Source organism: Hypomesus nipponensis, chromosome 6, assembly GCF_054491055.1.
Source record: "Hypomesus nipponensis isolate SF chromosome 6, ASM5449105v1, whole genome shotgun sequence".
NCBI classification, from domain to species: domain Eukaryota; kingdom Metazoa; phylum Chordata; class Actinopteri; order Osmeriformes; family Osmeridae; genus Hypomesus; species Hypomesus nipponensis.
The window spans coordinates 3,980,413-4,031,205 of record NC_140366.1 but is presented as its reverse complement, the minus strand read 5'-3'; the positions used below and the strand labels follow the sequence as shown (position 1 = coordinate 4,031,205).

The following is a 50,793-nucleotide window of genomic DNA, read 5'->3' as shown; positions in this document are numbered from 1 at the left end:
GATCCCTTGAAAGATGTTTTGTACACACACCCCATTTATACTGTTCCGTAATGTCAAGTTAAGCATCAATGCATTGCCCTGAATGTTTTAGTACTTTTAAATCAAGCACAACTAATAAGACTATATGTAATATGTTTCTGTTAACAATCTGGTGTGACAGAGCTATCCTTAGTTAGAACATCTATTGATAGCAGTGTCGGCTTTGAAGCTTTTTCCAGGTCAGTGGCTCCATAGAGTATTGATCACGGATAACACATGGCTACTGATGGTGAGAATGGGATGCAATGTGTGAAAAAGACACACTAACAAGCAATGGATGAGTACCCAAACAATAATGATGGCATGTCAAAAAACTCTGTTCATGTTGTCCTTACAATAGTTCCTTATTGGTGACAGTGACTTTCTTACATTTCCTTTGTAGACTCTACCAAATCTATATATTTCAATGGTTGGAATATATAGAACATATTGTTGTATTTTATATAAGCCCTGCAATTATGATCTTCATCAATATTCACAAGATTGCATAACTGTGTTGACAGTGTCACTGCTCCTCTGGGTGAGGGAGACAAAGCCTCTGTTCCTCAGGGTGAGAGATCAGGGGTCTCATTTATAAAACCGTGCGTAGGATTCTTACTAAAAGTGTACGTATGCCCAAAAGCCTAAAATGGCGTAGACACACAAAAAAATCAGATTTATAAAACAGTGCGTACGCACACCAGTACGCAATGTTCCCTTTATAAATCACAGATTACCCACAGCGTGCGTACGTGAATCAGCATTGTACCCCGCCCTGAACACGCCCATTTTTAACCATAAATAGTCAATGCAAAGCACCTCATGAATGCTAATCTAGTATGTCATCATGACCCTGGCATGCGATTGTTATTTACAGTGAATCGTAGCGCATGAAGACTTCTCAGACACTTATTGGTGAAGCCCGAAAACTCGAAAATTTGGTGGCCGGTAGATCATCAATTTAAAAAAAATGCGAGTGGTGTCAATTTTGCCAGTGATACCGCGAGTTGAGATACAATTTGAAAACAAAAGCGTTTTGTTATGAACAGTAATCTATGAAAGTCTGGACTGATAACGAGGACGTGGAGTGTAGCGATTGGGCGGGAGCTTAACGACTGCATTTCCAGTTTTTGACATATGATCAGGGCCGGCCCAAGCCTTTATAGGGCCTTAAGCAGAATGGATTTGGGGGCCCCTCATTTATTAGACTAAACTTCAATTTATTACACATTGTTCATTTGTGGTGCGCCGTTTATTCGAGAGAAGCGTTTATTTGAGGGCAACGTTTAATCGAAGAAATATGGTATTATAGGCTAGCTGCGCTAACATGCTATCGTGTTAGTTCGCTACATTAAAATGACATGCTGCTACTAGGTATTTCAGGACCGGTGTTGGACCGAATTCTCACTCCCCCGCAGAATCCAACTCCCCTACGCGTGAACACGCATTGCCTTCCTAGCGTATTGCTAGTTGCAGTTTGACGAACAAAGGCGATTTTTACAAGCCTAAATTCCCTCGTCTTAGACTTTGAGGAAACTGTCAGTAGGATATTTAATTCATGTTCCATCAAATTATACGTTTTTGTTGTGCTGCACTTGAGAGCCGATACGATTTGTATGTCATTCTATTCGTAAAATCCGAATGATTCACTCACGAAAATAGACATAGTTTGGTAGCCTGGCTGCCGGCCCAACTTCTCCCCGCCCACAAAAAAATTTGGTAGGGAAGTTTGGTCTGGAGGGTCTCGTATTGGGAACAACTACATAAAACCAGGATCGGGACGGACCAATGAAATTGCCAGGGCGGGCTTTATATGATTATGGACAGATGATTAACAGTAACGTAATCAACAACGTCACGAAAGAGCCCTTGGGTTGAATTTGTTTTCAACAAACAACATATTACGTTGCTCTGATTGGTTTTAGGTCTATCCAATTTAGCGAAGAGGCATTTGTTTTACGAGTTCGGTTGAAACACGCCCCGTAGTCACAGCCCAACGGAGAGTTTTCAGTCTCATATTCTGACTAGAATTATGAGTATGTCAGGCTAGTAGTTTGGAGCTGCACTTGAAAACCATGGTGAAGTCGATGTTGTGCTATACGGTCCTATTATCGGAATGAGGGTAATATGGGAATTATGTGCGACTGCTGTTATGTCACTGTCTGGTTAAAGCGAACATTCTTCTTTGTATTCATTTGTACACATCACTTTTAGTAGAATTATTCACTTCTGATTCTTGATTACGTTGTACTTGCTGTTATAGGCTACTTACTAAATGCACTATATGCTTTATATATTGTAATATAATCGTCTGTTACATGAGTATAGCTACATTATTTTACAAATGTATATAAAAGGCCCCTGCTCACGGGTCCCTCATACCAGAATTCAACTCCTATTTCCCTCTCAGTAAACTACTTGCCACACAACTGTTTTGTGTTTACAATCATATCCGTTTTATAGATCCTGCTTCCCACAGCCCTGTAAGTATCTTCTAACTTGCAATGTACAGTGCTTGGTTCTAGTAAATGATAAGAAAAGCCTGGACCTTCCCTTTGTGAATGGCTAGTGGAAAACATCTAATAAATGATGACATTTTGATTGGTGATTTGATTTCCAAACAAAAAACTATAATTATATATTTAACAAAAAGTAGAAAAAAAGAGTTTTCACAAGTTTGAGGCTTGACCATGACAACAGGTCAGGGATATATGGCAGGCAGCACAGACATTTTCCTCTCAGTTGGATTTTAGCACAACAGAGATGGAACCTTCTGAGGCAGCTGTCACAGCCTACCTGCAATTTTAGATAAACATTAAGTTTAATTTGTGGAACGATAATGAATGATCAAACATTAGGAATGGCAAAAACTGTAACTGTTACCTATAATAACATGACCACTTATACAAAGAAATACCAATGCTTCATTATAAATGTTTCTAGTAGTGAAAAAAGTATTGTATTCAATATCAGTTGACAAGCTATCACCCAGTTAGTGTCACCATCCAGATTGTCCTCATCCCAATATAGTTGGGGTGTGATCTTATAGCCCCAAGATATGGGGGGGGGGGATTTTGGCAGGTATGAAAAACAGTGTTGCCAAAATCCTACTCCCCTTTTAACTTTTACATTTATGCAACTAGTATCAAAAGCTTTTTATGGCACACTCTACAGGGCATGATGAGCCACCTAGATAATTTGGGGGTGTGTCAAATTTAATAATCCCAAAATATGAGGGAGGGGAGGATTTCGGCAAGTATGCAAAACAGTGTTGCCAAAATCCTACTCTGAATCAGAATTTAGTTTATTCGCCATGTATGTTATACAAACACAGTATTTACTGTGGCAGGGGGGTGCAAACACCAAACATATACAAATCTTAGATTAAAAAAAGTTACAAAAGTTTAAATATTCCTAAGAACTAAACTAAACAATTTAAATAAATAATATATATATATAAAAATAAGAATGAGCAGCATGAGTGGTCAACATAGTGCAATCAGATACTGGTTTAAATAATGAATGAATGTCAGCGGGAGTCCTTGGCCTTGTTCAAGAGGCCAGTAGCGGATGGAAAGAAACTGTTCTTATGGCATGAGGTTTTGGTCCTGATGGACCGCAGCCTTCTGCCGGAGGGGAGTAGCTGGAACAGGGAATGGCCAGGGTGGGAAGGGTCGGCCACAATCTTCCTTGCTCGCCTCAGGGTCCTTGAGGTGTGCAGGTCCTCGATGTTAGGCAAATTGCAGCCGATCACCATCTCAGCAGTGCAGATGATACGCTGCAGTCTGCTCTTGTACTTGGCAGTGGCAGCAGTGTACCAGATGCTGATGGAAGAGGTGAGGATGGACTCAATGATGGCTGTGTAGAAGTGCATTCAAGTAGCAGTTGGTTTTTAGGATTGTTAAATTGGTGAGGTAGCGTGTGAGCATTAGGCTACTGTGTATGAGCTCTCTTTATCTCACACGCTACCTCACCAATTTAACAATTCTAAAAACCAACTGCTACTTGTATCAACTATTTAACGATGCAGCAATTCAACTTACTGGGGGAGTAGGATTTTGGCAACACTGTTCATCATACCTGCCAAAATCCTACTCCCCCCCATATATTGGGGCTTTAAGATCTGACACACCCCCAAATTATTTTGGTGGCTCCTCATGCCCTGTAAAGTGTGCCATAAAAAGCTATTGATACTTGTTGCAAAAATGTAAAAGTTAGAAGGGGAGTAGAATTTTGGCAACACTGTTTTTCATACCTGCCGAAATCCTCCCCCCCCTCATATCTTGGGACGGTAAGATCTGACACACCCCAAGATTATTTTGGTGGCTCCTCATGTCCTGTAGAGTGTGCCATAAAAAGCTTTTAATACTAGTTGCATAAATGTAAAAGTTAGGAGGAATATTAGGAATAATTATTTTGGCAACACTGTTTTTCATACCTGCCGTAATCCTCCCTCCCCAAATAAAATCTCAGGTTGGCTGTGACACTTGCCTCAGAAGGTTCCATCTCTGTTGTGCTATTTTACATTTGTAAAATAATGTAGCTATACTCATGTAACAGACGATTATATTTCAATTGGCATATAGTGCATTTAGTAAGTAGCCTATAACAGCAAGTACAACGTAATCAAGAATCAGAAGTGAATAATTCTACTAAAAGTGACGTGTACAAATGAATACAAAGAAGAATGCTCGCTTTAACCAGACAGTGACATAACAGCAGTCGCACATAATTCACATATTACCCTCATTCCGATAATAGGACAGTATAGCACAACATCGACTTCGACATGGTTTTCAAGTGCAGCTCTAACTGCAACTAGCAATACGCTACGAAGGCAATGCGCCTTCACGCGTAGGGGAGTGGGATTCTGCGGGGGAGTGAGAATTTGGTCCAACACCTGTTACCCCTACCGTATTTCTAGGGTGGAGTTTATAACACAATGTTCATTTTTGGTGCGGCGTTTTAACAAGAGCAGCGTTTAATTGAAGAAACACGGTACATTAAACTGGTGGCCACGGGGGCCCTAAGCAGCCGCTTAGTTCGCTTATGCCTTGGGCCGGCTCGCATATTATGTTATATGCACAGTATTAGGCTATACATATATTTAGTTATAGGCCCCTACACTGTATTTTGCATTTATTTAAAGGTAGGATATGTGATGTAATCTGCATTCCATGCAGTTGGGCATTTTCCCCTCCTGCACTCCGGTAGTGGACAATTTGATGGTGAGACAGCGCTGAATTTTGATTTGAAATTTGAGTTGATTGTAAAGTGCTTGGAACAATTATCTCTCAGTACAAGCTAAGATAATACTGCTGGATTAAATCTTCATGATAATGATGAAATCAAGTGAAAAAAACGTGTGTGAGGAAAACAAAATGGATAAATATTACGAGTAGGCCTAATCGTTCTTCCCACATTTACTTTCTGCAGTCTGACTACAGTACGGTCATCTGCGTCGCCAATTCCAAATGTTTCCAAAATGGGCGTGACCTTCGGGAGGGTCAGAGTTTGCGTGGAGTTCTTTTTCAGCCCCGTACAAACCATTCACCTTAGGAATGTCAGCCCCGTTTTGTGCGTACGCAAGCTTTATAAATGAGACGCCAGAATTGGGCATTGAGTGGCAGCCGTCAGAAAGCAAGGAGCTATACTGACTAAAATGCTGCCAAAGTATACCATCATGTTTACCTCCTTCCAAAAAGATTCAATTTAATATGCTAAGCCAATACAGGATACTTTGCATGTTACATTTACTTTAAATGCAATGAACAGAGAGGATCAACTTACCTTTTATTAAACCTAAAGTACACTTTAGCCTTATGAAGTAAACTTTAATGTAGTACATAATAGTGAAACAGGCAGGCAGTTGCTTGTGTGTGGTTCGGTGGTGAGAGCCAGACTGTTCCACAGTCTCCTGGGGGGTCATTAGTGGAGCTTTCACCATGGACAACTCTGGCCATAACTGAGGGACCCTATGCGCATGCGTGTCTCCTGGTGCTGGGCTCTACACCCTGCCTGCTGCTCCAGCCCAGTCAGCAAACAGCCCCCTAGGGCCTTTACAAGCCTGTCTACTGGTGTGGAGAAACCTGCAGCAAACAGCACACAGACTGTGTTCATTCTCCCTGTATCTTTCTCTGACACTAGTACTGGTCATTCTTCAAGTACAGTAGTCTATAGTGGTGAGCTTCTCCTATGGTTAATGTCTTTAATAATATATATTCAATCTCGAGAAGAGGGGAAAGAGTCAGTGATATTTCTGACTGGAGACACAGTCCACCTGTGGCAGCTGCAGAGTAATTACCCTGAAATGGATTTCTGTTACAAGCACAAAAGTAGATATAATGGGTAATGCTTGTTTAATCATTGCCCACTGTTTTCATCCACCGAGCAGGCTGTCCATGGCTGGCTGACTTGGCCAGTGTTTTGCAGGAACCAGTTCCTCTCTCAGCTATGCCCTGCAGCTACCTGCTCCTCTCTCACAAAGCCTCAGTCCCTCATAATCAGTTGGATGGAGTGAAAAATGGAGAAGAAGCTGTGCCTTGAATTTTCTATTGTACTGTGTCTAGTAGTCTCATTGGATCACTGTCCTACTCTTTCCTGCTCAGTGGTAAAACTCACCCACTTCACTAACAGGTATAACAATAATTTATGCTGACTTGGAATAGAATGGAAAATAAATAACATATTAATTAAGTCTTACTAAGCATCTGGAAAACACTCAATGATATACAAGGTTTATAAAACAATCCATTCAGTAAACACCAAAAGAAAGTGAACAGCCGTTGCTGACTCTGGGAATTGTCTTGTAATATTATTTTCGTTCACTATACTTTAACTAGCAAGCTACTGTAATCGAAATTGTGTCGTTGCACCTTATTGAAATACTTGAGATGTTAGTTGCACTATACTTTTTGTTCAGCATTCCTGGTAGCTAATATGTGCTTACTTTGCGATGTGGCCGGTAAATACATACCCTTCCTCAACTTGGACTATCAAAATACTGTAGAAATATACTCTCATTCTTGATCTTCTGCTGTGCTTTCTATATGCACTACGTGTACATTGCTTTGGATAAAGTGTCTGCTAAATGAATAAAATGTCAAATGTTATGAAAAATGTGTACAGTATGTGACCTGGATAATGTGCTGCATTGGGAATCTTATATGCAAGAAGTAAAGGGACCAGCTGACCTCAATACATGTCATTACCATCTCACAGCTTTTGTTAGGCTGCAACAAGCCTATGTTGTGTTAATACATACAGTATAGAGTGTGTGGATACCTAGATGTGTCAAATACCCCCTGGAAGTACAAAGTGGAAAGGTTCTTACTACTGACATGCCAGTAAGTCAAAAATTGCCTGACAATGCTACAGATGCAGTGACAGTGCAATACAATATATCAATACAATATAAGGACAAACACTTTTCACCTGACTTCTATGATTATCAACCTCACACTTCAACACAAAAAATAACCAATCTGAATAGCCCTTTTGGATTTTAAGACAAGTACCCACTAACATAATTATAGTGCCTGTGATGAGGATTGCACCATACTATTTTGTCCCTCTAATCCTTCGTTATTAATTATGTCTTAAACTGCGCCTACTCAGTTATCCTGGTGTCAGCCCTGAAAGTATCCATGGCAACAGCAGACTAGGCCGAGCTGTCAGAGGGATGCAGTCTGTTGCCTGTCAGAAAAAATAGTTGCTTCAACAGTGTGACTAGGACCATGCCCTGCATCTACATAAAGCACAGCACCATCTACTGGCAAGATCCTAAAATAATCAATGACATTCATGTAAATCCTTTATTTACAAATAGTAACCTCCTTACCTTATGTGCAAAACCAAGTGACACTAAAAGGCTGAGAAATACAATTTAAGAAATTGCCTTGCTTCAGAACTCCCTTCACAAGCAACCTTTCGGGCCTTGACTACAGTACAAAGGTGCTACTGGTGTCAGTGTGTCTCGCCACATTCTATCAGTCTTGCCTTTTTGTAGGCTTGTAAAGCTAAAAATTACACAAAGCAGGTGGCCATTATTGACTTTGCGGTGAATCAATTAATCTTGGTTTCAAGGCACAAAAATAAATGCATAGCAGGAATGTGTGGGTGCAACACAGATGATACAATGATGTGATTTGACACTGCAACAAACATGTCAAATTGTGCTATTCAATTGATTATAGTATGGTAATTATATATAAAATTAACATTCCAATACATAAAATCTATTCAATTCAATAAAAAGGGGAGGTGATATAGTCTCTCCAAAGGGTTGTGGACAGAAGAGTTGAGGTGAATGTTACGGCCACAGCCACAGCCTGGTCCCTGCCCCTTTTACACCCCCTGCTGGTTCTCCTATGTTATCCTACCTAGACCCTCACCACCTGCTGCCCATTACCTCATCATCCTGCATACTTCAACCCGGCTTTCCAACCACGCCTCATCAGATCGTTGTCACAGCTACTGTGATAGTATGCACTTTTAGACCCTCAAATATGCCTTAGAAAATTGCCTTTACTAAAACCTATTTTTCTTTGAACACAGAATCCGTGTACCTAGTACCTGTCTGCCTGCCAACCTACTGGTTCACAATCTCAAGACTACACCCCAATAAAATCACCTCAGACTACTCCTGCCTCAGTGTATCTGTGCTGCGTTTGGGTCCACTCTGCACTACACCGCAACAGTAAATGATTCCCTATTTCAGTCGCCCAATTAAAGCCCCGTATTTCCCATTTAAGAGTATAAAATATAGACAAAAGCACTCAACAATTATAAAATGTCAAACACTAAGAAATTCAGGGCACACCCATAGGTGTTTGTATTGAGAATGATGTTACATTTACTTGTCTTTTGCAGGCTGCTCAATAAGTTTGCTCTTATGGTACTTCTGCCCAATCCCATAAGGCACATGCGCAGAGATAGTCCCAAGTTCTTTTGCCCCCTCGATATGGAACATCTGGTCATCAAAGAAGATGTGTGGCTGGATTTTCTGCAGAAGGGGCCCTTTAGGTGCCCCAGCCAGGAAGAGGGCCTCATCGATCTCTAGGCCCCAGCTCCTCAAAGTCTTCAGGACACGGGCCCCTGAGCTGGCAGCACTGCGGGCTGTTACCAGGTAGGTACGTATGGGGCAGGTGAAACGCTCATTCTTAGCATAGAACTTCTTCTGAAGCTTCCCAAGTTCCTCCAAGAAACACTTCAATGGACCCTGAGTACACAGGACAGATATATTACTTCAAATCAGCATACCAAAAATACCTGAATGTAATCCAAGTGAAATCTGCATTAATTATGAAATTATTCAATTTTGATTTCTCAACCTAAATAAGTACATTCTTTTTCATTGAAAGAAGTTATTGCAGTTTTTCATATGGGAACGACAGCTTGAATATTTACTTGTGCGAGAGGTTTGTTTTGAAACTCTTTCTCATGCTCAAAAAATGTATCCAAGCCGTGTTTTTTCACAATAATTTCTGACTCATCAGAAAACAGCACAGCATCCCCATCAAAGGCCACTTTTAACTGGGTGTCGCTCAACTGGTTTCTCATGTCTGGATTAAACATGGTGGCAGCAGCAATGCCTGAATTTAACGTGAAAGAACAGAGAAAAACTTTTTTCAGAACAGTGTCCACAGGAAAACAGACATACAATATGAGAAGCAGAATCACCAACCCTCGTCAATGGCCTCTGTGACTTTCTTAGAATCCTTAGATAGGTAGAGGTTGGTCATATAAGCTTTAAGATAGCCAATGGGGCTTCTTCCTCCGGTCATGCAAAATCTCTCTATAGTTAAATCTGCAAGGAGTAATATCAATCCAAAATCAGGTTAGAAGCCAAACAATGACAGCATCAATAATATATTAAATAATGAAGGTAACAGTGGCCCAAAAGCCACTTTGCAAACATTACACCAAGTAGAGTAGGGAAGCTTACAACAATGAGGAGAGCTAATGTAAAGTATATTTTGCTTACCATAGTGATTGATACTATTGATAAGGCGCACCCCAACCTGAGCATGGTTATTTGTCATCAAGACGATGTCAAACAGCTCCTCACTTTCAGGGTAGAGCTCCCTCAACCGAGAATTCACTGTCATCAAAGCCTGTCAGGTTACAATTTACACAAGGATTATAAAACAATGATGGAATTGGTTGTGTGTTGCGGCTAGCAGTTTTGATAGATTGTAATAGCAATTATACAATAACACGCTTGTAAGCATAGTAAATACAGTAAGCTATTTGCCTTTGTTTGATATCACCATATTGTGACAACATATGCAGTGATCCCATATAGTAGTGGCATTTTCATCTTAATCATAAGTTCTGACAACAATTAATTGTTATAGTTTTTTTTTATGTCAACTTAATCATATTTTAATCAACTTAATTAATGATCCCTGATAGCTCAGTGGTTAAGGATGTTGGACACTGTGTTAGGGGTCTTGTGTTTAAATATGGATGATCCGACCGGTTCGATTGCCGTCGTGCAAAATAACGTTATGTCCTTCACCCTACTTGCATTGGGGGGAATGTCCCTGTACTTACTGTGAGTTGCTCTCCATATTTGAACTTTTTTCAGGCATTCCTTATGTACAAATGAGAATTTTGATGAAGGATTATCAGAGAAGGTAACGGCCGCCAACATCATTCTCGTACCTTATGAGTAGCCTGAAAGGACAATGCTCCTTTCAAAGTTTGTAGATTATTTAACCTTTTGATGTGGGCATAGGGGGCTATGTCGTGTTGTTAAATTGTGTTCCCCCAGACCATAGACCTAATACATCTATGACTGCTTTGACGTAAGCATAATATATCCCCATTTCATATTGGTTTCAAACCTAGCTGAATTCAGCAAAAATGTTTCTATGAAAAAGCTTCCAAAAATAATGAGAAATATAACTGCAAGCAGTAATGGCGGATTCCTCCAAACATTGTGAACCATTGAATTTTTTTTATTCTTGACAAATTGTAACTGTATAGAAAAATCAATGCTGCTGACTTACCAAGGGGATACCAAATCTGACCAATTCCAAATATAGCTGCAAGCAGCAATGAGGTGGCCAAGCAGTCAAATAACCCAGAAAACATTTTAGACATCCTCAGAAGAGGGTAACAAGTACACGCAGCAAGTTTGGGGTGAATCCATCAAAGATTTGCTGAGATACAACCCAACTTCCTGTTTGCTGGCTTAACGGCACATTTTGATTGCCTGTACCGGAAAAACGGTTTCGAAAATCAGAAAACCATGTGTTAGCTTTTGTGAGGCTTGGTCTGAAGATAATCTCTGCTAAATTTGGTGAAGATTTGACAACATGTGTAGGAGGAGTACAGAAAAATCGTTTTTCAATGAATTCAAAATGGCGGCCGCATAAATTCGGCTATTATCACAAATAATGAGTCACACACGGGATGTCCCAAGATATCATGAGACAAAGGAATTACTCAATAAAGGCAAACAAATCAATAATTATTGGCCAAAACACACTTTTGCTTCCTGCGGCCACGCCCAGTGATCACATGACACCAAATTGTGTAGATATCCTCAGAAGAGGGTTCCGAGTCATCATACCAAGTTTGGTGTTGATATCTTGAAGATTTGCTGAGATATGACTTCACTTCCTGTTTGGCTGCTTTTCTGCTGAATTTGATTGGCTGTACCGGACAAACGGTTGTGAGGAACAACATTCTAATCGATAACTTTTGTGAGGCTTGGTCTGAAGATCATCTCTGGTAATGTTGAAGAAGATTTGACAAAAATTGTAGGAGGAGTAGGCTTTCAAAGGTTTTTGATAAAACCGGAAATTGCGGAAAATCTATATTGATTGGTTGGGGGCTTGCTCCAGAAACACCTAGTAGAGGTGACATTAAAAGGTATGGTATCTGCCTTTGAAATCACTTTTATTGAGACTGTAGACAAAAGGAAAAACAACCCATGCCTAAATTAACATTAATCTGAGAACTTTGTTGTCAGAGTTGTTAACTTGCTTATTGTAACTCTCACACATGGATGCATTTTTTTTTAACAATTTGCATGCAGGGTGGATACAATAGGCCTACAATATTATTGAACAGAACAGAATGGCTGAACGCATCTACAGTTGTGGCCAAAAGAATTGGCAGGGATTTTGTGTTTGCAAAATTTTGTGTTTGCAAAGTTTGCTTAATTATTGTGCTGAGTGATCAGATGGATTTTAAATAAAAGCTTCATTGGCCCCAAAAGATTTACTATATTATAAAAACCCATATTTCACTGTGGTTGGGCCCTGGCATAAAATGACCAGTTAACATAATTTCATTCAATCATATCATCAGCACAGGAAAATGTCCTCAGTATATCAACGAGTTCTGGTCAGGTGAAGTCACTATCATTATGATTGGATTTTAAGAGCAGATTGATTGGTATTGAATGTGTTGGCCGATATCGGTATTATTGTTTTCCAGTAAACCATAGAAACATGTTAAAACACGAATGTTTTACCATATTATGGAACACCCCGTGTTCCATATATAATTATGCCTGACACGGAGCAGGCTTGTTCAAAAGTATAAGTTGCCTTGGTCATGTAGCTAGAACTAGAATAAGCCACTTTAATGGAACGGAACTCTCGCTTAAGTAAGCCAAAATAAGTCTTTCTTTTCCTTAATCGACTTTGATGGAACACCCCGTGTTCCATCAAATAAACACAAAATATATAGCCATATTAACCACGATATCACAGACTCTTATGACACCACATATCTTTTGGGGTTATTGGTTTGAGGTTCATCCAAAACAGCTGGTAATTACCTGTTAGGGTTACCTTGCCATGATTATCAGAAGTAGAATCATGTCTGCGCCCACGTTTATTTATCATGCAGCGACGATCTAAGTATTACTTTGCAATATGTGGTGTTATAAGAGTCTGTGATATTGTGGTTAATATGGTTATTGCCTATAGACAACTCCAAATACGTGATGAGTAGCTTACATTCGGGTAGTGTCTACGGTAACTCGTTGATTCAGAAGAACCAAAACATGTTGCCTGAAGGCCAACGTACTTTAATGGGCATATATGTAACTTTAGTGACGATAACATTAATGTGTCTCAGTAGCTCACGGTGAAATGCAATGGATAAAGGCAACGCATCAGTTTTTGCTTGTGGAATCGAATCCCACTCAAATCTTTTATTTTCTTAGCTTCCATTTATTATGGTGTGAATGGCTGTAATGTAGTGCTCACTACATTTGTTCAGAATATACAATTATGAAATGAATTGATTTCAAAAGATAAAGCGACGAAACACTCAGCCATAGGCTACACAAATCGCATAGGAAACAAATGTTTACATCTTGTGTTACGCGTATTTTGATCGTATTGTCTGGGTTAGCAGCGACGTTCTTAGTATGATTTTTTGATATGTGGTGTCAGAAGGAGCTTTGATGTCGTGGTAAATACGGCTGTAGCCTCCAAACAACCCCAAATATGTGATTAGTAGCCTACATTCGGGTAGTGTCTATGGGAACCAGTTGATTCAGAAGAAGCCAAATCAAAATGTTACCTGAAGGCCAACGTAGTTAAGATAGACGGAACCAGTTGGCTAACCTAAAAGAGCTGGCATAGCTCGCGGTGTAAAGCAGCTGACTTTCATGTGTACATCTTTTTGCTCTAGTGTGATAGAATCCCACTTCATGCGGGCCTGCAAATGTTTTATTTTTTTCTCCATTTATTTTGTCGCGAATGGTAGTCTAATGTAGTGCGCACGTAGCCCATGGGCCTACTTTCATATTTGCCGCAGCAAATATGAGATCTGACTTGAAAATTGCCAGTAATATGTACGTGAATTTGTGACGAATCTGGTGATAGAGGCAGACCTATAGAGGTGCACAGCTGGGGAACCAGTTAAATTGGGAACCAGTTGGGACGTAACACCGGTGTTGATTCTTTGGCGCACCGCCACAAATAATTCTATGTGTAGGAAACACTGGTATACGAATGAGCGAATAGTGTTTTACTGAATGCGCATTGTGACTGTCTCCTGACCAAGTAAGTGACTTTAAACTTGTAGTTTTTGTTGTGTTTATGCTAAATCTTGTGTCTGAGTAGAGCTGAGAGACAGCAGCTATCCAGGCCGTTAAGTAGCAAGCTAGAGATCGACTGTTTAGGCCGATTTATACTTCTGCGTTTTTACGCACACGCACGCGGGGAACGCCCTCTCCGTCAAGAAACACCCTCTCCGTATCCTCTCCGAGCCCCTCGCAGAGCTCTGCGTGCACTTCCTGATTTTCCTGACTATCCGCAGAGCCTGTTTGAGAGCCTTGCCACTCCCTATTAAGCCCCACTGTACCGAATTTGGCTGCAGTTCCACCAGAGTTCCACTGGGGGTGATCGCAAGCGAGTGCATGTTGAATGGGAGTCTATGGAGCTAAATGGCTAATATGGTCTCTTTCGCCTGATTGTCGTTGAAAAATCTCCGATTTGATTGTAGTTTGTGCATGTTCAACATGGATTATAGGTCGAAAGTTGAATGAAGGAGTACTCATGTCCTTTTGATTTCTTACATGGTGAGTCGTTGTTGCTCATAACACGCTAGCATTCTGCTAATAAATGCTGATTGGTTAGTGAAGGACTGGTACGACCAGAGCTCCCGCTTGATGGCATCCGAAGCGGAATCAGAATGTCAGAGCATAAGCAACATTAGCAACAACATTAGCAAGCCAAAACTCTTTCTAGCATGTGTATTGACAGGGAGAGCCTAACCTGTCAGCTGCGTTGTCGATGCCCTGAGAGAAAAAAGTAAGTGACCAGAGCTTGCCGTCAAGCAGTAGCTCTGGTCGTACGATGTGTATGACGTCAAAAACATTTTCAAAAGCTTTTTAGAACAGAAAGGCGACTTTCAAAAAATCTAAAACCCGGCAGTGTGTATTTTTTTGGCCTCCCCTTTCGAATTCAGAATTCAAATTACTGGACAAAAAATTATATCCTGAGAAAAGTGGATTTTGAGGGGTACCGCTCCATAGACCTCCATTCATTCTGCATTCGCTCGTTAGCGCCCTCACATGGAATTTCAACCAGTTCAGAACCCGGAAGTTTCCAGAGAGTGGCAGTTCTCTCTATATTAGACATTCTCTGCTATCCGTCTGTCCGTCCGTCATTTTACGGATACCCCTTGGCTGTGATTGGTCCGTATTAAGAACCGCTTGCATCAGGAGCGGGGTTGCCGTGACCAACAAGAGAACAGAATCCTTTGACCGTCATTGTTCGAAGTCTTTACAATTCATATTTCAGCTAAACAGTACATGTCAATCAGCATCTGAATTAAAATGTGACGAGAAATGGGCAGTGTAGTTGCTAAGAATGTGTTTATTTTATTGATGAAGCGGCTAATTTGTAAATTTGCTCCGACTTTTCAATAACCTTGCGAGCATTGCAGTTCAGCGCCATCTACTGTTCTGGCGGTGAATTGCTTTCAGCACGCAGAGCCGTCGGAGTAGTATAAATTAAACCAATCCGTCCGACTCTCCCTTATTGAGAGACTTTTTGCTCTTGTAGGTTAGTTATAACAAAGTTAACTCTTGTACTCGCTGTGAAATATTTTACTGTTGATTGTTCTTCTACAGGTACAGACTTGCACTTTTTGGGGTTCATGTTGTTTTAATTTGTAACTTGTATAACTGCATGCTCTTATGGGTCTTCCCTTTGCCACATGTTTAGTTTTTCACAATTTATGCTTCATGTTTTGGCTGCTTGCAGTGTTTGGGACTACCTCGTTGTTATGATCAGTGACCTACGCTCTTTTGTAAAGCTCTCTCTTGGAAGTCGCTTTGGATAAAAGCGTCTGCTAAATGCATAAATGTAAATGTAATGTAAATGTATACCTTGCTGTCATAGAAAATACCAGCGCACTGTGTAGATTTGAACATAGTCAAAATGGCGGTTTCAATATAATGTATTTAGTTTGTACAAACATCGTTTTAACAGAGCACTCTGGACCCGTCATAGCGAAAGACATGCAGATGTAACCTACAGGTCGTTTGAGAGAGGAGTGAAGAACAAACCTAAAACCTTGCCTTATATAAACTTAGAACAAATGGTTCTTCTGATGGTCAATCTATCAATATAGCGGTCTCTGTGATTGGCCAGCACTACTCAGTGACAGTTTGAAACAATACATCTCCATACCAATTGTCTCACTGTTCTTTGATGTGACATCTCTCCCCAAACCAGTAGATAATAAAGCCCTAGGAGTTGGTCAGCCAAATGGTCAACTGTCCTTTGTGTGGTCATCTTCAAACAGTACTTTTAATTAACACAAACAATGAAACAGGACACAGTCCTTCTAGCCAAAGTTCAGAGCAACTGCCTCATTGACCCCTTCAACTACTTCTCCCCCAGGTCATAAATCCCTTAACCCTTGTGCTGCCTTCGGGTCACATGATCAAAAGGTTCATAACGAACCATCGTTGTGTTTACCCAATTTTACCCAATACAAAAGCAACAATTTTTTTTCTTTATTTTAACCTTCGCAATGTGGGGGGTCTGAGACAGCCCAACGGTTAAAAGATGCTTCACTTTGTTTTTGTATGCGGTAAAGTTGTTGCAAACGACGGTGGGTCACAATGACTGATTGGTCAGAATGACCCGAGGAGAACACAAGGGTTAAAACAATACAAGATGCTTTACCCATCCTCCAGAGTAAAATACCCACAGAGCCAACAGCACCCCACATTCCTTTGAACTCAACTTAATTATCTTCCCTTCCTGTCTCTTACCAATGAACATAGAAGCTTATAGATTTCATACACATACATTTATGCATATGACCAACATTTCTACCACACCTGCTCCAAAGCAGTACCTGAATATTATCATCAGTTTTCCAGGTAATCTTGAATCAAGGAGACTTTTTATTTAATTGTATAAAGTATTTTCATTGTCAAGCCTCTTATTTCTTCATCCTCTCCTTGTGGCTTCCCCAATGTTATCGGTGCAATATACTGTCCCCATGGGTGTATCCAGGCCAGACTCTGAGGGTGACTGCCTGGTTGGACTGAACAATTAATTGTATTTGCGATAATATCGCGATGTGACAAAACGAGATTTTGGAATCACAAAGGCTGCGATTTTACCTTGGTGCACGTTACATTTTACTTTGACCTGTACGATGGCCTCAGGCTCGACGGAACCTGACACAACAGACACTTTGCCAATATTGTCTTGAAAAAAGATGCTGCGCAGTGTCAAGTATTGTGCAAACCCTGCCTGGCTAACGTTGCTACCTCACGGGACAACACCAGCAACCTAATTTGGCCCTAAAAAACACCACAAAGCCATGTACGATGGTTAAAATGCTGAACACCAGTGTGTCAAATACGCCAAATAACATCAGACAGGATCACTGATCAAAATTTTTCAAAGCCTAACTCCATATTCATGTATGAAATTAATCAAGCAGTAACAGCGTTCATCACGAAAGATATGCCCCTCAATGATACACATAGGATCACTATGGCTGGTTGGTTAGGCTACTGACTGGATCAGAAATTTTCAGACAGTGTTCCTTTTTCTTTTAAGATTGAACCTTTAGATGCGTGAGTTCTAAATATTGCCACCCGTCCCCACAGTGCAAGTTTTTTTCCCCAAAATGGTAGCTAGCTAGCTTTAGTTAAGACAGTGCCGTTGTGTTGTGACTTCCGGGTCATAACACAAAAATCTATGCAAAATTGAGAAAGAAGATTTCCACACACTATTTTAATTCCCGATTTCCATGTTTAAGCACTTCAAAGAAAATCAGATAACGGGTAATTTTTTGGTTTTCCGTTTTCTATTATCAAAAAAAAAAAAACGGAAAATGGGACATTTTCAGTTTTTCTATTTCTAAATGGTAGTTTAGCCCAAATGAGCTATTTCCCAATTTTGGTTTTCTAATAAATAAATAAAAATCTGTTGGCCGCAAAGTAGGCCTTCACAGACCGTACACCAGGGCCGGATTAAGACATTTTGAAGCCTGGGGCTAATTATCAGAATGAGGCCCTATATCACCCCAACGCACATAATGACACGCACACAAACCCACACCAGGTGCACTGACACATCAGAGCTTTAAAGTCCACAGAGCCACTCTATAAAAATGATCAGTTTAAACATGTGACTCACCATCATCATCAGTGATATTAAAAGGCCCGTTTTTGCTTATTTTCAATGCAAACTCATCAATGAGCTCTTCAAAATCCAGTTGGCGCAGTATGTCATGCTCTATTGACTAGGGATGCACCAAATCCAGGATTTGGTTTCGGCCAAATATTGGGCTTTTTGACGGGAGTCGGTTTCGGCCGAACCTAAGATTTTTTTTCCACCGGACCCGAACCCTACACTTGCACTTAACGCGCTACGCTGGTTGAAATAGTGACGCCGCCCTTGTCAAATATTTACTATAGTGTTAACATTTTAAATGCGTTAAGAACACCTTCATTCAGAATCAGCTACGTAGCAGGTCGACTGACTGATTTCTTTCTCATACAGTTCAGTAGCGTCACAGTGCATTTCCCTGTTGAAGCCCAGCTTCAATGGGCTGCTTTGAACAGTTTTTTTCAATGCTTCGAAACTATACGGTCATTGGATAAATGCTGCGATGAGGTCCCGCCCGCGAACGCTCAGCGTCTCTGGGGCGAATGGAGGAGTGGGCTGGCCTGGACGCTCGGCTTCTGCTTGATGATTGGAGGGTCTGTCGAAAGACTGCGTCTCCTTTTGATTGACAGCCATTTAGTACTGTAAAGAGTTGCCGAAGCTATTCGAAGCTAGACATTTTCGCACGTTATTTTTGTTTTCGCTCTGAATGATTCTAATGTTATGCGCGGTGCCGTCGACCCACTCGGCATCTGGCAACCTGAGGCCCACCTGGTCGCGAGGCCCAGGGCTGCAGCCCCTAAAGGCCATTGCCTTAATCAGGCCCTGCCATACATACAAGTACGATGCGTGTGCACTACAGCGGAGCGGCGGCAAGGGGCGTTGGCTTCCAATTCATTTTTAATGAAATCGGGCATTGACGCTCGCATAGAGCATTGTAGGAAGGCGAGCAGAGCGTTGCAAGTTGGATTTTCTCAACTTTATGTAAATAAGGAGCGTGAGAACGCTAGCGTTGGCCAATTGTATTGGTTTCTTGTTTCTTGTAACGTAGCAACTGTTGGTCATGGTAAACATTTCTAGATTTTACAATTTCAAGATGGAGGAGAAACTTATCGTCTCTGCACATCCAGTTTTGTTCAGAACAAAGTTGCGTAATGTGACAAGCCTGAATTTAAAGATTCCATTAAAATAATAATGCTTGGTGCAGGGTTGCCGATGTAGTCAGTGTTCCTGGTGTATTTTTATACTTTAAATTCAGTGTTGTCACATTGCGTGACTGTTCTGTGCCACTGCTAGAGCTAGCTCGCTAGTCCAGCCGACAAACGTCTGGTTGAGTGACCAGTGGCGTATTATGTATTCTATTGTAATCTTGCACTCTGAAAATATTGTCTTTTTACACGAATGTTGTGTGAAAGTGGTATTCTGATCTATATTGGGAATAGCCTACATGATCCTAAGTCTACATGCTTGCCCTTACAAAAAAGAAGTATACTTCAAGTTTATATTGTAAGTATACTTAGTATAAAAAGTATACTATTATCATGTTACTTAAAGTATACTAGCAGTGTACTTATTTATATACTTTCTTTGTACTAAGTAAACTGAATTGGCCCACTTTTTAGGTCATTTAGTACACTTTAAAGTACACTTGTAGTGTATTTCAAGGTTTACTTTTGAATACTGCAAAGTACCCTGTGTAGTGAACTTTCAGTTCATCAAGTATACTTCCTCAAGTACTTCAAAGTATACTTTAGAATACTCTAATGTAACCTGTGTAGTGCACTTTGAGTTCATGAAGTATACTTCCTAAAGAACCTCAAAGTATACTTTGCAATACTTTCAAGTGCACTCTCATTTAATGTATGTACGGAAACAAGTAAACTTCTAAATGTAATTTTACTATTATTTACTAATGTTGAAATGTTTATGGGCCCCTCAAACGCCTCAGATCTTCAGTCACTTGGCGAGAGTAGGGCCCTCGTAACAATTTACTGCAGATTCAAAATCAAAATTTCTAAAGTGTTTTCATTGATTTATTGGCTAACGTTTGGACAACTTGGCTGGCTAGTGGCTAGAATGTGCCACAAGTTTGAAGTTTGTACGGTCTATTTTGACAAAGATGTTGAAGAAACACTGAAAATGGTGTGTATTCAAATGGCTGCTAGATTTTTTCGGGATTCAGGCTGTCTACCCTTTTACCCCGGTCCCTAAATATGACACGGAGCCTGAACAGAGGTACAAATATGAATGTCTGTTGAATCTCGAATATAAAACTGATTTCACCTCAGTCTCAGTCGGCACAGTGGGGAGGGTGGTTGGAGTCGTCTAGTGCTGCATTCACTTGCAGTGGGACATAGTGGGCCCAAAATTTGCGAGCGAATTACGTTTTACGAAAACCCGTGGAATTTCAAATAGAATGCATTGGTCTGAGGCAAAATTTAAATAAGCTTGTCAACTGATTATGTCTGTATTCTTTTCAAAATGTTTAACCTGTAAACAGAGACCATTTCCACCAGTGTAGGTAGTAGCCTAGGTCTGTGATAGCAATAAAAGGAAGTCTATCAACCCTAAAACTAATACAGTAGCTAACGTTTACGTTAGACTATAGCCAATATTAAAACGTTAGTCAAAAATGTTCAGATTCAGCCCTGAAGAATTGACACGGAAACACTTAACCAAAATTACAGGAATAGACAGGGACAGTGAGTGTTCAGGCAATCTTTATGCGGATGGATCAATACTTTTCTGCAAAGTCTGTCAACATTCAATCGACCATAGCCTATTCCGCGTCAAACTGTTGTGGAACATCTTCGGTCGCTCTGACAAAAGAACAGGAAGGCTATCGTAGCCTAATTCCGCAGTTTTTTAGTCTGAATAACATGTATGACTATGTTTAGCTTGTGTTCTGCTCCTCTCTCTTACCAACTGTCTCTGGAGGAGGGGATCCCTCTCTGAATTGCCCCTCCCAAGGTTTCTTCAATTTTTTCTCCCATTGGGAGGGTTTCTGGGATTTTTTCCTTGTCTTCCTTGAGGGTTTAGGTTGGTTGAGGGGCAGTTCTATGGGCGTATGTGAAGCCCTCTGTGACATGCTTGCGTGTAAAAATGGCTATACAAATAAATTCGATTTAATTTGATTTGATGTAACATGCAGAACATGTAAAAAAAAATTGACAGATTTTTTTGGGCTTGTATAGAAATTCGCTCTCACAAATGTACAAGTGGGTAGGGGGGTTTGAGTTGTGTAGTGCTGCATTCACTTGCAGTGGGATATTAAAAATTTGCTGTGGCAAATGTCCAACTCTGCGGAGTGGGGAGGGAGTCGTCTCATGCTGCATTCGCTTACAGTCGGATATTAGAAATTCGCTCTCGCAAATGTCAGATGAGCCACAACTTTTCTTTGTTTTCAAAGCTTCCAACTGGGGTGGCAGCTGGGGTGGCAAGGCTATTTTTAGGGTGGCAGTTGCCACCTCGTGCCACCCCGGTAGATCCGCCCCTGATCCAGATTTCTGAACAGGTCCTGTCATAGCAACGAAATGTAGTTTATTCTGACATTAGTAGCTTAACCTTAGATCAATAAATGACATCGCAAAACAAAAAACGACTCATACCATTTATAGGCGAGACGGGGAGTTCATTGGGTTCATTATGATACAGGCTACATTTTACTAAAGCAACAATACAATGTTTATGTTTGCTTTTTTAAGTAATGGTGAGTATATCATTGGTTATAATTTCTCAAAATATTTAGGACGAACATGATTATTGCTGGCATCGCGATTCGCGACTGTGCCCCACCACGGCTGTGCCCCACCACGGCTGTGCCCAAGAAAGCTTTCCCCCCTTGGGCAGCCCTGCGTGCCGGTTAGCGCAACTGAACGTAAGTGGAACGGCTTGAGGCTTTAAGTCTAAGTTGACGTTTATCTAAGTGAGACTTTTTCGTGTTAGCGCGTCTTACGTTAACGACGTTGATGCAACACCCCTCAGGTCTGTAAAACACACAACACTGCCTAGATTAAGAAATTATGGTAGCCTTCAATGGGGCATCCTGTAATTAGAATTACCTTCACAAAAGGAAACGCAGCCCCTGCTTTCAGGGGCTCGTCCTCGTTCTTCTGTTGATATTGAACATACTTCTCGAGGCCCTCTTCCTCAAATATCTTTCTCTCCGCAACCATGTCGAATAAGGTGCGAGATGAGACAGCGATGGTAACTGCATTTTGTGGCTTGGGCTAATGGGTAAACACAAAGTAAAAAATGTCAAAATTAAAACTTTAGATGTAGTCTAATCCATTCACGACAATCTAGTCTTCTAAAACACAAATAATGACTTACGGGTCTAGGTTTTTTTGTTTTTAAGTTATCGAAAACGGCTTTTGCTTCAACCCAAGCTTTTTCTTCTCCATTGTCATTCATTGCTGGCAGATTATCTTTGATTTCGCTTAAATTGTGTGTAGAATATATTACGTTTTTAACTGCTGTCCCAGGAACGGAAAATAAGGAAATGAATAGCTCACATGGGCGTGTACATTACCCATGATGCATAAGACACATTCCTTTGCACATCCTTTTTTCTTGAACTTGAATAGCGGGGTTTAGATTTTATTATACTTTTTGAAAAAAGAACACTACGAGCCCCCCCCCCCCCCCATAAACGCACACTTGCGTACTTCATTATTATCAGTTTGTTTTTTGGTTTTTCTGTTTTAAAACCAGAACGGGCCTGCTCATTACCCACCGTCGTACAGGTGAAGCAAAAGACAAGATATGTGTTGTCATATTCACATATTCAGTTTACAAAAAAAATAATATATATATATATAAATAAATGTATGAAAAAATTTTAATTACATATTTACTTATTTATTTACATGGCCATTTATTTATGTATTTATGTATTTTTGTATTTATTTCTGTGTACATTTATTTATTTATTTATGTGTACATTTATTTCTGTATTTCCTTGTCCTTAAGCTAATGAGGTAAGCTGTCAATCAATGTATGTCACGGTGTCACCTGGGGTTGCTATGAATACCTTAGTAAACAAAAGACTACACACACACAACAGATAGCCAGAGAATTGAGAGTTTTGGCTAGCTAACCTTGCTAAAAAAAGTACAAGTCAAGATGTTTTACTTTTTCGCGTTGAGGCTCTGGATACCAATTTGTACCATTTAGCTGCATGCAGAGTCATAAAGAGAAAGAGTTGCATCAATTGATTGGCTTTAAGTTCATGGTACTTCACTGTAGGCTAGTTAGAACTAGAGCGAGGTAGCATCAGTTTCAAACACAGCAGCATAGTCGTTGAGGAACAGTTGTACTGTATTGTATGATGGAGCTGTACCAAGGTAAGAATGTGTAAGTTCTTGGCCCATTTTCTGGCATCTAGTACATTTAACATTTCAGTATCTTAAAGTGCTGAGATTTTTTGATGCTAGCTAGAAATGTAGAAGCCAGAACGTAGCAAAAACAATGTGCTACGAAGTGAGTGATGACCTGTTTATGTAATGTTAAGTCTAGCTTGCAAATTTAGTTCACTATTTATATTTATTGAGAAACTAATGCCTACAAACAAGTTTGTGTGAGAGGAAAGCTGTAGTTAATTATTAATCCATAAATGTGGTCGCTTATTTGCACCAAAGTCTGGGAGTTGGTACAGTAAGAAATTGGATGATATTATACAGTATCAAGGAACCATCTAAATACAGACAATTCATCAAATGCCCAACCAGAGAACACTCTGGATCACTGCTACACTACAGTCAGTAGAGCCTACCACGCCGTCCCTAGTGCAGCACTGGGCCTCTCTGATCATACCATGGTCCATCTGATTCCTGCATACAGACAGAAATTAAAGCTCTGTAAACCTGTTGTGAGGACATCAAAACAGTGGACCAGTGAGGCTATGGAGGATCTGCGGGTGTGCTTGGACTGTACTGACTGGGATATGTTCACGTCTGCTACCAATAGTCTGGATGAACTCACTGAGGCTGTGAAATCATACATTAGCTTCTGTGAGGACTGCTGTATACCAACACGGACCAGGGTTAGCTTCAACAACGACAAGCCCTGGTTCTCAGCATAGCTCAGAAGGTTGAGGTCAGAGAAGGAGAACGCTTTTAGGAGGGGGATAGAGACAGATTCAAGGAGTCGAAGAACAGGTTTAGCAAGGCGGTGAGAGTGGCTAAACGACTGTACTCTGAGAAACTGAAGCGTCAATTCTCTGCTAACGACTTTGCTTCTGTCTGGAGAGGGCTAAGGCAAATCACCAACTACAAGCCCAGAGCGCCCCACTCCACTAACGACTCCCGCCTGCCAACGACCTGAACAAGTTCTACTGCAGATTTGAAAGACAATTGGACAGTCCTGAACTACCCCTTCCCATCCATGAGGCCTCCCCCTTCCCTCCCTACTGTGACGACTCTCTCCATTCAGGAGGCAGAACCCCCGCAAAGCAGCTGGGCCGGACTCTGTCTCTCCTACCACACTCAAGCACTGCGCTGACCAGGGGTCTATTCCATAAAGGCCGCTCAAAAAAGCTAAACTTAAAGTCCTAAACCAGACTTGAATATGTTTAATTAGTCAAGCGGGGTTCAAGCGGTTCCATAAAGGCCAATTTCAGCTCACGCAGTCCTACTAATTCAAGTCAGATTTACGTAGTCAAGCTAATTGCGCGTGCACCCTATTTTTTAACAGCCCGAGAGGTAAAACATGGATCATACAATCCACCACGGCAAAAGCAATGCACACAGCCACATGACTTCTTCCAGAAAGAACGTCCCCTTTAAATTGTGTACTATAGCAGTGTACTAATTTAAATTGACTTTTTTTTGACATTTTTAAAAATAAATAGCCTACTATTAATTAAAACATTATCCAGTAGCCTAGTGCTAACTTTTTAACATGGGTTTTGTGTCGGGGGAATTGGGGGGCGGATTTAGGTTTGTTTTGCAATTGTAGGCTACTGTTAACAATTATATTGCTGTGATAATTATACTCGGATAATTTAGATTGAGATCAGGCCTATGCATAAACATTTGAAATCACAAACTAACATCCATACATTTAACAGCTATGGTGCATTGCCTATCAAAGCATTGTTCATCATTGTTTAATGCATTAGGCTAAATGTTGTAGGCTATTTACGTTGATTTTCTATCAATGTTGAACTGATGAGAATAAGAAAATAAGATTATAGGTGGTAAATCATCGTCTTCCCGTTGGGTCAGTGTTACAGGGACGTCTGGTTAAGCACCAAGTCACGCTAAGCCTGACAGTTAGTCTGACCCTGACCAGACTAGTTTCGTAGCCTAAGTTGCCATAGTAACCGAGTTCGAACTATGTTGAGCTAGCTTTATGGAACCGAATGAACAAGAAATGAGTCCGACTAACTGACATAAGTCTGGCTTATTCAGTAAACTCGCTTTATGGAACAGGCCTCAGGTCTTGCTATGGCATAATGCTTGGCTGAACGTCCTGCCCTGATCCCGCCCCTATCCCGCCCCCCAATTAGCTTAAGGATGAAGAAATACAGAAATAAATGTACACACAAATAAATACAGACAAAAATACAGACAGAAATAAATTACGTAGAAAATAAAAGACTATAGTAAATTAATTGTAAAATTATTTCTATGTAGGCAATATATTTATTGATATATTTATTTCTGTCTGTATTTATTTATTTATGTGTACATTTATTTTTGTATTTCTTCATCCTTAAGCTAATTAGGGGGCGGGATATTTAATCTTGGCCTACTTATTCCTTTTTATTGAATCTTCAATGACTGACAGCACACAAGGTGATTATGACCATGTTGTCACGCCCCTGGCTGTGACAATGTTTCTGTTTGTCTTTTTCCTGTGTTCTACTCCCTCCTTTTTTGTTTATTCCATGTGTGTGTGCATGGGCGGAGTCTCCGGGGGTAGACAACCATCCTCACCTGTGGCAGATCAGCAATCAACGATCTATGTAGACCCTGCTCACCATTCAGACTCTGCCAGATTGTTAACTCTGCTAGAACAAAGAACATTAAAAACTACCTTTTGAAACTTTTTGCCTCACAAGTCCGTTTTAAGGTCCAAACATTGCTGTACCGTAACACATGTAATGATAGAAATAGGAAACTGTTAAATAATATTTATGCATGTGTAGTGCACAATGATTAAACCTTAAGGACTTGGTTGTGAAGGGCTACAGCACAACCATATGATAGTCAACAGGACTATTCAAATATGTACACGTTATTTTAGTCTGCTATGAAAAGAGTGTAAAGGGTGACACAATAAAGGTAATACTTTTGTCTACACTGCGCTGTCTTGGTCTTGCACCTAGCATCTTGGATTTCATAATGGTTGGGTGTGATGCATGGGGATGTATTGCATGTTCCAAATAGGGAATCGTGATGTAGGCTACAGCTTCCCAGCTGATAGTGAGAGGAGAAAGAGGTGGTTTGCTAAAGTCAACTGGAGCAAACTCAATAACGACCACAATTAAAAGCATAGTAATGACAAAAATACTGTGGTTTAAATATAAGACAGCCCACTCCATCACATTTTCCCTCATCCAGTGGTCCCCCTTCCAGCTCTCTCTCATCCATTGGTCTCCCATCCAGCGCTCCTTCGTCCAGTGGTCTGACATCCACCTTTAAGGCACTGGGCCTCCTTTTCAGCACACATCCACCTCAGTAGCAATGCCAGACTGCAAGGGCCATAAACACACACACACACATAAACTATGGAACGCTGAGTTAGTCAAAATTAAATAAATAAATAAATAGGTAAATAAATACATAAATACATACATAAATAAATATGGCTATGGAATAAATTCTGAAATAAAAAAAGATGGCAATAAATGTATAAATATAGCATTATATAATTAAATTGCTAAATCCATTTACCGACATCAATAAATAAATACATTTATTTATTTCAAAATGACGTTTTTGTAAAGACAACATTTATTTATTTCATGGGACTTTTACACGCCACATTTATTTCCACATGTATTTCCACGCCACATTTATTTCCACACTACATTTATTTCTGTGCTATATTTATTTCAAATCTCACATGCAAACGAGAGGGGCGTGGTTATCGTCAGACCAACGCAGCAGATAGCTATGCTACCTGTATGGGGGTGACAGTGGAATCGCACTGCCGAACGGCATGGCTTGTCAGGATATATTTTTGGGCACAGATAGTAGATTTTGTAGAGGTACTTGGGCGGATAAGTGCTCTACAGAACATAGATATTGAAGTCTTAAATAGTTTGAGACTTATCGAGCACTGTTCGTGTGCAAGATGTACAGGTAGTGGGGGGTGATAAGTGCCAGGTAATGTTAGCTAACACAGCTAGCAACAAAGATGACAATCACTGCCACCACCGCTACATCGCTCTGCTATTATGTGGATAACTAGGTCGATAAGGCACCTGATTATAACGATCTAGCCTCACCATTATGCCATCCATTACCATTTAGTGAGACGAGACCTGAAGTGAAGCCAGACCATTTCAGACATTACCCATACCTTTGGATTTACAGTAGGCTACTGCTTCAAATTGAAGTCAAGTTTCTTAACGCTTTGTTATTTTTTGTTTGTTTGGCAATTTAAAGTTGCAACTAACCAAGACGTGTCAAGACCAAGACCCATTCAACACGGTACACAATAACCAAACCCAGATATTAGGTACAGGTTTATGGAATTATTCAATATTAAATCAAACCACTACCACTGGACTCGTTTTAATGACCATTCAGTGACAAAACGGGTTTGGCTGTTCATATGTGCCAATACAGCACAACACTACTAGCTCTACAGTAGCTAGCTCTAGCTGAAATGGCCACACTGATGTCGTCCTTTTATTATTTTGTCAGCTAGCTAGCCGGATAGCCAGCCACTTGACCTACAGTTGCCGACTTCGAGACCGGTGACAGCCAACATACCACCTAGGAAGACATAGTGTTGGCAGTGATTGTTAGCTTTGCAGACGAGTTCCACGTCACACGAGCGAAAGCCATGTTTATAAAGGTAACTTCAGCGCAACCTCATAGCTATCAAAGATCAAGTCCCCACACGTAGGCTACTAAGTCACCGCCATCACTCCCATACAAAGGCAGAGACGACACAGACATTATGGGCAAAGCTTGTCTACATTGTATGCTTTTCGGCAGTGCGATGCCACTGTCACCCCCATACAGGTGGCATAGCTATCTGCTGCGTTGGTCTGACGATAACCACGCCCCTCTCATTTGCATGTGAGATGTGAAATAAATACAGCACTGAAATAAATGTTGAGTGGAAATAAATGTGGTGTGGAAATACATGTGGAAAAAAATGGGGTGCATAAAAGTCTCAAAAATAAATAAATGTGGCATTAGGAAATAAAAGTCCCATAAATTTAATACATGTTGTCTTTACAAAAACGTCATTTTTAAATAAATAAATGTATTTATTTATTGATGTCGGTAAATGGATTCAGCTATATAATTATATAATGTTATATTTATATATTTATTACCATCTTTTATTTTATTTCAGAGTTTATTTCATAGCCATATTTATTTATGTATGTATTTATCTATTCATTTACCTATTTATTTATTGATTTAATTTTGACTAACTCGGCGTTCCATAATAAACAGACAGTAAGCTGTAATGATAATCACATGATGGACTGAATGTTACAATGGTCTCTAACTCATGATGGACTGAATGTTACAATAGTCTCTAACTCATAGTTTGCTTAGTAAACATTCACTTTATGAATAGATTAACCATGTTGTACTCTGTTTTTTTTAAGGTTCCTTGATACTGTATAATATCCAATTTCTTACTGTACCAACTCCCAGACTTTGGTGCAAATAAGCGACCTCAGTTATGGATTAATAATTAAGTACAGCTTTCCTCTCACACAAACTTGTTTGTAGACATTAATTTCTCAATAAATATAAATAGTGTATAAAATTAGCTAGCTACACTTAACATTACAGTACGTCATCACCCACTTCGTAGCACATTGTTTTTGCTACGTTCTGGCTTCTACATTTCTAGCTAGCATCAAAACATCTTGCCACTTTAAGATACTGAAATGTTAAATGTACTAGATGCCAGAAAATGGGCCAAGAACTTAGCTTACACATTCTTACCTTGGCACAGCTCCATCATACAATACAGTACAACTGTTCCTCAACGACTATGCTGCTGTGTTTGAAACTGATGCTAGCTCGCTCTAGTTCTAAAGAGCCTACAGTACAGTACCATGAACGTAAAGCCAATCAATTGATGCAACTCTTTCTCTTTATGACTCTGCATGCAGCTAAATGGTACAAATTGGTATCCAGAACCTCAACGCGAAAAAGTAAAACATCTTGACTTGTACTTTTTTTAGCAAGGTTAGCTTGCCAAAACTTTCAAATCTCTGATCTGTTGCGTGTGTGCAGTCTTTTGTTTACTAAGGTAGTCATAGCAACCCCATGGAAATTCCATCTTCGCACTCTGATACCAACCAATGGGGTTAAGGTGACACCGTGACATACATTGATTGACAGCTTACCTCATTAGCTTATTAAGGACTAGGAAATACAGAAATAAATGTACACAGAAATAAATACAGAATTAAATGTACACAGAAATAAATAAATACAAAAATAAATAAATACAGAAATAAATGGTCATGTAAATAAATAAATACGTAATTAATATTTGTTCATAGATTTATTTTCATATAATTACATTTTTGTATGTTTAAATGAATGTATTTATACATTTATTTATTTCTTCATTTATTTTTAATTTGGGCAGGTTTAGTCCTCCATACACCTTTAGCTACAATTCTTTTATTACTTATTTACTGTGTTAAACTGAAACGAATCACTCAGTTAACAGTAGATGGCGGTATATGCACCTTAAACAGGATGCAACCCGCCGCCAACCAAATCAAAAGAAGAAGTGTGTGCTCAATCATTTCAGAACGACACCGTGATGTTAAAATGATAACATATCAAGTGTGGATTCACTTCGTTAAAATTAAGTTTATATTTGTGTCATATTGAATGGTCGTTTGTTTTCAGCCATTCGTCTTACTTCTGAATAGCTGATAGTTCAGGTACAGTAACTATCTTTGTTACACTAGCTGAAAATGCTAACTAGCTAGCTCGCTAGCTCTCAAGTGTATCATCCCATGCGTGCTGGATATGTAGCTCTAGCTAGATGTATGAGGTATTGCCACATTGATAAGCAAGGTTTGCTTGCTGCGATACTAGAGTGGGCTGCCAGGTTTATTCTGCGTTGTCTAATCACTCGACCCATGTGATAATTTTTGTTACAGAATGAAGCCCTATACACAGTGATCAAACTACCAGCTGATTGGCCGTAAAAGTTCTGCCACTCTTGTACTTGCATGCAGACAGTGGGATAACAAAGGAGAATGACGTCCATCATCAAGTTAACGGCAGTGTCAGGGGTGCAGGAGGAGTCGGCCCTCTGTTACCTTCTGCAGGTGGACGAGTTCCGCTTCCTCTTGGACTGCGGTTGGGATGAGAGTTTCTCCATGGACATTATTGATGCGATGAAAAGGTATGCATCCACTTGTATTCTTATTTATGTTTATTTGAACCCACAAGTCACTTGGGCCAGGTTTTGCATCCTCCAATGTTATGAAATATGTGTCTTCCTCTATTCTTCAGATATGTACACCAGGTTGATGCTGTGCTCCTGTCCCACCCAGACCCACTGCATCTTGGAGCCCTCCCCTATGCGGTGGGGAAGCTGGGGCTCAACTGTACCATATATGCGACTATTCCTGTCTACAAAATGGGTCAAATGTTCATGTATGACCTTTACCAGGTGTGGAAAATACAGAAGCTTGCATTACATGCATGTTTGCTCTCTGCAATTTTTACCGCTGTAAAAATTACCACAGAAACAGTTATCATTAAATGTTGTTTTGCAGTCTCGCAATAACAGTGAGGATTTCAGTCTATTTACTCTTGATGATGTGGACTCTGCATTTGACAAAATTCAGCAGTTGAAGTACTCACAGATTGTCAATCTGAAAGGTGGGTTAACTAAATTTAAGACAACCTCGCAATGGTAAGGTTGAAATATCTATATAATTGTAGCTATATCTCTCTCCCTCGCCCCCCCCCCCCCCCACACACACACACACACACACACATCCATTCCGACAGGTAAAGGCCATGGTTTGTCCATCACCCCACTGCCTGCTGGTCATATGATTGGAGGCACCATTTGGAAGATTGTAAAGGATGGGGAGGAGGAGATTGTTTACGCTGTAGACTTCAACCACAAGAGAGAAATGTAAGTGTAGAAAGCATTTTTTTTAGGGGCTGAAATATTTACAGTTCTTAAAAGCTGTTCAGTTATCTCATGTCTTTCTCTTGTTTTGCTTTTTTAAATGTATTTCAGCCACCTCAATGGATGTACATTGGAGACTGTAAGCCGTCCTTCTCTACTCATCACAGACTCTTTCAATGCCACATATGTGCAGCCACGTCGCAAACAGAGAGACGAGCAGCTTCTCAGTAAGTTGGGAACATGGGGAGGGAGCAATGGGAATATAACAACCGTCTCATTGTCTTTTCTCAAAAATTATCCTTCAGTTAGAGAAAACTTCCACCTTGATCTGTATAATACACTGCTCAAAAAAATTTAAGGAACAGTTTTTTTTATCAGGGTATGGCATGAATTATATTGCACTTCTCTGATAATGATCTGGTCAGTTAAGTAGCAGAGCGGGTTGTTAATCAGTTTCCGCTTCATTGGTGTTGATGGAATTAACAACAAGTGCACTAGAGGGGCAACAATGAGACAACCCCCAAAGGTTTTGCATATGGAGGCCATTTCAAGTTTCTCCCTCTTGATCTCTTTGACTCATCCAACTCCTCCTCGACCCATCAGCAGGACCGATATCTGCTGCTTTATGCAAGGAGGAACAGGTTGAGCACTGCCCGAGCCCTACAGAATGACCTCCAGCAGGCCACTGATGTGAATGTCTCTGCCCAAACAATCAGAAACAGACTTCATAAGGATGGCCTCAGGGTGCGACGTCCTGTAGTGTGCCCTCAGTGTTTCTTCTAGGATTTTTTTTATCAGTGGGGTCAAGTCTGTCCAAACCCCCCCCCCCCCCCCCCCGGCCGAAACAAGGCGCTAACCCTAACCCTTAATTTCAGAGCAGGTTAATGTCATAGTCTAATAGCTAATGTAATATTACACATATTTCCCCAAAAAAGCAAATCTGTAGCAAATAATGACAATAAACCCACCCAAATTGTATTAATTAAAACTACTTCAGCATAATAATGCACCTAAAATACAAACCTGATTAAGGGCAGCAATCAATATCAAATCAACAGACGGCAATTTAGCTAGCAAGGGAAGAATACAAACAACGAAAATCACCAGTTAACTTGATTAAAATGTGAACTATAGACTTGTACAATAACAGGCTTAAATGAACTGACAACATAAGTTATACAACTTGCGGTTCTCAAGGACGCACACACGCAATCTCAACTGCGGTGTGAAGCGCATGTCCGTGCAACTCTCCGACATACACTCTAACAATCACTGCTGATAGACGGCCTAAAATTTTGTACAGCTGATTTGTGATACCGTGGCGGCAGAAATTTAGCCATAGAAGAAACACTGCACTATATAGTATCATTCCAGGTTCAGAATACCAATGGAGGCTGCGTTGGAAATTGTAAATCAAACTTTTGTCAGCTTTTTGAGTGGAGATTTCATTTGCATTTGTACAGGTGTATTCGTGCACGTCGGGCTGGCCCTGACCGCGGAACGACAGTTTAGTGTCCATAACCACGGGAACATATTTTATCAAGGGGTTGCTGGGGGGGGGCTTAATGTTGCGGGGCGGCAGGGACGTACAGGGAGTAAAAACAGGCCCTGGGCTTTGATCCAGACCGGCCCACCAGAACTGGCCCCCATATACACCACCACAGCTGCCCTGCTAATGTAAGCATATTCAGTGTTCGATGTGATGCAAGTTTGGGAGTTTTGTCCTTAATGCAAGCACGCATAGCGCGCAAGATTTTTGGGGGGGCATTTATTAGAGCGCAAAATAGTTGAGCTTTATGTAAAATAAACATTACTGTTTTTCAATTGGTAAAACCTTGTCTAGTGAAGGTAATTTCTTTGTCTCTCAATTTTTCAGCCCCACCCTACGTTTCTTAGCCTGGTTTTCCATCATTCTTCTCCCGATGGTCAGTCCGCTACTGCGGAGCTGTGCCACGGTGGTGGATTTTTAAGTCATATCAATTAAAATGCTCGTACTGTCAGGGGGTGCTGCTGCACCCCTAGTTCCCGTGGCCATGTTAGTGGCCACTCTGTCCATTCGCGCACCTCACAGTTGCATATTGATCAGACAAGAAGACACGCTTATCAACTCGATTACTATTGATCAAAACAGAACGAGGGTTTGGCTGTAGCCTTCTTGAAACGTACTATTGAGAACATATTCGCTAACATTCAATGCAGCTTTGGCGCGCGCCAACATTTTTTCTATGCAAGAAAAACCCTGGCAGTACCTGTATGATGAAGGAATCGATACAATTGAATGGTCCTCACGATCACCTGACCTAGACCCGATATAACACCTCTGGAGCATTATGTTTCGGTCCATCAGATGCCGCCAGATTGCTCCTCAGAATTTACAGGAGCTCACTGATGGCCTTTGACAGATCTAGGAGGACATCCCACTAGACGCCATCCATTGTCTCATTAGGAGCATGTCACAACGTTGTCAAGCATGCATACAACCAGGGCCAGCCCAAGCCTTTTTGGGGCCTTAAGCAAAATTGATTTGGGGGCCCCTCGGCGTTGCTTATCGTTGCCGATATATATATATATATTTTTAAATATATTTTCACATAATACATTAAACTGTAATTTCATTTGCTCTTGGGGGGCCCCTCTGGTAACCACAGGGGCCCTAAGCAGCCGCTTAGTTTGCTTATGCCTTGGGCCGGCCCTGCATACAACCACGTGGGGGCTACACAAGATATTGAGAAGCATTTTGAGTTGCAGAAATTGAATTTTGGCAAAGTGGACGAGCCTGCCACATCATTTTTTTCCCCTTAGATTTTCGGGGTGTCTGTATTAAGTCCTCTCTAAGCTGAAAACGTATTTCTATCAAAGATGTGGTATCATTTCGTTCCTAAGACATTCAACTGTCAATATGAGTATAGATAACCAACATAATGTTTTTTCACATCAAGATCTGTTGTGTTTTTAAAATGTTCCTTAAATTTTTTGAGCAGTATAGTTTTTTCAATTCATACAGTTCTGTGTAAAAAGATAAGCACATTTTCTCCCTCAGCCAATGTGATGGAGACCCTTCGTGGCGACGGAAATGTGCTCATCGCTGTGGATACGGCAGGGCGCGTGTTGGAGCTGGCTCAACTGTTGGACCAGATCTGGAGAACCAAGGATGCAGGACTGGGTGTATACTCTTTAGCCCTGCTCAATAACGTCAGCTACAATGTGGTGGAGTTCTCCAAGTCACAGGTCTCCGCCATCATTTTCCAATACAGAATTTACATACAGCCCAAATTGTCATTCATTCAACAAATCATCGTTATCCAAACATAACTACATTGTCATTAAACTTACTGGTCAAATGATCTTGTAGATACAATGTATTTAATACTTAATTAGTTTTATACCACATTCCTTGATGGGCATAAACCAATCATAACAATTGTAATGGTTATGTCTCACTGCAGGTAGAGTGGATGAGTGACAAGCTCATGAGGTGCTTTGAAGACAAAAGGAATAACCCCTTCCAGTTCCGCCACCTGTCCCTGTGCCATAGTCTAGCAGACCTTGCTCGTGTCCCCAGCCCAAAGGTAGTGTTATGCAGCCAGCCTGACCTGGAGTCTGGCTTCTCCCGAGAGCTCTTCATCCAGTGGTGCCAGGATGCCAAAAACTCTGTCATTCTGACTTTCCGCACTACACCTGGAACTCTCGCTCGCTATCTCATCGACAACCCCGGGGAGAAGATGCTGGACCTGGAGGTGAGGCCTGGGGCAGAGCTGCCAAAAGGGTTGTCTCTCCAGCGCTGGTTCAGGGTTCATCTTTTTCTTTGTAAAAAGTGTCTCCTAAGCAAATCCTGTGTGTCTATTTTAACCCATGTAAACAGCTTTATGCCATTGAAACATTCACACGATTTATCTTTTTTGTCCTGGTGTCAGATTAGGAAACGAGTGAAATTGGAAGGCAAGGAGCTGGAGGAATACTTGGAGAAGGATAAAATTAAGAAAGAAGCTGCCAAAAAACTGGAACAAGCTAAAGAGTGAGTCACAGTTTTGGTCCAAGCATGTTTGCAATGTTACCCATTGCATACGCTTACAAGTGGTAGTGAAATGTTATTATCTCGTACATTTTCATGTTTGTGTGTTGGTGCAGGGTAGATGTTGATTCTAGTGATGAGAGTGACATGGAGGATGACCTTGAACAGCCTGCCGTGTTGAAGACCAAACACCATGACCTAATGATGAAGGGAGAGGGGGGGCGCAAGGGCAGCTTCTTCAAACAAGCAAAGAAGTCCTACCCTATGTTTCCAACACACGAGGAAAGGATCAAATGGGATGAGTATGGAGAAATTATCAGGTACTATGGTTAACCTGTACTTTTTTTCACCATTCAATATATATAATTCAATACTTTAATTAGGGCTGCACGATTAATCGAATTTTAATCACGATCACGATTTCGGCTTCCCACGATCAAATTCACGTGATCGAGCGATATTTTAAATGCGTCATTCCGTTAATAGAACGCTCCGTATCAAAGTTATCTTATCCAATCTAGCGCTCCGTAAACCAATAGGTACGTTCGACATTGGCTGCGGCTGCATGCAACGACCAGCAAGAGTTGCCGCTTGCAGTCGGGGAGGAGTTATAAACGGCTCTGTAAAGTCGGAACATTTGTCATTTTACGTATTGGGCTATGATAAACTCTTTCTCCAATCTGTAGGCTGCAGCCGGCTACGGCGCTGCATGGAGTCGAGTACATTTAAAAACGCATACATATGTCTGCGTTTGTACCTCCCGTTCACACTAATACGGCATAATCGGACACTGAAAACTGAGCTTTTCGAATACGCTCTCCTAGCCGGAGACATTTGAAAACACCGGGTTTGCGTAATAGGCTAGTGTGGACGGGGTCCACGGAGCTTTTCAGATACTATGACGTTCAGTTGCTATAGCATTGGGGGTAGCTTTAGCTAATGTCAAAATGAACATGGAAGATGAAAGAAATATGCTGCTCCATCTCTATATTTATTTACCAGTTTAGTTAGTGAAGGCTACTTCAGGTACAAGTATTAGCCTATCATTTAATAGATAGCCTATGCGTTACTCCTACGCAGAAGGTGATTTTTGTAGCCTGCTCGGTGTTCCTGAACGATAGGGGGACAAGGCAGAGGAGACGGTTTAAACCAAACAGAGCGGCGATTCTGGGTGAGACCTGGCTGAACAGCTAGCTGGTGGGACAATTTTAAAACACCAAATAGTATTGCCAGAGGAGTATGTAAACAGGGCACCGTGGCGGGAGGGAGGGAAGGTCAGGAGTGGCGTAACCATGACAACGATTGTCATGTACCGTGTTAGTGTGGACGGTAAACATTTGGAAAATTATATGAAAACGCTAGTGTGGACGGAGATCGTTTGTTTTTTATTGATTGTATATTTTGAGTTTTATTTACATCCATTCTGCAGGTACAATACATTGTGACAATCAAATTTGAGTAGGTTAAAATCAACAAATAATCGTGATAATTAATCGTGATCTCAATATTGATCAAAATAATCGTGATTATCATTTTGGCCATAATCGTGCAGCCCTAACTTGAATTGTAAATTGTACTTACCCCCACACCCTGGCCTGGACGGCCATGCACCTTCTCCCAGCCACTGAACATTTGCACTACATATTTTATTACTGTACGTACATATCACTTCCTTTTATATATACATATGTACTTTTACTAGGGCTGTCCCCGATTCTTTGGTTGACCAAGACTCGATTAAAACGTCTGAAAATCGACAAATCTAAATTTGAAATGCTTTTTTTTTTTCCACAAAAGAAAAACGTTCAAACATTTTCCCGATCTGACTCAATGGTTGCTGGACATTGTATATTCAGCCGCTAATAGCCTACTAATAATAAGACTCGTATCACCAGTCCTGTTGTAACCGAATGCCGATGGTATTAGTATCTCTTACAATGTATTACAAATTAAAAATTGTGTTTGTTTACATTACATTACATTTAGTCCTTTAGCAGACACTCTTATCCAGAGCGACTTGCAGTAAGTACAGGGACATTCCCCCGAGGCAAGTAGGGTGAAGTGCCTTGCCCAAGGACACAACGTCATTTGACTCGAACTGGCAACCTCTAGATTACTAGCCCAACTCCCTAACCGCTCAGCCACCTGACATGCAAATCATCAGAGCGCGCTTATCACTGCCTGAAAACTTGCAGCATGCTAACTTGCGTAGAAGCTGAGTGGGGAACGGTGCAACAGAGCAAGATTTTGTTGTCTTGGCCGGAGAAGACAATGTCATTCGATTTTGATGTCTTTCTTATAATAAGCATATTTATTTTTCAACCCAGCACGTTAACATGTTAATAGGGCTAGGCCAACTTACGTTTTTCAGGTGGTAGGCTACATCATATTCAACGTCAAACTTTGAAAAATAAATGCTAAATATAGATGCTAAACTGTTTTTCGTTGTCTTAGTACTTGTATATAATGTAGTGCTGTCAGTTTAACGCGTTATTAACGGCGTTAACGCACACCCAAATTAACGACGTCAATTTTTTATCACACGATTAACGCTCTTTTTGTCCAAGCAAACTTTTTAGTTTTTTTCACATGCTGTTGCAACAACTACTGACGTTCGAAAAACTACAACACCACACCGGATCTAGCTCGACCGGAAACAAAACAACAGGCACGCCACACACACTTGTTTGTCTTGCGAGCCGGCTAAAGAGTAGTAGCAGAGCCCGTCCCCTCGTCAAAGCCAGGCGATTGCAATGTTGTTTTCAATAAAAAAATATTTGCAAGAAGCAATCCGAACCACTTTTCCATGTTGAAAAGAGCATAACAATTTGAAAAAAGAATGGGACCAAAAGAAATCAAGGGACATTTAGAATAGATCAAAATGTGCGATTAATTGTGATTGATTGCGAGTTAAAGATTACAGTAATCCGATTAATCGCGATTAAATATTTTAATCGTTTGACAGCACTAATATAATGACATAATACAATGCGTACATAAATGAACAATTATATAATTTGACTGACACCATAAATAAATAAATTACAAGTTAAACAATAGATTAAATATAGAAATGTTCAATGTATGTGTATTTATTTACATATTTGTACTTTTATTTATTCATTCGTATATACATTTATTTACTTATTCACACAATTATTTATTTATACTTTCATTTATCCATAGTGTAACTTGCTGCAGCAAAACAAATCTGTCAACTTCATCAAGTCAGGGGGCAGGGAAAAGCCTTATATATTTGTTTTTGGCCTTTAAAAGTCTCCATAGGTTTGTGATACCACACAAATATGCATGATACACTGTGTTAATTCAGCACAGACAGGGTTTCAAACATGTCTTGTAGGTCACAATCTTCATAGGCAGAAAGGTGGCTTGAACAAGTCTTGATCAAAAAATACTTTTCTCTGTCTTCATAGAGAAGGCTCTACTTCAGAAGCTTCTCCCATACTTAACTTCCTTGATAGCTTTTAGACACACAGCTCCTCATACTCAGAACGGATTAACCTCCTAGAACAACCTGATCAGATCTATAAAAATGGTTTACTGGCTCCTAAACTGGAGTATTTTTGTAGTTTATAATAATTGTTAAATAAAATACTCAAACTACCAACTTGATCAAAATGACTGTACCTCACACTATTATTAGGCCAGAGGAGTTTCTGGTGCCAGAGCTACAAGCCACAGAGGAGGAGAAAACCAAGCTGGAATCAGGGATGGCCAATGGGGATGAGCCTATGGACCAGGACCTCTCAGTCGTACCAACTAAATGCACCTCCACCACAGAGACTATAGAGATCAAGTACGTAGCCACACTTAATGAATGGTTAGGTTGTACATTTTGTTGCATATTTGAGTTGTCAGATAGTAATGCAGTCTTGTCTAAGTACTCTTTGTCACTGTCCTTCTGTAGAGCAAGAGTGACATACATTGACTACGAGGGACGGTCTGATGGAGACTCAATCAAGAAGATCATCAATCAGATGAAGCCACGGCAGCTGGTGATCGTCCGTGGCCCTCCTGAAGCAAGTCTGGACCTGTCTGAGTCTTGCAAGGCCTTCAGCGGGAAGGATATCAAGGTCTACACACCTAAACTGCAGGAGACAGTGGATGCCACCAGCGAGACACACATCTACCAGGTCAGACCTGCAGAAGCCATGCTGTTTCACTTTTCTATACCACTAGACCATGCATTGCTTATCAATAATAGGGATGGGCATAATTAATCGACAATCGATATTAATCGATCATTTAAGAATTTTGTCGATGACATTATTTGTTCATTGATAAAACTAATGCGTGTTCTGTTGCGTAGTGTGAGTCTTGAAGGAATGCAGTGGATTTCGCTATGTGGCAGCAATTAAACATTTTGCCAAACAAAGCCAATGTTTGGGAAAAAAGTTTTTCCTTGTATTTCAAAAGTAAACATGAAGAAGTCACGGCGAAGTGTAGTGTATGACCATTTTGACTTAAAAATGAATTTTCACTGCCAACACTGCAAAGCTGAGTATAAATACAACTCCTCCACGACTCAAATGATGTACCACTTGAAGAAAGTACATCTGACCCTGGATAGTGGCGGTGCATCCTGCTCTTGGTGTTAGCACGGAGGAGCTGTGATGCACTATGAGCAGAGAAAATTACCCAACGGATCTGCAAGTCCATCGAGATGGATATGCTACCCTTATGTATTGTTGAGGGCGAAGGTTTTTATGAAGCTTTGTTAATTAGCCGGAAAAAAACAAGGGTCAGTTGTGTTTGAGCGGCTTCTAGGTGTCGGCTCCCCTTCTAGGAGTTACAGAAATAGTTGTTGTTCTTGTCATAGCTACAGATCTCAATGCGGAAACACACTGTTTTTTCTATTTTCACTGCATTTTAATATAGCCTATAAATAGTGAATTTTAATATAAAATTGTTAATGATTAATCGAAAATCGTTTGTTAATTCTCCCGACGATAGATTAAGACAATTTAATTGAATGCCCATCCCTAATCAATAAAATGTCAATCCAGAAACAATTTTGTATCCAATACACTTTCATACAATCTAGGGGTGTCACAATACCAAAAATTCAGTAGTCGGTGCTAATACCAGTAAAATTACATGATTCTCAATGCCGATTTCGATACTACGGTAAAAAAGCTTTTTCTAAGATTCCATGTACTTGAACTTGAAACATGAACTTCTTTATTAAAATACTTGAAAATATCAAAATGTCATAACAAGACATAAAAACATGTGCAATGTAGCATAGAACCACATAACAAAGTGCAATTAAGACTCATAGTACAACAACTAGTGTCCCCAGACACATTACAGACATATTTTCAAAAGGTACTCTGCAAAAACAACAACAGTGCAAAACAAAACAGTGGATATAGCAGTGCAGCCATTCAGCTAACAAGATGAACATGTTTTTTTTCTTCTTCACAGCATTGCACAGCTTTTTGTTGGCTAGTTCAAGGTTTTTAGAGAGGAAAACTAACATGGTCAACATGGTCTTTGGATAAATCGATTTAATATTCAAAATGAATAAATCTAGATTAATCACAATTAATTAGGCCAATCGCGGCGAATTTTCAGCTCTGTCACTCGCAAATCGTCTTTTACATTGAGTTGTAGGAGCATCGTAAAAAAAGGATTTGGGGTAATCGTGTTTTGACAAACCAATTGGATATTCATTTGTAACTATTAAACTAGGATATTCAGTAAATTTAGCTAGTTTTGACATGATACTTGGAAGATGCTCTCTTTCTCTCTCCCCTTCTAACCAAGGTATAGGCTAACATTGAAACTACAGCATGAGCTATGTACATAACATAAGCCATTGTAACAAATGTGCCCAACATCCCAAACATCATGTAAGGTGTATTTCAGTATGACAGATTAAAAAACTGAAAACGTTTATTCTTTGGATGTTGTTAATATGAATCAGAACTCACATCAGTTCCGGAAGAGGTGCAGCACTGATGCTGCTAACACTGGCATTGTTGCTAACACTGGCATTCTTGCCTACGGTGCCCCACAACATGGGTGTTGTCTGTGTTTTTTCATTTTAGAACTGGAAGGTTTTGGTAGTATTGGTTCTCGTGACATTCCTACTACAACGATGACAAGTGCCTGGAAAAGGTTGAAGCCCTAAATGTGAGACTTCTATAAACATTAAATACTCTAATGGGGCTTATCGTGTTGTTTATTCCTCTCCAGGTGCGGTTGAAAGACTCGCTGGTGAGCTCTCTACAGTTCTGCCGGGCCAAGGATACGGAGCTGGCGTGGATTGATGGCGTTCTCGACATGCGAGTGGTCAAGGTAGACACAGGTGTGCTACCTGAGGAGGGCACCGTTGAGGAGGCAGAGGATGGCGAGCTGGCTATGGATGTGGCTCCCGATCCTGGCATGGCAGACCAAAGTGCTGTGGTGGCTGCCCAACAACGGGCAATCAAGACCCTGTTTGGGGAGGATGAAAGAGAATCTTCAGAGGAGAGTGATGTCATCCCCACTCTGGAGCCCTTACCCCCCCAAGAGGTAAGGGGGAAGTGAAAGGACGGACGAAATAATGATCCTTATTGAACATGGAGAGAGGTTGTTGACCCCCAAGTTAGTGACAGGCATGAATTGCTCTCAGGACAGGTCAGATAGATAGGATAAATAGAGATGTGAGTTGACGCACTAGAGACAGACAGACCTATTTGTGCTGATTGGAGAATAGCATCATAGAAAATTGAAAGGACAATTAAGTAGCCAATGGTTTACTGGACATACAAAGTGAAAGATGTATTGTACAAGAGAAAGATATGTTGAGAGGAGTCCACGGACATCAGATAATCTGTTGATCAGCTAATCTTGATTGAAGCATGCTGTGTTTTGATTCTGACTGGTCTCACCTAACCTCCAGATTCCAGGGCATCAGTCGGTGTTCATCAACGAACCGCGCCTGTCAGACTTCAAGCAGGTCTTGCTGAGAGAAGGCATTCAGGCTGAGTTTGTAGGAGGTGTTCTGGTGTGCAACAACATGGTGGCCGTCCGCAGGGTGAGTGTCTGTCTTTCGCCCTGGCACAGTCAGTCAGCCCCACTCCCTCTAAAATGAAGGCCACTACCAGGACCTGTATGAGGTTGAAGGAAAATTGACATTTCTGGCTGGATGGGATGTTTGTTTGGATGGCATTGGCAGAAATAGAATGCCAATTCCATACGGCATGTGCAAAGAAACATTCCATCCAGCCTTGTCCATGTGTAGAGATACTTGGTTGGCTTTTCAAATCTGTTGTTGTGGCTCTTCCAAATGTGCCACAAAGCAAGGACTCGGTTGAAATGACGTGTATATGTTGTTAGAGCACATGCTGTTTGGTAAGTTTTGTATTCAGTTTTAATTTGAGGTTGATACTGATGTAGTTTTGTAAATGTCTTCACATACTGTCCTTCTGTTGGAGAAACCGGAAGTGTGTTCTTAGTACTGTATTTTTCCGGAATATAAGTCACATCAGTCAACAAATGTGTCATAAAGAGGAAAACAACATATACAAGTCGCACTGGACTATAATCACATTTATTTAGAAATGTATTTCACAAAATCCAAGACCAAGAACAGACATTTAATCTGGAAAGGCAGTTATTCAACTACACAAAAGCACACAGAACATAGACTGAATAGCTATCCGGTATGTTAACATGACACATTAACAGTTATTCAGCTACACAATAGCATAAAGAACATACCTGGGAGGCTGAAAAGGCTCAATTAACATAACAAGCTAGCGAGTCCAACAAGCAAGTTACCGGTTAACTAGTTCACCAAGCTCCCGATCTCATTCCACATCACTGAATCCATTGAACTTGTTGGTTCATGTCAGTCAGTATGAATTAACATTTATATATATTTTGATATATGTCGCACCTGACTATAAGTTGCAGGACCAGCCAAGCGATGGAAAAAAAAGTGTTACTTATAGTCTGGAAAATAGGGCAAGTGTTGCTTACATGTGACCCCAGGTGACCCTTTATGTATTCCTGCATCCTACAGACGGAAGCGGGACGCATCGGCCTGGAAGGCTGCCTGTGCGATGACTACTATAAGATTCGGGAGCTTCTGTATCAGCAGTATGCTGTGGTTTAGGGGGACAGTAGACACCACTGGTAGAGAGACAGAGCAGCATCGGCTGCCGTTTTTCTACAGAGACATTCCGTTTGGAGGATTTTACCCAGAGGACCACAGTGTACTACTCGGGCTACCTGAAGCCCCTCAGGCATCTCCATCTGTTTCCACATCCAACCACACTGTGGATCCAGCTTGTTTTTTTTTCAATTTACCATGTATTTTTATAGTGAGTTTACCTGCCTGAAGTGAGAGACAGATGCTGTCCCTGAATCACCTCATAGTGTGAGTATGCCTCAAAGCCCAGCTATGCTCCTGTTCAGGCCGGCCCAAACTGACATCACCAGATGACTGTTTATCACTGTTCCTCTGTTCCTTCTGTCATTAAAATGTTCCAAATCATCATTGTCATTTTAATAAATATGTAGCCAGTGAATTGAATCATCCTCACAGAAGTACTGTTCTGGGATGAGAGTGGAGTTTAGTGTGTACTGTACTGTTCTCCAAAAGACCTTGTCGTGTTCCTGGCTTTGCTGTCTTTGTGTGTTAGCACCACTTGGAGACATGTTTCAGCTGCCCACTTAAGTCCAACTGAAACCCTTAATTCAGGGGAATTATTGTGGCAGCGTTTTCGCCCAGTTTGTGAAAACAAATTGCATGAAATGAAATTTGGTTTAGTTGTCTTCTCACAACACTAAAATTCAAATGTATTATTAGTGCAATGACTATGTCCAAACTTTGTTGAAAGGGCATGTAAGATATAATAAGGTGGTTCTGCGATAGAAGAGGTTCTGGCTTTTTCTGCTTTTCTACATTTTTGTTAATGTCCACTGCTAGCCTGGCTGCCAGCCCAACTTAGCCCCGCCCACAAAAACATTTAGTCAGGAAGTTGGGTCTGGAGCAGCCTGAAGTTGTCATACTCATTTTTCTAGTCAGAATATGAGTCTGATAACTCTCCGTTGGGCTGTGACTATGGGGCATGTTGCAACCAAACTCGTAAAACAAATGCCTCTTTGCTCAATTGGATAGACCTACAACCAATTAGAGCAACGTAAAATGTTGTTTGTTGAAAACAAATTCAACCCAAGCATTCTTTGGTGACGTGGTTGATTACGTTACTGTTGATCATCTGTCCATCATCGTATATAGCCCGCCCTGGCAATTTCATTGGTCCGCCCAGCTCCTGGTTTTATATAGTTTGTCCCCAATACGAGCCCCTCCAGACCCAACTTCCCGAATTTTTGTTGTGGGCGGGGCTAAGTTGGGCTTAAAGCCAGGCTAGATCTGGAGTAGCTCGGTTGCAGAAAAACTATACCCGAACAGGAGGTTTTTGGACCAATGAAATTGTCACGGCGGGCTTTATACGATGATGGACAGATGATCAACAGTAACGTAATCAACCACGTCACCAAAGAGTGCTTGGGTTGAATTTGTTTTCAACAAACATTTTACGTTGCTCTAATTGGTTGTAGGTCCATCCAATTGAGCAAAGAGGCATTTGTTTTACGAGTTTGGTTGAAACACGCCCCATAGTCACAGCCCAACGGAGAGTTATCAGACTCATATTCTGACTTGAATTATGAGTATGACAACGTCAGGCTAGTCCACTGCAGCAGTGTTGTCATATTGTCTCGGTCTATTCCATTCACAGTGTTATGTGAATCCTTGGGGTGGGCCCACTTGGCCAGCTGTGGATTGTCTCTCCCATGGCTAGACCCAAAACAAAGTGCCCTCCACACACACAACCATGCGCATTAAGTTATGTAGTCTCCTCCCTGACCGGTAAGATCTTGGCAGGCACAAACTAGTGGGGCCGTGGGTAAACAACTCGCACATGAGGGAGGTGTGGGTATAATGCACATGGATGAAGGGGTTCGGCATGTGTACAGATGACTGGCTGACGCACAGGCAAGCCAGTTTTATAGTTACATAACATACAGTTTTGCACTAGAAACATTAAAATGTTAATGCCCTTTTTAATCCATGGTGCAAACAACAAAACTTTCATGTCTGAAATACTCCAATGAAGCTTTCTTTTTTTCTTTTGGGTGAACTTCAGTAACCCCTTTTTTGACAGGCCGAAAGAGAGAAGAGAGTGGCTCTTCACTGGCAGAGCGTGTGCCAGCCCTGCCCAGTCACCGCTTTTCATTTTGATAATTGACTGAGAACGCCAGAAATGTCCATCAGCTAATCCTCTTAGCTTTCATAATGCTGACTCTGTCACAGAAGCCCCTGTTTTAATGTAACAAGCAGCTAAGCCTGTCTATGCGACTGATTCGCCCCAGGTCTTACTCTGCCCTCTGGAGGAAGGTAAGAGACCTGCACATTGCATCTCCCCACTACCAGTTCCAAACAATGATCAAATTATTAGTTACGCTTACGCGTTGTTGGAAGTTTTCAGACTTCCAACTCTGCGACCACTAAACTAATTTGAAAAAATTGAGCTTCAGAGGTAGGTATTGGACATTTAATCCTCACAGAATGCCTTGTTGGCTCTATAAGCAAACTTCTCAAGTACAATAATGTAGAGGAGTGGTTTTCTAGAAAATAAAATTATTTTTAAATTATATTTCACCAAACCAACCTGGAATTCACAGTTAAGCTTTTGTTCATTGAGCCTTGGAATGTATGACGTTTTTGTGTGGGAACACCCTTATATGCGGGTAGGAGCACAGAAGGGATAAGCCTGTGCATGTGTCTTTCCCTCCATCTCTTTCACACTTTCTCTCTTGTTCTCTCTCTACAATACTGTGTCTAACACAAAACTCATAAAATCTTTCTCTCACTTCCATTTATCTGTTCCCCTCTTTATCCCATCAGTGGACCTGGGTAATCCCCTAGTACCAGCATCTTTCTCTGGTAACAGCCCTCAGCAGGGGACATACCCACCCACTCACAAGACTCACGTAGGAGGGCGCTGGGTTGGACGGCTGGGTGTGCATACCCTCTCTGAATTACACCATTACTGAGGATCACCTCTTATGCAACCTGCTCTTCACACTGGCCCACAATACAGCCATACCTACAAGCTGAAATCCCCAAAGCCACTTGCTGGATATTCACTGCCATGTTTACTTTATAATAAATCAATGTTTTGGTATGTGCATTAATGGATAGATGCTTGGCTGGCAGTGTGACTAAATATCTACCCCAGATCGAGCGATCTTGTTTAACTTCAAGTAACTTGAGGACAGCCAAGCAGCATTTTTGTGCAGAGAAAAAACAATCACAGCAATTAATCCCTTATTATCTGAGTTCTACCTGTATGTGGCAGCAGTAGCCCCATAGCAAATAGCTTTCAGGTCATTTGGCTGTCAGATAATTACCACTGCAGTCAGAAGAATGGGAGCTGTCTGTCTTGCTGCGTCTTCTATTTGGCACAGTAAAAACGATGGTTATCTGACATGTCTATGTACAGTACCTTGAGATCTGCCATTAACCCATTGATTCAATTGCATGTGAATATGTTTTCTCAAATAGTTTATTATGATATAATGACAGTATTCACGAAATGTTGTAAAATTACCAACGATGGAATACATTTAGTAGATTTACTAGAAAATAACAGATTAAATAAACCTAACTTGGCCACTACTTACACATACACAGCCTCTGTGGTGTGAACAACATCAAATGACTTGTCTTGTAACTCTAAGACAACTTTCAAGTGTACAGGCAATTCCGTAATGCACTATAGAGACCCCCTACAAATGGCTGTAAGTGGTACTGTGATCTTATTTGTCTTAAATGAATCCTGCCTTTGCAACTGTAATGTTATCTTACCAGTATGGGCTACACTGCTTTCTGGAATAACCTTTGTGGTTTGCATTAATGATATTCTCTGTTGTGCTTTGCAACAAGGTTACTGTTCCTCGCCTGCCCTTCTTTTATGCTCAGCAAACAGAGGAAGAATAAAGTTATTCATGTGATGCTCTTTACAAACACACAACTCTGTCTCAGTTATACGATCTCTCCCTTAGTCCTCTTTATTCTAGGACCAGAGGGAGTGCTATAGCATGATAATTTTACAGAAGTGCCCCCCCCCCCCCCCCGACCCATGCTCTTGCACTAATCACTTAATTCAACTTCTAAAGCTTTTGTCTAGATAAATGAAGCCATCAAAAAGTGTCTGTCATTGTGCCTGAGAAATTCACTTGATATTTTGAGGACTGTAAAATGCTGAATGGGTAAAACATTCCTACCTTTAAGGAATTTTTGTTTTGAAACTAGAAAATAACATTTTCGTCTTGAGTTCCGGTAAGGTACTGTTATGCACAGGTGATGTATATTGTAATAATTATCATGATATTTATTGTGTGGCATGGGATTGAAGATTATTTCAGTCAGAGCGGATGATGGTTGGCTTAAGAATGCATATATTGAGCCCTCTGCTGCTTCTCTGTGCGCTGTTTACTCTTCACACCCTAGCAAACATAAAAACAAACCTGTGTAACTGCCACAGAATGCTAAACATTGATAATAAATATTGTATTTCTTTATTTCTATCGCTGACTGAGGAGGTTCTGAAGGAGTCAATTCAGCAGGTCCCGGGAGACATTTGTGCATGTTGCTGTACCGTGCGTTTTTGAATGTGTTAACCTAGCCGCTGAAATGAAGGGACACAAAACTGGAGACAACCTTCCCTCCTTCTCCACCAGTCTCCTTCACTCGCTCCAAACAATTAACAAAATATTAGTTACAATGCCAGCAGTGCATTATTGCAAGGTGTCAGACTTCCCCTGTCAGCTTTTCATTTGACCTAGCCCTCCCTCCAACCAGACTGAAACGTGTGCTACTTCTGACTGGCTAGATTGGTAGCTGGTATAGATCTAACCACTGTTATGTATGAGATATTCCATCTCAGCCTACCCAGCTACTGAACATTAACTTAGTCCAAAAGAAAACACTGCACAATATTGTAACCTCCCCACCTCTGCTACTTGCAAATTAATTTCTGTTAGAGATAACTTGTGTCAGACAATGACTGCAAGATGCACAAATAAATGTGAATTGTGAATAATGCACATGAATCATCACAATAATAGCAGATGTGAAACTAACATATGTTGCTAGATTGAACACACCAATTGTTTAGTATGTCACAGTCCATTGTTAAAACCCTTGACACTTGTCATTGCTGTGGAGGGACATGACACATGCTTGACATTTAGTCCCTGAAAGCACATTTAACTGTTTGTGTATTTTGATATCGCTCAGTATTATACCAGTATGCCCAATGAGGTTACTTGTTTTTTGCTCTTACATCAGGGCCATGACCACAACAGTACACACACACACACACACACAACATTATCTCTACAGCACATCAAGTCAGGAGCAATGTACTGGGCCCTGCAGAAGGCAGCAGAGGTAGTGTCTGTGTGTGTGTCTGTTGGAGCTGACAAGGGAGTGAGAGTGTAGTGCAGTGGATAAAACCCTGTAAGCAGGCCCTGGCACTGGGCCCCGACTGCCTGCCTGCTGTGTGGACTCTGGCCTGGAGGGATTAATGACTTGGCATGGGCGTGGGTCACACATGTTGATGTGTATGTGAGTGTGTTTGTGTGTAGGCTCGAAACCCAAGCGGAGGGATGAAGACTAGACCTGCGCCTGATTAAAAATCTCACTAATGACAAATACTTCCTCCACCCTTATAAGCACATTTAGGCCCTGAGAAAACATCAGTGGCGTTTTATCCTCTTGCAGACCACGGAGCCCTTATGTGGTTGATTTGAACTCCATAGAACAAGACTGTAACTTGGGTACAGTATGCGCATGTCTGCGGTCTCAGTGTTCTGACATTTACCCCTATGACCTCCTTCCTGTTTTTGCTAAGTGGGCAGCAGTGAGTGATGGTGGATGACAAAACAGTTTGGACCCTGTCAACTTGCCCTGTAGATTGGTGCATGGCTGCAGCAGGCAGTACTCCTGCCTGTCATCTTGGCAGTAAAGGTGACCTGCGAGCCCAGAACAATCTAACATCAGCTCTGTAGCCTCTAAAGTTTAGCCATTCTAACCTCACGAAAGAGGTATATGTGATTAGTAATTGTGTGTTACATAGGTGGCACTCAAGTGTGTAATTTTTAATTAGTAAAAATTTCATCAAAATGTAATTTAAAGAGGCAAGCTATTAAAAGTTCAACAATGGGAATTTAGTTTCTTAATTGTGGTAGCCGTCCATATACAACTGAGTCAGGTGGCTGAGCGGTTAGGGAATCGGGCTAGTAATCAGAAGGTTGCCAGTTCGATTCCCGGCCGTGCCAAATGACGTTGTGACCTTGGCCAAGGCACTTCACTCTACTTGCCTCGGGGGAATGTCCTTGTACTTACTGTAAGTCGCTCGTGATAAGAGCATCTGCTAAATGATTAAATGAAAAATGCAATAAGGGTTGCCTCTGCACACAGCAGTGGAGATCTGTGAGTCAATTTTAAGGCCCCAAATTAAGGAACTAGGGTTCTCACTGACACAATAATGCACTATGCAGTACTACTAGTACACACATTCTAGCATGTAGTTTTATGCACATATACATGCCACACACTATATCCAGCACCCTCTCTGAAACATATGTCACACACATATCATTGTTCTGTATATATTATATGTATGTTCATATGACAATTAGGGAACTTCATCTTGATCGATATCTCTCATATGTATAATAGATTTTTCTTTAGACTATATAAATATAGTCTAAAGGGTCACTTTCACAAGGTGACAACAGTTCACAGAAAAGGATGGATATCTGGTGACGAGCAAGGCTTGTGTCACATGTAACATTACCACACACATAATCAAGTTGAATTGGTGAAACTATCTTTTTGCATCTTTTAACTGTTAAAATAATGTGAGGCCTAAATAAATAGTTCAATACATTTACCAGGAATTATAGACAGTTGTCTATTATAGACACATGTGTAACTGAGTTGAATTGTCTTTATTTATTTTTACTTATATAAAACACTATGACTGAAAGAGAAAAAAACCATGTAGGCTTTTAATTCACCACTAAAGACAGCTATTTTGATATTAGATGTTTGGTTTTCTCAGTGCAACCATACAGAAAATGTGTAATGCGTATCCCACTGTGGAGTCATGGAGAAGGCAATTTGTTCAGAACCTTAGGGTTATCAGAGAAGCTTTTCAAGGCTGGTTATGGTTTCGTTAAACCAATATTCAACCTCGCAGATATTTATCTTTAACCTATAGGATTTATGCTATT

General features: G+C 40.8%; 2 protein-coding genes, 1 long non-coding RNA gene and 1 pseudogene across 5 annotated transcripts; 2 read left to right on the top strand and 2 right to left on the bottom strand.

Annotated features, from left to right (window-relative positions):
* Positions 1–7,818: 7,818 nt before the first annotated feature.
* LOC146286441 (cytosolic 5'-nucleotidase 1A-like) lies at positions 7,819–22,634 on the bottom strand. The gene is made up of 6 exons (XM_084699902.1): positions 22,467–22,634; positions 22,196–22,363; positions 10,004–10,133; positions 9,704–9,826; positions 9,427–9,611; positions 7,819–9,238 (listed from the first exon to the last, which is right to left on the bottom strand). The coding sequence occupies exons 1-6, from the start codon at positions 22,545–22,547 to the stop codon at positions 8,873–8,875; spliced, it is 1,053 nt and encodes a 350-aa protein (XP_084556028.1). The 5' UTR covers positions 22,548–22,634; the 3' UTR covers positions 7,819–8,872.
* Positions 14,036–43,975, top strand: cpsf2 (cleavage and polyadenylation specific factor 2). Of its 3 annotated transcripts, none has more exons than XM_084699901.1 (15): positions 14,036–14,054; positions 30,544–30,713; positions 30,824–30,983; positions 31,090–31,195; positions 31,328–31,457; positions 31,566–31,681; positions 34,495–34,682; positions 34,901–35,191; positions 35,369–35,469; positions 35,583–35,786; positions 39,131–39,283; positions 39,395–39,620; positions 41,689–42,006; positions 42,377–42,511; positions 43,502–43,975. In XM_084699901.1, exons 2-15 carry the CDS (start codon positions 30,565–30,567, stop codon positions 43,592–43,594), a joined length of 2,370 nt encoding a protein of 789 aa, XP_084556027.1. In that variant the 5' UTR covers positions 14,036–14,054; positions 30,544–30,564; the 3' UTR covers positions 43,595–43,975. The 3 variants fall into 3 exon arrangements, with proteins under 3 accessions (XP_084556027.1, XP_084556026.1, XP_084556025.1); XM_084699900.1 differs by lacking the exon at positions 14,036–14,054 and adding an exon at positions 30,058–30,243; XM_084699899.1 differs by lacking the exon at positions 14,036–14,054 and adding an exon at positions 30,058–30,243 and having other exon boundaries at positions 30,466–30,713.
* On the top strand, positions 23,082–26,335 carry LOC146286440 (uncharacterized; annotated as a pseudogene).
* Positions 26,637–29,573, bottom strand: LOC146286439 (uncharacterized). The gene is made up of 2 exons (XR_014758495.1): positions 29,285–29,573; positions 26,637–26,832 (listed from the first exon to the last, which is right to left on the bottom strand). It is a non-coding gene; the product is annotated as an uncharacterized LOC146286439 (long non-coding RNA).
* Positions 43,976–50,793: the final 6,818 nt, after the last annotated feature.

What these genes read in the sequence shown, in the direction of transcription:
- cpsf2 (XM_084699901.1), top strand. Translation starts at nt 30,565, where the DNA reads ATGACGTCCATCATCAAGTTAACGGCAGTGTCAGGGGTGCAGGAGGAG. An exon ending in TGGAGTTCTCCAAGTCACAG is followed by an intron (nt 34,683 to 34,900) that starts GTCTCCGCCATC and finishes GTCTCACTGCAG; the next exon opens with GTAGAGTGGATGAGTGACAA. An exon ending in ACATGGTGGCCGTCCGCAGG is followed by an intron (nt 42,512 to 43,501) that starts GTGAGTGTCTGT and finishes TGCATCCTACAG; the next exon opens with ACGGAAGCGGGACGCATCGG.
- LOC146286441 (XM_084699902.1), bottom strand. Translation starts at nt 22,547, where the DNA reads ATGAATGACAATGGAGAAGAAAAAGCTTGGGTTGAAGCAAAAGCCGTT. An exon ending in AAACAAAAAAACCTAGACCC is followed by an intron (nt 22,364 to 22,466) that starts GTAAGTCATTAT and finishes TTTACCCATTAG; the next exon opens with CCCAAGCCACAAAATGCAGT. An exon ending in CAATAGTATCAATCACTATG is followed by an intron (nt 9,827 to 10,003) that starts GTAAGCAAAATA and finishes TACTCCTTGCAG; the next exon opens with ATTTAACTATAGAGAGATTT.